Below are 72089 nucleotides of genomic sequence, written 5' to 3'. Positions count from 1 at the left end.
CAAAAACCCTTGGCAATAATCTGGAAAGTTTGGATTTCCCATGTGTTGTATTTAGAGAGGTCAGTGATGTTAGTGGACTCGTCACAGATGTAGGTGCAGCATTCTGCCCCAGCAATAGCAGGGTTATCCCAGAGACACCCCTCTCCCCCACCCCCTCCTTGTAACACCCTGGGAACAGGATTATCCCAGAGACAACACCCTCCCCCACCATGCAACACTGTGGGAGCATGATTATCCCAGCGACATCCCCCTCCCCCACCGTGCAACACTGTGGGAGCAGGATTATCCCAGAGACCTCCCTCTCCCCCTCCCTGCAACACCCTGGGAGCAGGATTATCCCCGAGACACACCCCCCTCCCCCTCCCTTCTCTGCAACACCCTGGGAGCAGGATTATCCCAGACACCCCCCTCCCCCTCCCTGCAAAATCTGGGAGCAGGATTACCCTGGAGCCAACCCCCCCATCCCCCTCCCTGCAACACCCTGGGAGCAGGGCTACCCCAGAGACACCTACCTCCCCCCTCCCTGCAATACCCTGGGAGCAGGATTATCCCAGAGACCCCCCTCTCCCCCTCCCTGCAATACCCTGGGAGCAGGATTATCCCAGAGACCCCCCTCTCCCCCTCCCTGCAACACCCTGGGAGCAGGATTATCCCAGAGACCCCCCTCTCACCCTCCCTGCAACACCCTGGGAGCAGGATTATCAACACCCCGGCAGCCAAATTCAAAGGAGCCATTCAGCTTTATTGTGCCAGCTAAAAGGTATAGGCCACAAAGGGTTTCCGTGTGCTGCGGTGGGGTGACATGTGGGCACATACCAAGCAGCGGGTATCGCTCCCTGTCACATGGACTGTCTGGTACACCAGGTGCAAAAAGGGATTATGCATCATGGTGTCAGTTTGAAATCCATCTGTTCCCAAGGCCACATTCCCCACAGTCACCAAAGTCACAAGTATGGAAAACATCTTTGTCTGTAATTGGTGTTGGTTTCTGTGCTGATTCCTTTGCTGTCGGTTCTGTGTATCCCCCGGCACTGCCCTTGTACTTGCACAGCTGTGGGAGTGGTTAGCAGCACCTGGAATGGTCCTTTCCATCTCTGTCCCAGTTTCTTTCATTCCCAGTCCTTTATCAGGACCAAGTCCCCTGGCTCAGCAGACGGGGTATTCCCCTTCAGGCACATTGTCTCTCTCTCTCTCAGTAAACCTGAGGTACCAGGAGTCTGAACCCGTATAGGCACACCCCCACCTCCTCTCCCAAGGTGTTCATATTTAGTCCCTTGGGGAAGGGGTGTTGGACTATCTGGCCATTAATCAGTAAATGTGAAACCTTGCTGAAGCAGACCATATTCCTATTGTTTATTTGACTGATTGCGGAACCGAGAGACTCCTCCCAGGGGTTGAGATCTTCAACCTAATAAAAGTGCAGAACTGCACCACCACACCAAACTCTTCTCCAACGTCGTCATTGCAAAACTCCTCGTCCTCTCCACAAAGCTCCCCACCACCGTGAAGCTGATCTCCAGGGTGAGGGGGAAACTGTTCAGCCTTTGATGCCTCCAGGCCAGAGGCAAGACCTGGGAGAAAATGAGAACTGCAGATGCTGGAGATCAGAGTCAAAAAGTGTGGTGCTGGAAAAGCACAGCGAGACAGAAAGCATCTGAGCAGTAGGAGAGTCAACATTTCAAGCATAAGCTCTTCATCAGGGAGGTGTGAGCGTTAGTGAGGTGTGGGTGTTGGTGATACGTGAGCGTTAGTGAGGTGTGGGTGTTAATGAGGTGTGGGAGCTTGTGAGGTGAGAGCGTTAGTGAGGTGAGTGTTGGTGAGGTGTGCGCGTTAGTCGTCTGAGCATTGGTGATGTGTGAGCATTAGTGAGGTGTGAGCGTTAATGAGGTGTGAGTGTTAGTGAGGTGTGGGTGTTGGTGAGGTGTGGGTGTTGGTGAGGTGTGGGTGTTGGTGAGGTGTGGGTGTTAGTGAGGTGTGGGTGTTGGTGAGGGGTGGGTGTTAGTGAGGTGTGGGTGTTGGTGAGGTGTGGGTGTTGGTGATGTGTGGGGGTTGGTGAGGTGTGGGGGTTGGTGATGTGTGGGTTTTGGTGAGGGGTGGGTGTTGGTGAGGTGTGGGTGTTGGTGAGGTGTGGGGGTTGGTGAGGTGTGGGGGTTGGTGATGTGTGGGTTTTGGTGAGGGGTGGGTGTTGGTGAGGGGTGGGTGTTGGTGAGGTGTGGGGGTTGGTGAGGTGTGGGGGTTGGTGATGTGTGGGTTTTGGTGAGGGGTGGGTGTTGGTGAGGTGTGGGTGTTGGTGATGTGTGGGTGTTGGTGAGGTGTGGGTGTTGGTGAGGTGTGGGGTTTGGTGAGGTGTGAGCGCTGGTTCAACTCGATGCCTCTGTAGCTCTTCATTTGATGGATAAGACAGTGTCCATTGCATTGACATATTCAGCAGCTCATGAAAGCCTTGTTTGTCAGGGACAATACTCATCCAGGATTGCAAGTACCAGCCAGCTCACGCCCTTATCTTCTCTCACCTTTCACAGTAACCCAAGATAGAGAAATCTCGATTATCCGAATATCGGTTACCCGAATTTTGGATTATCCAAAGAAGATTTCAGGTTCCCCAAAATCGTTAGGTCAAAGAGGGAAGTGTATTCTATTTACCTGTACTGAAGAAGGTGTTAGATCGCTGCTAAAAACAAACAAACCCAGCTCAGACATCAATGACTGGATTGTTTTTAGGTAAGGGTTATTAACACAGCCCTTTGTGAAAGGAAGTGTTTTCCAGTACAGGCTATTCCTGTCACTTTACCGAGCTGTTCATTAAAAAAAGGCCAAGAACATAAACACGTGTGCAAGGTGGTGTTTCTGTCTTTCTATCAGGAGATTACATTCCCGGGAACCTGACAAATTCTGTTGTTTGTGGAAGCTGTTCGGACCTTGTTTAATGCTGTCTTCACCACTCCTTGTCAAATGCTAACTACTGCTGCATTTTTAAAAAGGTTTCTTATGTTATCATTGCTTTATTTAGTTCAATACATTTGTCCTCTTGCGTTCAATACATTAAAATTATAGATTTAAACAAATGGCTTCCCTTGTTTGAGGTAAAATCGATTATCTGAATAAGCGATTATCCGAACGAAATAGTGCCTGCCCATCTCGTTCGGATAATCGTTGTTGCTCTGTGTCTGGAATGGCATTTTCAAGTCTTCAGGCTCCTGTCATATAATAATTCTCCAGGTTTATTTATTCACTTGTGGGTGAGGATGTCACTCTGGCCAGTCCCTAATTGCCCTTGAGAAGGCGGTAATGAGCTGTTACAGTTCATGTGCTCTGGGCTGAACAAGAATGCTCTTAAGGAGGAGATTAAAGGACTTTGACCCAACAACACTGAAGGAGCAGCAACATATTCCCAAGTCAGCTTGGTGAGTGGTGCAGAGGGGAACCTGAAGGTGGCAGTGTTCCCATAGATCTGCTGCCTTTCTCCTTCTCGATGGATGTTGATCTGGAAGGTGCTGCCTGAGGATATTTGCTGAAATGATTGAGGTGAGTTGTTTGTATACTTGAATTTTGTGGGTAAGACAAAGCTGGAGAGGAATGTGAGTTATGAGGAAGATGCAAAGAGGATTTGGACAGATTTAATGAGTGAGCAAGAACATGCACAATGTTAAGAACATCCAAGAAAGTGGAGATAACATCATCAACGTGTATGCACAGCACTCCTTGATCTCACAAGGCCTGCGACTCTGTTGATGGTAACCGATTGTGCACTGTCCTCCTGGACTTCCTGTAGAAATTCATCATCAACATTCTCCACTTGTTTCATGATGGCACGCAAACTGGGATCCTCACCGATAGATCCAGTACTGACCTTGAGGATCTAAAATCTGGATTTGGGCTGTTGTCAGGAGCAACCATTTAATACATGCTTTTACTAATGACAAAATTACTTCTCAATGCAACTAACTTGAAATAACATAATAAAATGGCTTCAGGCTGCAAATTAACACAGTGTTTAAAATGGCTTTACACCCTGCTGAAGGCTGCATTCCTGCCTTGCTGAGCTCACTGAATCAAAGATAAAGCAGACAATGGACCCTACACAGTATGGAATTAACTAAGCTAGATAGGACATTACTAACCATCCCAGCTCACCTTGAAATGCAGGAGCATAGCGATAATGTGTAGAAAATCAACTTTGTTTCCCAGGAAATATCATTGGGTTAATCTGCTGTCCATTTTGTCATCTTAATACACTTTATTGGATTCACTCTGCAATTAAGGCTGCATTATTTCTTAAGAATATAAAAAATAGCCTTTATTCCAAGTGAACTGTGCATTTTCTCTGAGGAGCATAGAAGCTTTTAACCTCTGTGTTGCTGTAAAAAGTGAGGTCTGCAGATGCTGGAGATCAGAGCTGAAAATGTGTTGCTGGTTAAAGCGCAGCAGGTCAGGCAGCATCCAAGGAACAGGAAATTCGATGTTTCGGGCATAAGCCCTTCATCAGGAATCGGGCATAAGCCCTTCCTGATGAAGGGCTTATGCCCAAAACGTCGAAATTCCTGTTCCTTGGATGCTGCCTGACCTGCTGCGCTTTAACCAGCAACACATTTTCAGCTCTGTGTTGTCGGCCAAACCTGTGCCCAGACATTAATCAGTAAAGTGTGAAACCTTACTGAAGCAGGCCGTATTCCTATTGTTTATTTGACTGATCGCAGAACCGAGAAACTCTTCCCGGGGGTTGAGATCTTCAACCGAATACGAGTGCAGAACTTCACCACCACACCAATACTCTTCTCCAATGTCGTCATTACAAAACTCTGCGGCCTCTCCACAAAGCTCCCCACCACCGTGAAGCTAACCTCCAGGGTGAGGGGGAAACAGTTCAACCTTTGATGCCTCCAGGCCAGAGGCAAGACCTGGGAGAAAATGAGAACTGCAGATGCTAGAGATCAGAGTCAAAAAGTGTGGTGCTGGAAAAGCACAGCGAGACAGAAAGCATCTGAGGAGCAGGAGAGTCGACATTTCAAGCATAAGCTCTTCATCAGGAGTCGTCTCTGACAGAGCCAAGCCGACCCTAACTTTGAACATTGAGTTCCAGTAAGCAGATGGCACCTGGATGTTTGGGAATGTTCTATGGAGAGACCCTAATGGAATTGGGCCTGTAAGCTCTAGAGTTTCAAAATGTACAAAATAGACAGCGTACGTGCAGTAAGATATAAGTCTAGAATGAGACGATTCAATTTTGAAATAAGGGGGATGTCACTGTAATGAAAAAAAAATGTTTTTCACAGAGGCCTACGAACCTTTGGTTGGGTTTCTTGACTAGTCTGTGGGATCATTTTCCCCATTTTGCCACAAATTCCAAGATGTTAGATTTCTTACAGTATGGAAACAGGCCATTTGGCCCATCAGGTCCACACTGACCCACATTCCCCTACCCTATATTTACCACTAATAAATGCATTTAACACTATGGGCAGTTTTAGCATGACTAATTCACCTGACCTGTACATCTTTGGATTGTGGGAAGAAGCTTATGCAGATATGGGGAGAATGTGTAAACTCTGCACAGTCACCCAAGCCAGGATTCAAACCCAGGTCCCTGGCACTGTGAGGTAGCAGTGCTAACCACTGAGCCACCATACTGCCCAATGTCTGGATGATTTTGTATAACTGACAAAGCTATGTGTGCCATCATTGTTTGTTATATCTTTATTGATACCGGGTGGTCTAACGCATTTCATTCCTCTTTTTAGAGTATGTAATATTTTGATACATCTGAATGACTTGTGTGGCCATTTTACAGGGCACTTCAGACTTATCCAAGCTACAGAGGATGTGGAGTCCAAAACAGGTGAACACAGCAGATCGTCCTTCCCTTTAAGAAATTAATGGAGCAAATGGGTCCATCAGATCATCAACCAATCAAAACAATATTTTTTTAAATTCCAGATTTTTATTAAATGAATTCAACTTCTTCTATGTGCTGAGTTAGGATTCAAACTCAGGTCAACAGAGTGTTACCCTGGGTGGATAGATCGCTAGTCCTGACAAAACATTGTCATGGCCAACCACCCTTGACTACAGTATGTGTGGGTTGCTAGAGTGACGACACTTTGCACACTTCCTCCACCTAGTATTTGTGTAATTGTTAGCTAATGTACATCACTAGCATTTACCCAACAATGTGGAAAGATTTCCCAATATCTTCTGGCTACTAAAAGTAATCACCAAACTTAGAAAAGCCAATTACTGCCCCAGCAATCTCTTCTCACGAATCAGAAATGTGTTGAAAGGTGTTGCTTGGGAAGACTTCCTGATGCTGCAACAAAGGAATTTACACTTTTAAAGGAAGTTGGACCTCTTTATGATTTGCCACTGTCAGCCCTGGGATCTCCAAATATCACATGGAGTCAAACTTTGGACAGTCTGGCTGTGATTAGTCACTCAGGAAATGTTAGACACTTTAACACCTCACCTAATTTGTGGGTATTACAGAACTGATGCCCCAATCATTCACAATGAACACCCAAAACACACCTGAAACTCCCTAACCAACTCACTGTCTCTTAACTATCCTTTTGAGTCCCAACTCCCCAACCTGACCTGACATCTTCTCTCCTGACCAACCTTCTGACCTGCCGAACTTACTTCCACCACCCAATTATCCCTCCGACCCAGCCGGACTAGTCCAGCCCCAGCTACCCCTTCTATCTGACTCAACAATCACCCCATATACCTTTCCACTCACCTTTCTCACTCCCCTCCCCATATCACTACCTGCCATCTCACCACTTGTTACTCTACCCCTCAGTTACTCACTTACATCACCAACTGGACCTATTTACTTTGTCCACCTACTCACTCAGTCAACCATCCGTGCACACATTCACATGTTCACAACCATTCATCATTCACTAACGTAAGGCAGCTAGCTCTGTAAAAGATAAGGTCTTGTCTTCTCTCTGATGCTACGGAACTGCGGTGAAGCTCATCAATGGATCTTACATTCTGCCTTTCTAGAGAAGCAACAAATGTGGGACAATGTCAGGGTGGACATATGTTCAAGTAGAGCGCCCACCAATGATGATTGCTACTCTGTAGACGATTGGGTCTTTAGATCACTAACATTGGGACAGTCCAAGTCGAAATAGCTGAGGGCTGGGTGGAAAAGTGTCACAGTCCTGTAAAAGCCTTTTCACCAACTTCTCAGCTTCAGATAAAAGCCTTTTATTTATATGCACAAACACTTATAATGTTAGGGCTGAAGTCTGTCCACGTTCATCATCTTGTGGAAATTCTCGTTGACACAGAGACTGCCATCTTGTCTTTTGGTTGCAGTGTTAAGGGTGAAGTTTCAACAAGCTGACTAGCTTAATGGACATGATTTGGATTAGCTTAATGGAGGTAACTAGCAAGACTAGTTGTGGGCGGCACGGTGGCGCAGTGGTTAGCACTGCTGCCTCACAGTGCCTGAGACCCGGGTTCAATTCCCAACTCAGGCGACTGACTGTGTGGAGTTTGCACGTTCTCCCCGTGTCTACGTGGGTTTCCTCCGGGTGCTCCGGTTTCCTCCCACAGTCCAAAGATGTGCGGGTCAGGTGAATTGGCCATGCTAAATTGCCCATAGTGTTAGGTAAGGGGTAAATGTAGGGGTATGGGTGGGTTGCGCTTCGGCGGGTCGGTGTGGACTTGTTGGGCCGAAGGGCCTGTTTCCACACTGTAAGTAATCTAATCTAATCTAAGACGGTTTCCAGCAGACCTCACCAGCCCTAACCAGACCTCGCCAGACCTAACTAGACCTCACCAGCCCTAACCAGACCTCACCAGCCCTAACTAGATCTCACCAGCCCTAACCAGACCTCACCAGTCCTGGCAGGGAGAGCTCAGTTAAAAAAAAAGGAAGATCTTAAACAAGAATTGACCTGAGGTGGAATTAACATCGAAGATGGATTGAGGGCTGTATCACATAGTCCAGAAAAGCAAAAGGCCCCTTGGCCCATTGTGCTTGCATTGGTCTTCAAACATCCAATGATTCTGATCCTATTTACCAGCATTTGGCCCATAGCCGGAGTGGTTCAAATATTCATCTAAACAGCTCCTAGGTCTCTCGGTTCTCAAGGTTCCTACTATTTCAAGCAGTGAGTTCCAGATACCCACAACCTTCTAGATGAAGAAAAAGCTTTCTGAAATGGTCTCTAAACCTCTTTTTCCTTCCCTTAAAACTGTGTCTCTTGATTAATGACCCCTCTACTAAAGGGAAACATTTCTTCCGGTATATGCCCCGCAGAATGTTGTCCACCTCAATCGGACCATTCCACGTTCAGCTTTCTGTGCTGGAAGGAAAATTGCCCCAACCTGAATTGCTGCAACCCAGGCAACATCCTGGTGAATTTCTTCTGCACTCTCTCCAGTGCAACCAGATCAGTCCTGAAGTACAGCAACCAGATCTGCACACAGTACTCCAGATGTGGCCCCACCACTCCATTATAACATGTATTCAATGCCTTGTATGATAAAGGCAAGTATCCAACATGCCTCCTTACTACCATACCCACTTCTCCTTCTTGCACCTATGGACATACACACCAAGGTCACAGTGATCCCCTGTACTTCCTGGGGTTCTACAATTCAATGTGTCTTTCCTTACTTAGTTAGTCCTCCAAGAATGTATTACTTCATGCATTTCAAGATTAAATTCCATTTACTTGTCCAGCTCATCTGAGCAACCCATCAATATTGTCCTATAGTCTAGGCTTTCCTCCTCATGACTTATCACACCACCGATTCTCATGCCATCTTCATCTACTGATCATAACTCCTACATTCATGTCCAGATTATTAATGTACCAAACCAGGAGCTGGGGACTGCAGCACAGAATCCTATTGTATGCCACAGGACACAGACTCCCAGTCAGAAACACATTCTTCAACCATCAAACTTGACTCGATACAATTGTGCCAATTTTGGATCCAATTTGTCAAATTTCCTAGGATCCCAGAGGGTCTTAGCTTTTGATCCAGTCTGCTGTGGGAGAATAAGCCTGACTGAAGTCTATGCAAAGTACATGAAGTGTTCTCCTCTCATCGAAACACCGAGTCACCTCTTCAGAAAATTTGATCAAATTTGTTAGATAAGACCTTTGCTTTCTAAAGCCATGCTCGTTATTCTCGATTAATGCCTGCTCCACCAAGTGAAGATGAATTCTCTCCCTCACAATTGTTTCCAATCGTCTTCCTATCACAGATGTTAGACTCATTGGCCTGTAATTCCCTGGTTTGGCCCTACTACCCTCCTTGAATAATGGTGCCACATTTGCTGTCTTCCAGTCCTATGGCCGGAGAGGGTTTGAAAATGGATGTCAGAGTCCCTGCAACCTCTTCCCTTATCCTGCTTCAAGTCTGCGAAAATCATGAATGACTCCTTCCTTTCAATGTTAACTAGTTAACTTTATCATAGTTCCAATCCCTGATTTCTATAATGGCATCATCCCTCTCTGCAGTGAGTACAACTATAAAGTGACCACCTGCACTTTTGTTTTGCAGCAGAGAGCGGTGGGAGCTGGGCGGAAGTGAAGTCGGAGTGCAGAGCCGGTCGGGAAGGTAAGTGATTGTTATTTGAGTGGGTGCGTTCTAGACCCCAGGTCCTACAAAGTAGGGCCTCCTCCCAGCCTCCTCCTCTAACCTAACTTTAAAGTCCACAGACTTGCCCCAAAAAGAGAGTCCAGGGAAGTTCCTGTTGAGAGAGGAAAGAGTCTTTTGCTCAGGAGTCTTCGACAAGGAGGTTGAGTGAAGTGATTACGCCACAGTTGAAGAGGGTGAAGACATGACTGCCAAGCTGGTTCAGTGTGCTACGTGCTTGATGTGGGAGGTCAACGACTCTGGTGTGTCTGGCTCGTATATCTGTGGAAAATGTGTACACTTTCAGCTACTCACAGAGCATATTGCAGCGCTGATGAAAGAACTCGAGGACCTTAGGCTCATCCGAGAGAACGAGATCTTTCTGGACAGGACCTTCAGCGAGGTTATTACACCGAGCATAGCAGAAGAGAGCAGAAGAGAGCAGACAATGAGGAAGGCAGAGAGGAGACAGATGCAAGAGACCCCGGGGGAAGGACCTGTCAGGAACAAGTTGAATCTTTTGGAAACAGTAGGGACAGATGACACTGCCAGTCCGCAAGGCGGCCAGGTCTGTCAATCAAAATTTGGCGCAGAGGCAGAGCGGAAGAGTCGGACATCGGGGTTTTTGTGGCAGCAGACGGAATTTAAGGATGGTGTGTTGCCTTCCTGGTGCCAAGGTGAAAGACATCGCGGACAGAGTGCAGGAAATCCTCGAGGACGAAGGTGAAGAGCCAGAGGTGGTGGTACATGCCGGCACAAATGATGTCGGGAAGAAGAGGAGGAACATACTACAGCGGGACTTCGGAGAACTAGGAAGAAGGCTGAAAAGCAGGACGTTCAAGGTGGTTATCTCTGGGTTTGCTTCCAGTTCTTCGGGCTGGTGAGGCCAGAAACAGGGAGATAATGGACTTGAACGTGTGGCTGGGGAACTGGTGCAGGAAGCAAGGATTTAAATTCTTGGATCACTGGGGTATGTTTTGTGGTAAGCATAAATTCTACAAGAGAGACGGATTGCACCTTAATAGGTTGGGGACCAGAATTCTGGCAGGCAGGTTTGCTACTGCAACACAGCTACGTTTAAACTAAATAGCGTGGGGGGGAGGGGACAAACTGGACGTTTAAGGAGGAAATTGAAGGGAAAGTTAGAACAAGGGAAGTCAACAAAGACAATTGCATCAATGAGGCAGAAAGGGATCATGCTGTAAGGTTGATGGGAAGGGTGAGGGCAGTAACAAATTAAGAATACTATACATGAACGCACGAAGTTTTCGAAATAAGACGGATGAGCTTGAGGCTCTTTTGGAAATTGGCAGATACGATATTGTGGGGATAACTGAGACGTGGCTTCAAGTGGACAGGGCCTGGGAAATGAATATTCAAGGCTACACGTGCGATCGTAAAGACAGACTGACGGGCAAAGGGGGTGGGGTGGCCCTGTTGGTAAGGGATGATATTCAGTCCCTTGCGCAGGGGGGACCTAGAATCAGGGGATGTAGAGTCAGTGTGGATAAAGCTGAGAAATTCTAAGGGTAGAAAGACCCTCTTGGGAATTATCTACAGGCCCCCAAACAGTAGTCTGGATGTAGTGTATAAGTTGAATAAGGAGCTGAAATTGGCCTGTCGCAAAGATGTTACTACAGTTGTTATGGGGGATTTCAACATGCAGGCAGACTGGGAGAATCAGGATGGTATTGGACCTCAAGAAAGAGACTTTGTGGAGTGCCTCCGAGATGGATTCTTAGAGCAGCTGGTGCTGGAGCCGACCAGGGAGAAGGCAATTCTGGATCTGGTATTGTGCAACAAACCAGAATTGATCAGGGACCTCGAAGTGAAGGAGCCATTGGGAAGTAGTGACCATAATACAATAAGCTTCAATCTGCAATTTGAGAGGGAGAGGGTACAATCGGAAGTGACAATATTTCTGTTGAATAAAGGGAACTATGGAGAGAGGAGCTGGCCAAAGTTCAATGGTGCAATACCTTAGCAGGGATGACAGTGGAGGAACAATGGCAGATATTTCTGTGTGTAATGCAGAAGTTGCAGGATCAGTTCATTCCAAAAAGGAAGAAAGATCCTAGGAGGAGGTATGGGCGGCCGTGGCTGACAAGGGAAGTTAAGAAACATATAAAGTTAAAAGAGAAAAAGTATAACATAGCAAAGATGAGTGGGAAAACGGAGGACTGGGAAGCTTTTAAAGAACAACAAAGGATTACTAAGAAGGAAATACGCAAAGGCAAAATGAGGTTCGATGGTAAACTGGCCAAAAATATAAAGGAGGATAGTAAAAGCTTTTTTAGGTATGTGAAAGGGAAAAAATGGTTAAGACTAAAATTGGGCCCTTGAAGACAGAAACAGGGGAATATATTACCGGGAACAAAGAAATGGCAGAAGAGTTGACTTGTTACTTCAGATCTGTGTTCACTAGGGAAGGCACACGCAATCTCCCTGAGGTAACAGTGGCTGAAGGATCTGAATGGAAGGGAATTTATATTTGCCAGGAATTGGTGTTGGAGAGACTGTTAGGTCTGAAGGTTGATAAGTCCCCGGGGCCTGATGGTCTACATCCCAGGGGACTGAAGGAGGTGGCTCGGGAAATCGTGGATGCGTTGGTGATTATTTTCCAGAGTTCAATAGATTTGGGATCAGTTCCTGTGGATTGGAGGGTGGCTAATGTTGTACCACTTTTTAAGAAAGGTGGGAGAGAGAAAGCAGGAAATTATAGACCAGTTAGTCTGACCTCAGTGGTAGGAAAGATGTTGGAGTCGATTATAAAGGATGAGATTACAATACATCTGGATAGTAGTAACAGGATAGGTCAGAGTCAGCATGGATTTATGAAGGGGAAATCATGCTTGACTAATCTTCTGGAATATTTTGAGGATGTAACTCTGAAGATGGACAAGGGAGATCCAGTGGATGTAGTGTGCCTGGACTTTCAGAAAGCTTTTGATAAAGTCCCACATAGGAGGTTAATGAGCAAAATTAGGACATATGGTATTGGGGGCAAAGTACTAACTTGGATTGAAAGTTGGTTGGCTGATAGGAAACAAAGAGTAGTGATAAACGGCTCCATTTCGGAATGGCAGGCAGTGACCAGTGGGGTACCGCAGGGATCCATGCTGGGACCGCAGCTGTTTACAATATATATTAATGATATAGATGAAGGTATTAATAGTAACATTAGCAAATTTTCTGATGATACAAAGCTGGGTGGCAGGGTGAAATGTGAGGAGGATGTTAGGAGATTACAGGGTGACCTGGACAGGTTAGGTGAGTGGTCAGATGCATGGCAGATGCAGTTTAATGTGGATAAATGTATGGTTATCCACTTTGGTGGCAAGAACAGGAAGGCAGGTTACTACCTCAATGGAGTCAATTTAGATAAAGGGGCAGTGCAGAGAGATGTGGGTGTTCTTGTACACCAGTCAATGAAGGTAAGCATGCAGGTACAGCAGGTAGTGAAGAAGGCTAATAGCATGCTGGCCTTCATAACAAGAGGGATTGAGTATAGAAGCATAGAGGTTCTTCTGCAGCTGTACAAGGCCCTGGTGAGACCACACCTGGAATATTGTGTGCAGTTCTGGTCTCCAAATTTGAGGAAAGACATTCTGGCTATTGAGGGAGTGCAGTGTAGGTTCACGAGGTCAATTCCTGGAATGGCGGGACTATCTTATGTTGAAAGACTGGAGCGACTGGGCTTGTATACCCTTGAGTTTAGAAGACTGAGAGGGGATCTGATTGAGACATATAAGATTATTAAAGGATTGGACACCCTGGAGGCAGGAAACATGTTTCTGCTGATGGGTTAGTGCCGAACCAGAGGACACAGCTTAAAAATACGGGCTAGGCCATTTAGGACAAAGATGAGGAGAGACTTCTTCACCCAGAGAGTGGTGGCTGTGTGGAATGCTCTGCCCCAGAGGGCAGTGGAGGCCCAGTCTCTGGATTCATTTAAGAAAGAGTTGGATGGAGCTCTCAAAGATAGTGGAATCAAGGGTTATGGAGATAAGGCAGGAACAGGATACTGATTAAGGATGATCAGCCATGATCATATTGAATGGTGGTGCAGGCTCGAAGGGCAGAATGGCCTACTCCTGCACCTATTGTCTATTGCACTTGTGATACTCTTCTGGGCATCTGCTGTTTTGGACCTTTGGTATCTACCATCAGTTTTCTTTCTTTTTTCTTGTCCAATTTTACATGTCCCTTAACATCCAGAGTTCTTTGGATTTGTTGGTTTGACCCTTCATTTTTACAGGACATGTTGCCCCTACGCTGTCACTATTTTCCTTTTGAATGTCGCCCACCATTCTGATATAGACTTGCAAATAGTTGCTTCTGGTCCACTTTGGGGAGATCCTGGCCTATCTTATTAAAGCCAGACTTGCCCTGTTTGTAACCCTCATTTCTGAGGGAAAGGCAGGGTGGGTGATGAAAGGAGAAGGACATCAAAAGTTTTAGGAGTAAAATTAAACTCGAAGGAAGAGGATTGTGGATGAAAGAGGGGCTTTTGCCCAAAACATTGATTTTCCTGCCCCTCAGATGCTGTCTGACCTGCTATGCTTTTCGAGCACCACTCTAATCTGGACTCTGGTTTCCAGCATCTGCAATCCTTGTTTTTACCTTGTGGGTGAAAGAGTCAGTGTTCAAAGTTCACCACCCTGATCTTGCACCAAGTCATTTTCCAAATGAGGGTTTCGAACAATGTGTAATATAAAAGGGAGGGGTCCCTGATTTGTTGGCATATTTTTAGGTATAACCAACCATCAACCTAAACAAAAGACCAAAATAGCAAGTGCCAAAAGCTATTCTTTGAGCAATGCCTTGGGCCTTTGCACTGAAGTTCGATAATCACTCTGCAATGAAGGCAACTGCAGCCAGACACTGCAAACAACTATCTCCCAACCATTTCCAGTCATTCATTTAACTTTTCACAAGAAGGGCAGATAAAATTCACCAATACTGCTAATGGTGGAGGTTTGAGGTAGAAAGGAGTTGAGGTCAGTGAGGAATCATTTGTGCAGGACAATACACAGGTCTTGGAGAGGTGCTGACAGGCAGACAAATCTGTTCTGCAGCCTGAACTTTGTATTGCGTAAGAGTATTGGGGGGCAAATACATTGCACCATTTGGTACGTGAGTGTAAGGCAGACAGGCCAAAGAGGAGCAATAGCATTTGATAATTAAAGACCTTATAGGAATATTTGTGGACACACCAGTGTAATCACCAGTTTGGATGTAAGAGTCATATTGCCATTAAAGCAATGTTTGTTAATTATAGTGATATGTTTTGCTCCTTTGCTTGTCAGACATGTTTCTTTGTTCCCTTTGCAATAATAAATTCCTGTTCAGCTCAATTGCCAGATCTTCAGAACAGAGAATATAAATGGGGGCCCCCACAAACTTGAATTATGGCCAAAAGAGGACGAATGACCTGTATTTTTCTAGTCATAATAAACATTTACAACATTTTACCCAAGTTTCAATATGCCCAATCATATGCTTTCCCTATATTACATGTAGATTGAAAAGATCCATCAACCAGATTTAATAAATACAAAATTATCAAGGGATTTGGTTAGGAAATCGCAGTCAGCTAATTGGTGATAAAACTAGCCAAAAGTGAATTTGCAAAGGTGCAGCTAATGGTGTCAGTATTGCTGGCTGGTGTAGCAATTTTGGGCAACACAGAAGCGGGGAGCAACCAGTGGAACCTGGGAAAAACAGCTAAAATGGACAGAGCAGCCACCTTTTTCTGAAAGCTTGACATGATTTCCCAGCAGGCTCAGCTTGCTGCTATCTCTGTGCCTGTACAAAAGAGAGCCCAGCTCCCAAGGTGTTCTGGCAGGAATCGGCCAGACACCTAAGTGTATTGGAGGGGGGAAGTGGCCACTATGCAGGCCTGATAAGCCAACAAAGCCTGGAGTCACAATGTCTGGGCTAGGCTCAGGAGAACAGAAGAGAGCCATTAGCACCTCCGTGTTAGCAAACGGAGAGATTATGAAACAATTCACCTGCACGGTAGGGAGGTGGAAAACACATCGGACATGGCCAGTGCCCTGGGGGCATTTCCAGACTATAACTGCAGAGGTACCTGGGCTCTCTCGGGGGGCAATCCTGACTGCTGGGACAGATCTCTCTCTCCCTCTCTCTTCGCTGGCTGCTGGGACAAGTCTGCTGTTCACCCTCGCACTCAATTTCAAGCCTGGCTGTAAGTTTCTTACCCAGAAGCGTGGCGTTTTCCGAGAACCATATCAGTGGTTGAGGCTTTGTGGGAAAGGGGGTTCTCCACTGTCATAGTTATAAGCATTGCTAACTTGTGTAAAGTAAGGCCTTACGTTGTGTGCGTTAGCATCTTGTTCCCATAGTCATAGTAAACTGTATAGTGTCTAATGTTTGTCTTTCTTACGGGTTCTGGTGGGTGTTGATAATAAAATGGTGTTGGACTGTCGCTCTGCGTCTTGTTTGCTCCATTGCACCCGCACCACGGACCTCTGGTAAAGTCACGGTGTTTCAAAAGGCCTTGTCATAATTCCGGAGTCGAGAATCTAGGGTTTTTCCTGGGACACCTCGAAGCCGTCCACTCAGGATTGGGTCTGGTCAGGCATAAACAGCCCAGTCCTTTTCTCTCTTCCGGGGAAACTGCCCGAGTGGGTAGACAACGGGGTGGCCATTAAACCACTGACGGAAGGGAGAATCGCCTGAGTATTGGTGGCAGTGGGTTACCTGGGTGATATAAGGGTCAGACTTGCTGTGCAGCCTGCAGCAGTTTTGACTCAGCGCTCGCCCCAGAGGGAATCCCATAGTGTGGGATTTCCCCGGTTCCTAGAACCAGCTGGTGCGAGACACGCGCAGGTGGCCACCCTGTCAGATACCGACTCAGCGCGGAGTAAAGCAGGAACAGGACCCACTACACTGGGTCAGCCCTAATTACCCTCTGTAGTGATTGGAACCAGATGATCTTGTCCACTATGAGGTCCTGGATGTAGGTTTGCTCGCTGAGCTAGAAGATGAAGTTTCATCTGGAGGCTCACTGATGATGTTACCGAGTATGGTGACAAAACATCTGAAAATGAACCTTCCAGCTCAGCGAGCAAACCTACATCCAGGACCTCAACCTGAGCTACAAATCTTCACAAAACTCACTATGAAGTCCTTGGTTGGAGTTGTTAACCTGGGCCAATCAGGAAAGCCCTGATCTGACTATCATCAATCAGACACAAAGGCAAAAAGTATAAGTCTTTGGACTTGCGACCCGAGAAGATCTGTGCCATGCATCATCAACTAAACAAATATAAGGGGAGCTTAATGACCAAGAAACAGCAAAAGAAAGAGAATTGATACCCCGTGGGCAAATTTGCTGTAAAAGCATCAATGTTCTGTCTCAGAAAACATTACATTTAAGATATGAAAAAAAATAACCAGGAGATTAGGATCTCCTCAGTTCAGGAGACTGACTCTGAGCTGACTGGCCACAGTCAGTGTACTGTGCACAGATAGATAAAGGGGGACTTGGTGATGGGACACCAGCCTCTGTGCAGTTGTTTCATCCTTAAACTGAGTGACTTGCTGGGCCATATCAGAAAGCAGTTTACAGTCAGTCACAGGAAGGCCAGACCAGATAAGGATGACACATTTCCTTCCCTAAAAGTCATTACTCAATCTGATGGGTTTATAATAATGGTTGCCATTACATAAGGGTTTGGGGCACTGTGGTAGTTTTCCTTTCCCTAGGCTACAAGTTCCTGCTTTAAGTCTCATCTGCTCCAGAAGTGTGTCAGAACACGTATGAACAGGCTGCTTAAAAAAAAGAGCTACATTTTCTCCCAGTGGGAATTTGATTCAGGACAGGGAAAGGATTAGGAAGGGAATAGTGTACCCTTGTAAACAAAAACTTGTATAGAGCCAGAGATATGAGGGCACTGTGCTCCTGATGCAGTGCAAGATACAGCAGGGAAAACTGCTTCCTAAGTGGGACAACAGCATTCTAAAACACCATGAAGGAGTGGGTTCAGTAGCTTGGTGAACAATCTGACCGAGTGAGGCGTGGTGGAGAAGGAGAGTAGTGGCCCTTTCAATCTGTTTTGACCTTTTCAAGCTGAAGTGGAAAACAGGAAAACATAGTTGATTCATGGTTATTTCTTCCACGTTTCTTTTAAGTTGTCAATAGGATTAATTCGGAGCAGTTTATCACAGCTTAAGAATACAATTAAGCCATTGAGGTTTAAAACATGTGATATCAAAATTAATTAACCAATTAGCAGAGAAACATCTGGCCAGGCGATGTGTTGCAGTTGTGTTATGTGAGAGCTGGTGAATGCCAGTGTGGTCCAGGGTATGGTCTTGACCACAGATGTGAGATAGTGAAGGGATGAATAATAAAAAAGGATGACAGAAAGGCACAGAAAATAAAAAGTGCAGCAAAAATTATAACCACAGAGAGTACAAGAGGTATAAGTCAAAGTTCAGGCCCTTCATTGAATGCAGGCAATATTTGTAACAAGATAGATGAGTTGACAATACAAATGGAGATGAATGATGACAAATGTTATGATGGTAGTTATTATGGAGCTGTGAAAGCAGGGTTACCATGACTCTAAACTCAACACTCAAATATATTTGATGTATCAGAAGGTTTTCAGATTTGCTAATAGCATTGACCATTGCTGACCTCTCTCCAGACAAACAAGCATTCATCAAAACAATGACATTCCTGAGAAGGCAAATAGTTACAACTGAAGAAACTTGATTTATTTTAAATTATTTACTCCAAAGATAAAATTGTATATACTATTGATATCATCCCTGTTGCCATTAACTTCAGTGTTAATGCTGTTCTTTTTAATCTCTTTTTAGGTTGTTCTTTACAACCTTTTTACTTTTTATTAACCTGCTATTGGATGAGTCCAGATTGTTTGGGTGAGAATATTTAACTTCCAAACTATTGATCCTGAATTGCAAAAGCCAGCTTAATTCTTGGATTGAGACCATTTTTAAAAATTATCAAACGCACTGGTTTATGGTGCCTCAGTGATTAACACTGCTCCCTCACAGCGCCAGGGACCCAGGTTTAATTCCAGCCTCAAGTGACTGTCTGTGTGGAGTTTGCACGTTCTCCCCATGTATGTGCGGGTTTCCTCCGGGTGCTCCAGTTTCCTCCCATAGTCCAAAGATGTACAAGTCAGGTAAATTAGCCATGCTAAATTGCCCGTAGTGTTAAATGCATTAGTCAGACGAATTGGGTTTGGGTGGGTTCCTGTTCGAAGGGTCGGTGTGGACTTGCTGGGCCGAAGGGCCTGTTTCCACACTATAGGTAATCTAATCTAACAATGGTCTTCCTGCTGTAGGAAAGATGTTGCTAAAAGTCATAGGGCGCAGAAAAGCTTTACAAGGATTCTGATCGTAGCCCACTCAGAGTCCATTCTGTTGTGCTTCCTACAAAGTTGTCTTTAACACACAGCAGCGTGGGATAAATAGGAAGTGGCAATCGGCAGGAACTTTCTTTGACATGTTTGACCTTACGCATGAGACTTCATGGAGTTTGGCTTTTCTGAAGGACACTAACAGTGTCATATCGAGGTTGCTCATTTCTGCTTGAAATATTTTAGAGGTGGAATTGGAATCTTGGGCTGGATTTTCATCAATATACCATACTAAGTGAAGAATTTGATAAACTTCTCTATCACTACTTCAGCAGTAATTGTTCTCAAGGAGTGTGATTAGAATAGGGGTTAACTCAGGCCTAATAACTGCAGCCCAAGGTTTTAGGAGGGGTCTCACTCTGCTCGGGTTGGAACAGGAATATTGCATTCAGGTCAGGGAAAGGGCATAGGGGACTGAGGTCGGGTTAGGATGAAGAGCACTGTGCTCGCGTAGGGTGTTGGTCAAATGAGCCTAAGTCTTGGCCTGGTCTGTGATACCTCTCCCTGACCGATGTTTAGATTAGATTCCCTGAAAGAGTAACCCACCCAGGCCCATTCCCACTCCCCTACCCTATATTTACCCCTGTTTAATGCACCTAACACTATGGGCAGTTTAGCACCTGGCACACACATCTTTCCAACTGTGGGAGGAAACCAGAGCACCTGGAGGAAACCCACTCAGACACAGGGAGAATGTGCAAACTCCACACAGACAGTTGCCCGAGGTGGGAATCGAACCCAGGTCGCTGGCGCTGTGAGACAGTGGTGCTAACCATTGAGCCACCGTGCTAACCTCATGCTCAATGAATATGTCTGCGAATTGAATAGCCTTACTGATAATAACAAGAAGATACTGGTGTCCTTCTTTTGTTTGCAACATGGGGTCCACACAATCTGCTGACAGACTATTTAAATGGTTCCTCAAATACTATTCTGGGAATTAAAGCTTCTGTTTTAGTCAGATGTTGTTTTCTGACCAGCCTGGCCTTTACTGAGCAAAACAGTTTGAGTGACTCGAAATATGACATGGGTTCACTTATCTTTTTATTCTACTGAGGACTCACTGTAACTCTCAAATTTCTTTTTATTTTTCAGCACACACATCGGTGTTCATGTTTATTGTCATTGCCTCAGTCAGAACTACAGCTTCAGTCAGTTGTTAGTCAGGATTCCTTTCTCTGTAAAGACCTTGTGTACCACAATAAGTCCCCCGCCTTCCAACAACCTACAAATAAGTGTCCCATCACTTCACACTGGAAATACTTTGCCTTCATAATCACTGTGGCAGGCAACAACAGTTAATTCATCCTTTTGCAGTCATGCATCTCGTCATGCTTCTGGATTGTGCTGTGTGCTAACTGCCTCAACCACATCCACTGACGTCACCTTTGTCAGGAGTGATGCTATTCCTGAGGAGTTGGATGTCTCTGTGCTCATGCACATCCTCTGCACCAGCAACTCAAGGGAATGGTCAGAATGTTTGTGCAATACCTTCTGCTCTGCCATCTCTAGAGGGAGGGGGGAGGGGCAGAAATTTAAATCATCCAATGGTCCTCTGTTCCAGGAGGTGTCCAGATGTGGCTCCCAAATTTTGGTGGTTTTGCCTGTGCATACACTTGGAATGAGCTTTAAATAAGGTAATTGCATGAGAAAAACTGCCCCACCCTGAGGTGAAGTCATTTCTGTTTTTCGGACATGCCAAGTCATCTAGTCAAGGAAGAGAACATTCCATCCCAGGTGGGATAATGGTTTCTGCTGCTGTTATGAAAGCCACAGGAACACTGTTTCTGCTCCTCACCCAAGAATATCAAAACAACCTTTATCTTTTTGACTCCTCTTTGACTGGAATACAATCTGAAACAGTGGAGTGAACACAAGGCAAGCTTTCCTTTATTAACTTCCACAATTACAATTGGAACCCTTTGCATATCATAGTTTAGTGATGACATAACTTTAAGAGGAAGTATAACAAGCTATGGTGGTGAAATTAAGAGGACTTCTTAAGGAGGCTAGTCAGTTCTTAACATTGCAAAATGTTCGATGAACCATAGTATTTGCCCTAATTATAATATCATGCTACACCAAGCTTCAACTTGTGGCTAAATTATCTCGTAATCACAAGATTGGTTGGATAGCACTTAAGCAATTTTCACAAGGTCTTAAAGGTCATTAAATATCTATCAGTTTTCAAACATCTTTATGATACTTTATACTTATTATTGAAGGTTTCATGGCTTGATTTGTAAATTGACCAGAAGTGTCATCATGTAGGAGTGTAAAATGGTAAACAATTTAAAAATACTATTCCTGAATTGTGTCTGGATATTAATGGTTTTGTTGTCAATGGGTTTAGACACAAACAATTGTGCCAGATTTTCAACTTCTCTCAACTTTCCCATCAGTTCTGTTTTGCCCATAATTTCCTGACAAGATCTTTCAATATTTTGGGAATACCTTCCATAACAAAACAGGGATTGTACATACATTCCACAGGTAGTATGTTTAAAGAAATAATAATTGGACTATAGCAGAATTCAGACTTGAAAATAATAAATAATGAAACCGACAAAGGTGTCGGACTACAACATTTTTAAACAAAACTTTTGATATGAAGGTACATAATTTCTTTTTCTTTTTTCTCATTCCTCATTTGACTGCAATAGGCTTTTGAATTTAAAAGTAAGGGGTTAGTTGGAAATCTTATGGATTGTACTTGTCAGGCATAAGGCAAACAGATATTCTTGAATTAAATACAATAAAAAGTTCATTTTATTCAAATAAACTGATTGAGGTAAACAAAATTCACATTTTAAAATATGCAAACATATCCTATTGCCCACTAGCGAACACAAACACACACTGAAACACCAGATAAGCAGGAAAATTAACTTTACAGTGTAATGGAGGGTAAACATGGCCAACTGAAAATTTCAGTTTGAAAATTAAGGAAATGTAATAAAAATTCACTGATTGCATCTAGATGTTTCAATACTCAACAAGACAGCTACTTTCCTCCCATCGCTGATATTGTCCTTTACCTCCTAGAATATTTGGTGTGGAAATGAGAATGCCTTTTACTAGATTTTAATTTAATTGCTGCAGGCATGTACCCATTGTTCAAATCAAAGTGGAGTGTTGACTTAAACAAATGATATGAAGAGGTGGGGAGTATTCCTTACTCTGGGCAATGTGTTTTCTTTGCCCAATACTAAATTCAATTTTTATACTAAAGATGTATCAAATGACCATGCCCCATGTTGGTTGCTTATAGAATACATAGAGACTACTCATGCCCTAACTCACTTCCCTTTAGCCATTTTGTGATAAAAACAATGACTGCAGATGCTGGAAACCAGATTCTGGATCAGTGGTGCTGGAAGAGCACAGCAGTTCAGGCAGCATCCAACGAGCAGCGAAATCGACGTTTCGGGCAAAAGCCCTTCATCAGGAATAAAGCTGGAAGCATGGAGAGATAAGCTAGAGGAAGGTTGGGGTGGGGAGAGAGTAGCATAGAGAGTCAAGGTCATTGAATTTTAATCTCCCAGCCATTCACTCCTAAATGCTTCATTCTCCGAAACAGAGTTTGGACTGGAGATGCCTGTGACCTGTGGTGGGCCACTGCTTTTCCCACTTCTATACATGATTTGGATCTGAATATAGAAGATATAATAGTAAGTTTGTAGATGACACCAAAATAAGAATGCCAGATAGAAGCAAAACTCAGAGTGTCATATGAATATGCTCTATTCATTGGAATAGATATATGAATAGAAAAGGCTTAGAGGCAATTGGAACTAGTTTAGTTTGGGAATTTGGTCAGCATGAAGGAGTTGGATCATAGAGACTATGACTCTCTGCTCAACTCTATTTTGATAAAAGGAAAACTAGAGGGGAATGTGTCGTTGGTTATGTGAGAGTAGAAAACCAAATCCAGATGATTCCTAATTTGATATTCCTCAAATTAAATGGAACAATGAGAAAGTTCTCAAGAATTGGGATAAATTATTGAGTTGCCTTCCAGAGGAAGATCAAAATAACCTAAAAGACTTTTTTAAAATCACACAGAGAGATATGTGGGAATACACCGGAATGTACAAAACTAATCACACTGATGTGGAAAGAGGAAATGTTATTCCAGTTCAGCAACATCCTTATCACCTCAACCTGCTAAAATTAGCCAACCTCCCAAAAAAAGATTGGAAGTGTGCTCACAGACAAATATAATCAAGGTGAGTTACAGCAAATGACGCTTACCACAGTGATGGCACCAAAACCAGACGGTACCAATGATTACGTGGCAACTATCACTGCGTCAATGCAGTTATGAAATCCAATTTGTGTCCTATTCCACATTTGGAAGATTGAATTGAGAAAATGGGAACAAACAAGTTATATTTCTAAGCTGGACTTAGAGAATTCTGGCCAATATCTTCAAGAATGAAGGTAACTTTGGCTTTTGTGATCCCCAAATGGATTTACCAGTTTAAAGTTATACCATTTGGTAATGAAGAACACACCAGCCACATTTCAAGGGTTAACCTATAAGGTAATTTTGGGATTACCCAATCGTGTGTTGTACGGAGAGTCATAAAGTCATAGAGATGTACAGCACAGAAACAGACCCTTCGGTCCAACCCAGACCAGATATCCCAACCCAATCTAGTCCCACCTGCCAGCACCCGGCCCATATCCCTCCAAACCCTTCCTATTCATATACCCATCGAAATGCCTCTTAAATGTTGCCATTGTACCAGCCTCCATCACTTCCTCTGGCAGCTTATTCCATACACGTACCACCCTCTGTGTGAAAAGGTTGCCCCTTAAGTCTCTTTTATATCTTTCCCCTCTCACCCTAAACCTATGCCCTCTCGTTCTGGACTCTCTGACCCCAGGGCTATTTGGCTATTCACCATATCCATGCCCCTCATAATTTTGTAAACCTCTATAAGGTCACCCCTCAGCCTCCAACGCTCCCGGGAAAACAGCCCCAGCCTGTTCAGCCTCTCCATGTAGCTCAAATCCTCCAACCCTGGCAACATCCTTGTAAATCTTTTCTGAACCTTTTCAAGTTTAACAACATCTTTCCGATAGGAAGGGGACCAGAATTGCACGCAATATTCCAACAGTGGCCTAACCAATCTCCTGTACATGACCTCCCAACTCCTGTACTCGGTACTCTGACCAATAAAGCAAAGCATACCAAATGCTTTCTTCACTATCCTATCTACCTGCGACTCCACTTTCAAGGAGCTATGAACCTGCACTCCAAGGTCTCTTTGTTCAACAACACTCCCTAGGACCTTACCATTAAATGTATAAGTCCTGCTAAGATTTGCTTTCCCAAAATGCAGCGCCTCGCATTTATCTAAATTAAACTCCATCTGCCACTTCTCAGCCCATTGGCCCATCTGGTCAAGATCCTGTTGTAATCTGAGGTAACCCTCTTCACTGTCCACCACACCTCCAATTTTGGTGTCATCTGCAAACTTACTAACTGTACCTCTTAAGCTCGCATCCAAATCATAGAGGATCTGATGATTTTTAGTCACACGCAGAAGGAACATTTGGAGCATCTCATGGGTTTCTCAATCACCCTCAGGAAGCAGGCTTCATGATAAATGAAGAATGAGTTTGCAAAAGACCAGATCACTTACCTAAGCCATATCATTGGACATGGATGGATATGCCAGGGGATATGAAAACAAAGGTTATTGGGGAGATTTCCAAAGCAACAATGAAGATGAAAGTACTATGATCCTGGGACTGAATGTCTTTTATCTAAAATTCATACCAAATCTTAACCATGTGGTTACTCCACTGGCTACCCGTTGAAGAAATACAACAAAGTTAGTAGACAGGAATGTCAGAAGGTATTTGAGAGTTTGAAAGCTAGGTTGACCACTGTGTCAATGTTTGCCACGCCTAATTAAGCAAAGTGATTCAAGGTGGCTATCGATATGAATGATGAACAAAGAAGAAAGAAAACTTTCAGCTCAGGAACAGGCCCTTCGGCCCTCCAAGCCTGGGCTGATCTAAATCTACTGTCTAAACCTAACGCCCAAGTCCTAAGCATCTGTATTCCTCTGTTCCCCATCTACTCATGCATCTGTCCAGACGCATCTTAAATGAATCTACCGTGCCTGCCTCTACCACCTCTGCTGGCAACGTGTTCCAGACACCCACCACCCTCTGTGTGAAGTACTTGCCGCGTGTATCCTCCTTAAACTTTCCACCTCTCACCTTGAAAACGTGACCTCTTGTTATTGGATCCTTCACCCTGGGGAAAAAGCTTTTCTCTATCCATCCTGTCTATACCCTTCATGATCTTGAAGAGCTCAATCAGGTCCCCCCTCAATCTCCTTTTTTCTAATGAAAACAATCCTAACCTACTCAACCTCTCTTCATAGCTAGTACCTTCCATACCAGGCAACATCCTCAGAGAAGGTAAATCTTCTCTGCACCCTCTCCAAAGCGTCCACATGCTTTTGGTAATGTGGCGACCCCCCCCCCAGAACTGTACACAGTATTCAAAATGTGGCCAAACCAATGTCTTGTACAATTTTAACATGACCTGCCAGCTCTTATACTCAATACCCCATCCAATGAAGGCAACCATACCATATGCCTTATTGACCACTCTATCCACCTGTTCAGCAACCTTCAGGGTACAATGGACTTGAACTCCCAGATCTCCCTGCTCATTAACTTTTCCCAAGGTTCTTCCATTTGCTAGGAGAAAGCGAGGACTGCAGATGCTGGAGATCAGAGCTGAAAATGTGTTGCTGGAAAAGCGCAGCAGGTCAGGCAGCATCCAAGGAGCAGGAGAATCAACGTTTTGGGCATGAGCCCTTCTTCAGCCCTTCCTGAAGAAGGGCTCATGCCCGAAACGTCGATTCTCCTGCTCCTTGGATGCTGCCTGACCTGCTGCGCTTTTCCAGCAACACATTTTCAGCTCTTCCATTTGCTGTATAATTCACTCTAGAATTAGACTTCCCAAAATGCATCACCTCACATTTGTCTGGAGTGAACACAATCTGCCACTTCTCCACCCAGCTCTCCAGTCTCTCTATATTCTCCTGTATTCTTTGGCAGTCCCCTATGCTTTCTGCTACTCCACCAATCTTCGTGTCACCTGCAAACTTACTCATCAGACCAACAATGCCCTCTTCCAGATCATTTATGTATATCAGAAAGAACAGTGGCCCCAGCACTGACCCCTGTGTAACACCACTGGTCACCTTTCTCCATTTTGAGAAACTCCCTTCAACTACTACTCTCTGTCTCCTGTTGCTCAACCAGTTCTTTATCCATCTAGCTAGAACACCCTGCACACCATGTGATTTCACTTTCTCCATTAGTCTACAATGGGGACCCTTATCAAACGCCTTACTAAAGTCCATGTATATGACATCAACAGCCCTTCCTTCATCTATCAACTTGGTCACTTCCTCAAAGAACTCTATTAAGTTGGTAAGGCATGATCTCCCCTGCACAAACCCATGTTGCCTGTCATTGATAAGCTCATTCTTTTCCAAATATAAATAGATTTTATCCCTCAGCAACTTCTCCAGCCACTTTCCCACCACTGGTCTGTAGTTACCTGGAATATTCCTACTACTCTTCTTGTACAGGAGGACAACATGAGCAACCCTCCAGTCCTCTGGCACCTCACCTGTGTTTAAAGATGCCACAAAGATATCTGTCAGGGCCCCAGCTGTTTCCTCTCTCACCTCCCTCAGCAACCTGGGATAGATCCCATCCGGTCCTGGGGAGTTGTCCACCTGTGTGATGTGAGTGTTGGTGCTGTACTCTTAGAAGAATGCAACAAAAATAGAAAGAGACTTCCTGGATTTTTTTTTCAGAAAGATGACTATTTATCAAAAGAAATATTCCACCGTCAAGAAATAAACATTGAGTTTGGTATTGGTGTTGCAACATTCCAACAGTTAAGTTGTCGGTAATGTATCTGAGACTGAGATCTTAGACTGATCATATCCCCTTAACATGTTTGGAAAAACTTAAGAATAAAAATACGAGACTGCTTAGATGGAGTTTATTGTTATAGCCATTCAATTTAAAAATTGTAAACGTGGCAGGGTGAGAGAATGTGATTGCTAACGGATTGTCATGATTATGATGAAGGAGGATGATGGCATTCAGTGGCAGAAGAAATGAACTGAGATGGACTGTGGGATTGAATGGTTGCATGCTTAGGTTTAGTGTGAAGATTATAGGCATATTCCATTGATGGTTCTTTTATTTTAAAGTGGAAGTTATGATGGTAACATGTTTTTAAGAGCAGTTTATTCTGTGCTCCCACAACAAAGGCAAGACCTGACACTGCAGCCGACCGGAATGGAGGCGAGAGTATAATGAAATGATCCTCCCACAACTTGGCTGGCAGGGACCCATTGCTGGAGAATGTATGGCCCCATGAGCAGGGAATAGAGCAGGGAACAATGTAAAATACTGCAGCCACTGCCAAAGAATAGGACACATAGAAGCAGTGTGCTAGGAAAAGCTTGGGGCACCCCCAAACACCACCCAGAACACCACAGAATCGCAGGGATCCTGAGGTCAGCAGAGCTGACAACCAGCTGCCCCCATCGGTGAGAGTGAGGGAGAGGGGAGCATTTACATACCCACAGTAATAGGAGGGAGGAAATGTGAGATGCTAGTAGACACAAGAGCGGCCGTATGCATCATAAACGTAGCCTTACCCCACACAAATAAAATGATTCGCTTAACTGGGGTAGAAGGGGATAAAACACCAGCTTACCGAAGTAAAACCACCCTCGTAGAAATAAATAACATATATATCCCCATGAGATTCTGTGTGTGCCAAAATAATGAGGGCACCATAATGGGCAATGATCTCATGAGAGAATCTAATGTTCTAATTGATTGTACAAAAGGGAGATTGATTTAGCCCAGTCTGAGATTGGGAAACTTACACATCACCTTGAAACTATTAAAGAGACTACAGCCACCAGTCAGGACTGGAACCTTGAAAAGGGGAGATTCAGAGTCATCTGCGCCTCCGTCCGTGGAGCATGGACAGAAACAAAGTTAGATACAGATCTAGTTAACATCGACCCAATAAGGGTTCCCGGACCGTGCACAAGCCCCACCAGCAAGACCCAATAAAACCCGAAGCAGTTGTGGAGATAGCGCAAGGACTAGTGAAACAGGGAATCCTGACAGCAACCACTAGTACAACCAAGTTCCCAACGTGGCCAGTAGTAAAGCCTCATGGGAGCGACAGGCTCACCATTGATTACACAGGACTGAATTAACAAAGGCTGCGCTGGAACTGACAATGACTGCACCAAAACTATCAATGATTCTGCAATGTTTACAAGAAACCAACTATCTTACAGAGACGATAACCTCATCACTGACCTATTATATCACAAAATGCATAAAAGTATCTTGACATGCGCTCTAGGTTGAGAGAAGACTCGCAGCTGCTCAGTGTGCCATTGGTGTCTCTCTGTCCCTGGAGCTCCAGGATTTCCTTGTAAAATAAACTCTGTCATTGAACCCTGACTCTGACTCCGAAGCTAGTGATTTTCCCCACAGCAGATGTCTTGATTACTGACTGTGGGATTAACTCAACGATTATAAAAGAGACAGCCCCCTCACAGATCACTTGCAATCTCGAAGTTGCTGACCCAACAGAGGACTAAGTAATTGCAGCAGCGAAAGGTGAGCAAGACAGAGGCAGGTCAGAAATCAAGAGGGCATTTCAAAATAGTGGCAAGTCTGCAGTTCAAAATCAGACAGATAAATCAAATGGATTGGTCTGATGGATGCTGCCTGACCTGCTGTGCTTTAACCAGCAACACATTTTCAGCTCTGATGGTGCACGGGGCTACTGAAGGGTAACCTTCCTTGGGCATGACCTGCAGTTCCCCGGGCCCCTGCAGAAAGCATATTGGCACCACTTGCAGCTGCTTAAGTCCTGATCTCTGGAATTCCTTCTCTAATCTTCTCTGTCTATTTATCTTCTTCCTACTCTTCGATTATGGTCTCAAACAGCAACTCCTTTTAAACATACTTTTAGTTCCTTTTCCTTACATTTTCTGATGTGGCTAGAAACCTGACTTGTATAATATTCTTTTGAAAAGCCATAGGATCTGTTACTTACTTGAGAAAGGATGTACTGGCACTAGAAAGGGGTGCAGGGGAGATTGGCTGGGTTAATTCTGGAGTTGAGGGGGTTTGCTTATGAGGAGAGACTGAGTAGACTGGGATTATATTCATTGGAATTCAGAAGAATGAGGGGTATTTTATAGAAACATATAAAATTATGAAGGGGATAGATAAAATAGACACAGAGAGGATGTTTCCACTGACAGGAGAAACTAGGACAAGACGACATAGCCTCAAAATAGCAGACATGGATCTGAATTGAGAAGGAACGTCTTCACCCAGAGGGTTGTGAATCTGTGGAATTCCCTGCCCAGTGAAGTAGTTGAGGCTTCCTCATTGAATGTTTTTAAAGCTAAGGAACAATATTGAACAATAAAGGTTATAGTGAGAGGGCTGGTAAGTGGAGCTGAGTCCATAAAAAGATCAGCCCTGATCCTACTGAATGGTGGAGCGGGCTCCAGGGGTCAGGCGGCCTCCTCCTGCTCCCCGTTCTGATGTACTAAGTTAAAAGTACTCGATGAATGTGTGTTGCTATTCCTGATGATTTATTGGTGGATGTGTTCCTGAATGTTGTTTCGTGTATATATTTGTTTAATGTCAGAGAGAGTTACAAACAAACATCATAAAATAACATATAAACTAATGTTTATACTAGTTTTCATTTGAGTCCAGAGCTGAAAAATGTCAGAGCTATATGGGTTTGTAGAACATTACATGCATTCTACTTTGTCTGCTGTTTATCTAATTCTTTATAGTATAAAATATTACTTCAGTTCTAGATTTTTTTTACTTCCTGCTTTCCAGTTAAACAGAAAAGAATTTACTGAATTTATGTTAGGCAACTGCACATCAGAAAATATTTTCCCAACACCTCAGCAATGATTACTCCAAGGTATGAAATTCTCATCTGAGTCATGGTGTTGATTAATATTCTGGCTCTATATAAAGATAGACAATGGATTGTGCCTTTTATCTTGAGGCTGTTTACAACACAGTAAACAACCGAAATGAAGGCTGTGTATTTTTGTCTCGCCATTGCACTTGAACTGGGCTTTCAAACCATACCTTCAGATGCACTTCCATTGGCTAAAGACGAGCCAGTTACAAAAACTCCCGAGGTATGGAAATAATTCAACCTAAATATTCTTGTTTGTTAGATAGAATATTTAAAGACATCCTTTTTTCAGAAATGTAAGTGTCGCAGATGATTATAATTAAGCTGAATATCTTCTTGATTTGTTCTATTTCTGTTTCGTTTCATGTTTTGCATAAATATTGCTGATTATAGTATTCCATGAAGTACTAAAGGCTGGCAAATCTCGAGTTAAAATCCCTGATGAAGGGCTTATGCTCGAAACGTTGAATTCTCTATTCCTGAGATGCTGCCTAACCTGCTGTGCTTTGACCAGCAACACATTTGCAGCTGAAATCTCGAGTTAAGTCCATTATTAAAGTTGAGCAAGATGAGGACCACTGCAGTCAGTCAGCATCACTGAGAGGATTGAGAGAAGTGGTTAGTCTGAAGATTCTTAAAAACACGGGTATAGTCAGGAAAGCAGAGCCTCTGCTGCAGAGCAGGTGAGATCAATCAATAAAGAAAGCAAAATCTGAAAAAGAAACTGATTTTCCTGGAGAAACTCAGCAGATCTGGCAGTATTTGTGAAAACAAAGCAGAATTAATGTTTCAAGTCTGACATAACTTGACGTAACTTTCATTCAGAAAGTTAGGAGGGATGGGATCCAGGGAAATCTGGCTCTCTGGATACAGAACTGTCTGGCCAAAAGAAGACAGTGACCGGCAGTGGGTGGAAGGTATTCTTGCTGGAGGTCAGTGACCAGTGGTGTCCTGCAGGGCTCTGTTCTTGGGCCTCTGCTCTTTGTAGTTTTTATAAATGACTTAGATGAAGAAGTGGAAGGGTGGGTTTGCCGATGACACAAAGGACAGTGGTAGAAAGTGAGCACTGCAGATGCTGAAGATCAGAGTCGAGAGTGTGGGGCTGGAAAAGCACAGCAGGTCAGGCAGCATCCGAGGAGCAGGAGAATCAACGTTTTGAGAAATGTCAACTCTCCTGCTTCTTGGATGCTGCCTGACTGGCTGTGCTTTTCCAGCACCACACTGTTTGACAAAGGTGAATGTTGTTGTAAATAGTGTCGAGGGTGATTGCAGGCTACACCAAGTCATTGACAGGATGTAGCGCTGGGCGGAGACGTGGCAGATGGACGTCAACCTGGATAAATGTGAAGTGATTCATGTTGGAAGGTTGAATTTGAATGCTAAATACAGGGTTAAAGACAGGATTCGTGACAGTGTGAAGGAACAATAAATCTTGGGGTCCACATATATAGATCTCTCAAAGTTGCCACCCAAGTTGATAGGATTGTTAAGAAGGTATATGGTGTTTTGGCTTTCATTAACAGGGAGATAGAGTTTAAGAGCTGCGAGGTTTTGCTGCAGCTCTATAAAACCCTGGTTAGACCATACTTGGAGTATTGTGTCTAATTCTGGTCGCCTCATTGTGGGAAGGATATAGATGGGTTAGAAAGAGGGTGCAGAGGAGATTTACCAGGACGCTGCCTGGACTGGGGGGCATGTTTTATGAAGACTGGTTGAGTGAGCTCGGGCTTTTCACACTGGCGAGAAGAAGGAAGAGAGGTGACTTGACAGAGGTGCACAAGGTAATGAGATGCTTTTCTCTAGGGCTGTCATGAGGGGCTATAATTTTAAGACGATTGGAGGAAGATATATGGGAAATATCAGAGGTAGTTACTTTACACAGAGAGTGGTGGGTGTGTGGAATGCACTGCCAGTGGTGGTAGGAGAGTCAGAGACATTAGAGATATTTAAGCAACTGCTGAACAAGCCCATGGATGGCAGTAAATTGGCATAATCTTAGATTTAAATAAATGCTCGGGACCACATCGTGGGCTGAAAGGCCTGTACTGTGGTGAACTGTTCTATGTTCTACAACTAGGAGAATGATTTGAGGCCAAAAGCATAAATATTGTAAATCAGAGAAGTCAGTTTTGTGAAGAGGAGGAGAGAGCCTGAATAAGCTGAAGAGAAACGGTGTTCAGCATCTTCTGAAACCAGGCGAATGTGTGGTTACAGCAGCTACGTTCAGAGCAGGAGACAGCATGTGACAGAGAGTGGGAACAGCAATAACTGTTGAGGGGGCATGGAGGTGGATTAAAAAACGGAATGTGATTGTTGTAGTAAGTGATAGCATAGTTAGGGGAATAGCAGCAATGCCAGGGAGTCGCAGAGAGTGTATGGCCTACCTAATGCCAGTGTTTAAGACATCTGTTCTGGGCTGGACAGGAACTTGGAATGGAGAGATAAGATTCAGTTGTTGTAGTCCATCAGGGCAACAACGATATTGGTAGGTCTAGGAAAGAAATTTTGCTGAGAGATTATCGGCGGTTCAGAGATAAATGAAAAGGCAGAACCACAAAGGTGATAATCATTGGATGACTACCTCAGCCACGTGCGAGCTGTCATATGATAAACAAGAGAAGGGAGATCAATGCATGGTTCAAGGAGTAGGATGGGAGAAATGGGTTCCAATTCATGACTCACCAGCACCTGTACTGGTGAAAAAGAGAACGGTTCCATGGAAACAGGCTGCACTTGAACCGTGCTGGGACCAGTGTCCTGACAAATTGTAAAACTAGGATAGTAGATGCAGCTTTAAACTAATTTTAAGGGAGAAAACAGTTCAATTGTAGAAAAGCTTGAAAATTCAAAAAGAAACAATAGAGCAGAGCTGCAGAATCGTGAAAAGTTGAGTGACAATGTCTTAAGGGAAGGAGTAGAAAATATATGCAGAAACGTGAGTAGAAATTGAGACCAGAGAGAGAAATAATGGTTAAAAAGTCAGAGCTTGCAGCTCTCTATTTTAATGCGTGCAGCGTTTGTAACAAGAATAACACATTGACAAGACAAATAGAAATAAATTACAAGCTTGATAATGATTATGAATACATGGTTACAGGGTGACTAAAACCAGGAACTGAATATTCAGAAATCATGTCTTCCCCCATCTCATCCCAGATCCAACTCTCCAACTCAGCACTATGCTCTTGAACTGTCCTACCTGTCTATCTTCCTGCCCACTTACCCGCTCCACCCTCCCCACCGACCTATCACAATTACCCCCACCTGCATCCAACTATTGCTTTACCAGCTACCTTCCCCCAGCCCCACTCCACCCCACGATTTATCTCACAGTTCCCTTCCCCTTCCATATTCCTGATGAAGGGCTTATGCCTGCTCCCTGGATGGTGCCTCACCTGCTGTGCTTTTCCAGAGCCGTGCTCTTTCATTCTGGAAAAATCAGCAAAAAATGAAAGGGAGGCTGGGTAGCTTTTTTTGTAATGCTTGGTATCAATGTGGTGTTGAATCATATAAATGCAACAGATCAGGTTGTGGAATCAGTCTGGGCGGAAACAAAGAAAGGCAAAGAAAAGAAATCCGAGCTGGGAGTTGCCTCGAGGCATGTGAATAATTGCTTCAATGCAGAACAAAGTCTGAATCTGGATAAATATGGAAGTATGTAAGAGTGTGCTCCAATACAAAGTGTGACTTTAGTTTGCATACTGACTAGACAAGAGTCATAAGAAATTTGTAGAGTGCACCTGCGATTTTTTAAGAGTAGTACATTGCTGAACCTATCTGAAACAGGCTATCATAGATCTAGTAATGTGCAATGAGATAGCATTAATAAATGGTAGAATTGTTAAAGATCACAACATGGTAAAATTTCAAATTCAGTTTGGGGATAAGCAACTCAGGTTTTTAAGCCAGTGTCCTCAACTTAACTTTGAGCAATTCCAGAGATATTGAGTAGGAGTTATCTCAAAGTGAGCTGGGAAAATAGATCAGGAGAAAATTCACTGGTTGAGCAATACCAGACATTTAAACAGATATTTCAGAAAGCTGAGCCAAAATCTGTCCTGGTCAAGTAGAAGGACTCAATGAGAAGGATGAACCACTTATCATTAGCAAAGATGAAGAAAGACCAAAACATAAAAAAGGACAAAAACTAATACTAGGCCAGAGATTTGGAATGTTTTGAGTAACCAGCAGCGGACTAACTATAACGTTAATAAAGAAGGAGAAAATTGGTTGTGAAAGTAAATTGGTAAGAAATGTAAAATCACACATTAAGAGCTTCTATGTGTATACAAGAAGAGTAATAAGGTATGGAACTCTTGAAGATGCACGAGGAAGTTGAGAACAGAGAAATCACAGCTAGTTCAAAGCAATATTTCACTTCGCCACAGTGGTGGGCATCATAGACATCCCAAATGTTATGAAGGTATAGCGGTGTACTGTACCTTTAAGGGAGTAGAAAAGCTAGCAAGGACTGCCAAAGCACAGAGAGAGCTCTGAACAAAGTAAGAATGTAATACTTGGTTGAAACAAATAGCTGCAGTTGAGTTGCCATGAAACAAAAATAAATTCAAATGTGGCCAATTATACTTCAAGATACCAAAATTCAATCAAATTTGAATTTAGTACTGTGATAATATTAAAATGAATGAAATGATCTGATGTTTTGGGCTATAAAACCGGACATTTTGGATAGTTAGAAGAACTGCCAAGGCTATCCACAAGTTGAAGAACTCTCTGAAAGGTACCTGTCTATCAGAAGTTTGCGCCGCAGAACATCAAAACCGACCTGAAGAAAAATCTTCAAAGGAGAATCAACAAAGCTGACTGGCTTTTGAAGTGTGATTTTCTTTTTGTAAATCTTAATCAGGATTTTTTTATCGGACCAGTATTGTGGAGTGGGAGGTAAAAGATAGGTTTAAGAGAAAGGATTGTATATAGTTGTTGGTTTTAATATTGTCTATTTGACTTATAGAATAAAATTGTTAATTTTTATTTTAAAAAGTGACTTCTGGGATAAGTCTTTTTGGCTCGAATTTAACAGGTTATGGTGTGAGGTGAAATTTTTCTGTGTGGCTGGATTAAATTAGCAGAGGGATTTACTCCATGTCATAACGCAAAAATAACAGATAAGTAAGATACTAATGGAAGAGAAGATCTTGGAACAGTCTCCACTACACGGGACAAAGTATTTTACAAACCAATTGGACTATAGGAAGACAAGTCAACAGATTCTGATAGCTGGCACCCAATGGGTTTAAAGGAAGTTGCAGAAGAAATTATGGAGCACTGGGTGAAATATTCCAAAACTCACTGGATTCTGGGAATTTCCAGTAGTTTGGATGATCAACTGTCTCACTGCCCAGAAATTCTAGCTTTGCAAATTGGACGTATAAAGTTATAATCTGAAAGTAATTATGACACAGAAGGAGACCAATTAGCCCATGGTGTTTATACAAACTCTCCTCACAGAAAGCCAATCAGTACCATCTCCCTACTCTATCCCTGTATAATTATTACCTATTTCTGTTTTCCAAGTTTTCATTTAAATTACCTCAGTACTTCTGCTTCCCAAACGGTACCCAGCAAGTTGCAGGTCTTAACCACTCTCTGCATTCAAAAAGTTCTCGAGATATCCCTACTCAAAAATGTAAATCTTCATTCCCTCATCCTTCTGTCATCAGCTAATATGAACAGTTTTGTTTTCCTTTTCAATCTTGTCATAGCCTTCAAATTTTCTAGTAATTTAGTTAAACATAATATTGCTCTCCAGAATACATGCTGACTTTTCTGAATCAACTCACATTTGTCCCATTAGGATATTACTTTTGTCACGTATTTTGTTATAGAAGTTTCCCAACATCAAAGATAAACTTAGTGACTTCATGCTAAATGCAACACAATACAGTTTTAATAAAATCACCTTTTAAAACACAAGAAATTCCATCATTTAGTAAATGTCTGAATTCAATACTCTGTTGAAGCTGTGCACTGTAGACCTGTCCCCTGTGCCTCATAGCTATCAAACAGAACTTCTACTTCCAGGAGAGATGAGAGAGGTTGGGGTTTGTTTTCTTCGAGGTGAGAAGGCTAAGAGCAGCTGTGATTGGAGTTTTCAAAATCATAAGGCAGTCCGTTAGACTATGTTGGGCAAACTGTTCCAACTCATACAAAGATTAAGAATAAACGGGCAATAATTTAGTGTGATATGCAAAAGGAGAAAATGTGTTGTGAGAAAATCCTTTATTGTACAAGTGACTCAGGTCTGGAAGACACTGCCTGAAAGGATGGTACAGTTAAGTTCAAATGAGGCATTTAAGAAAACATGAAATTATTATTTAAATAAAATGTGGGAGAATGTCTGTTTACCACTAATTAGTCACCCAGTAACAGAATTACATCTCAAAAATCACACTTTCCAAAGTCATGTACTTCATGATCCTTAGCATTGGCTTGCTAATAATAGACTTTAAAAACTGCATTTTTTAAAAAAAATTCTGTTGCTAATGCAATAATAAAAATTTGAATATCACTGAAAAATATACCTGTTAATTTCATCTAGGTAAAACAGACTCAATATCAACTTCAGATAACCAGGAAGCCTGTCAATGGAACAGTTAAATCAAATGGAGTCCCTCGTTGTGGAGTAACTGACTTTGAGGCGTTTTCTGTTTTTCCTGGCACACCTAAATTTAACAAGAATGATCTCACCTACAGGTATAGATCTTGTTTAAGTGATATGCCCTATTCATTTAGTAGCATTAATTTGTTAAAATTTTCACACTAAGCAAGACAAATGCACGCATAATGACCAGAACTACCACAGAATTCAACAACAAACCACTCTCTCTCCTAAATATAAGGAGGGCAAGGCCAATCAGAAAAATCATGCACATTGAAAATCAACTGCAGATTAGTTGTTCAACACTTAGCCATCCTATCCTCACTGTCCCAGATGTTTAATACGCAAGTCAAATTAATAATACCTTGCATATGTCAAAACCAGTATGATAGGACAATAATCTTTGAGTGAAGCTGTGACAGAACTGGGCAAGTTCATGAATCCACACCCTCAAAATGCTTTGTGGACCAAGGATAGTTCTGGTGGTGACTGTTAAGATGATGCTCGCCTTGAATTATTTTGCTGCTGTTATGACTTCCTCACCATAAATCCACAAGACACAGGACTAGAAATAGGTCCATTGAGTTTGCTCCATGACCAATGAGATTATGGCTGACCTAACAATCTTCAACTCCACTTCCCTGCCTTTTCCCACAACCCTTGACACTCTTATTGATTAAAAATCTGTCTATCTCAGCCATGACTATGCCTCATAGCCTCGCCTTGATAGCTCCAAGTGGTAAGGAATTCCACATATTCACAACCCACAAAGAGAAGAAATTCCTCCTTATTTGCATCTTGAATGTACAACCCTTTATTCTGAGATATTGCCTCCTGATCCTAGACTATCCCACAAGGAGGAACAATCTTTCTACAAATACCAAAACAGAAGTTGCTGGAAAAACTCAGCAGGTCTGGCAGCATCTGTGAAGAGAAATCAGAGTTAACATTTCAGGTCTGGTGACCCTTCCTCAGAACTTGCTGCATGTATACTGTTAAGCTATCAAAGAATCTTGTATGTTTCAATGAGGTTTCATCTTCTCATTAGACAGTCCCTGCATATCTGGTATCAGCCCAGTGAACGTTTTCTAGACTGCCTTCAATGCCAGTGTATCTTTCCTTGGATAATGGGTTTTAAACTGTCTACAGTATCTCAGCTGTGGTCTGACTAGTACCTTGTTTCATTTTAGCAAACCTTCCTACTTTTCCTATCCATTTCCTTCAAAACAAAAGCCAGCCTTCCATTCGCCTTGCCTGCTGCCCAATGAACTGACTTGTTAGCTTTTTGTGATTCATGGACATCCTCACCCAAATCTTATTCATCACACATAGTTTTGGAAATTTTGCATATTTGTACTAAATTCTAAAGTGGGAGAGTTTACCAGAGGGAAACACACAGCCTAGATATTTTTCTAATCAATACATTTAGTAATTACAATCCTCTGAAGCAGATCAGACTTGAACCCAGGGATCATGGCTCAGAGGTAGGGACACTACCATTGTGCCACATGAACCTGACCAGCAGCCTTTCTTGCTCAGAATGTGTGCCAAATCAGTTCGGCTGCTGATAAATATCTGGCAGCATTTTTACTGGAGTTACACAATCAGACTTGGACCTCCTAACCGTCTGAAGGAAGTAGGTTAATCAGAGGCCAGAAATTCCAGAACTCAGCAGCAGTGTTCCTTGGACACTATCACCTGGAACCCCAGGTGGAGGACAACCACTGAAGAAGGTAAGTATTGTTTGGGGGGGAGGGGGAGGGATTTTCTAGAGTTGGAGTTCACAGGTAGAGGGGTAGTAGAAGAGTCGCTATCAAGTGCAGCGAGCCAACTCTCAGAGGCTATCCATGAAAGCAAGAGTATCCCTTGGTGTTTTAATACTAATTTAGGGATTCTACCCCAATTGAAACTGCCAGCGTGCCCAGTCAAGTAGGTCAGCTCTTTCTCCTTCAGTCTGATGTAAAGAAAATTCAGCCCAGAGAGGATCACGTGACTGTTAATTTAAATGGTTGTTAATTGTTATTTAAGGCATTAATTGGTGGTGGATAGTGAAGGTTAACTATAGGTTTTCCTTTCCACAGCTGAATTTATAAGGTGGTGGAAGATGGCAGACATCTCCCAGTGTCAATGCAATCAATGATCCTGACCTGTTCCTAGGATAGGAATATTCCAAAATTAGTATGAGTGTATGCCTGCATTAAGTCTCTACTTGGTCAGGGAAAGAATCATCATGAAATCAGTTGGAATTTTATGACAATAATTTCCTTAAATTTGACCATAAGATTAGATTCCATACAGTGTGGAAACAGGCCCTTCAGCCCAACCAGTCCACACCAACCTCTGACTAATGCACCTACCACTACGGGCAATTTAGCACGGCTAATTCACCTGACCTGCACATCTTTGGATTGTGGGAGGAAACCGAGCACCCAGAGAATGTGCAAGCTCCACACGGACAGTTGTCCAAGGCCAGGGTCGAACCTGGGACCCTGGTCCTGTGAGGCAGCAGTGCTAAGCCACCATGCCACCCACTGATAAATTATCAGAGTTATTGAAGTCAATAATACAACCTATAATGGAAGATTTCTGAACAGACGACATTGAGTTCATAAATAGTAAAATCACTGGACTTCCAAACACCTAGTAAGTCCTGCCTGAGTTTAGAGACTAGGCTCTGGTAGTTTGCTGCAGGAGGCACTGGTCTGCATCACTTTCATCAGCTTAATCAGACAGTTAGCCAACAATAAGTAAGTGCAGTGTAGTTTCACTTATAGCTGCCTCAAAATATGGCATGCTGATTGGCACACATTGCAAATGAATTTCTAAAGTGCTTTTGTTGAGCCTCCAGATCACATGTATGGAGAGATCCCTTGAGGAATGAGTTATTAGGGTCAACCACTAATGATTGAAAGAATTAGAGGACTGCATTTGTGGCAAATGCTACCACAAGGCAGAGTAATGCACATGTTGATGATACTTGATGAGTCAAATGCAAAATTTTCAGGTCTCCTATTAAATGGCAATAAACTCTCCATACCATTAACTACATTCAATCAGCAAGTTATCTGGAACTACACTATGCATCAATTTGCACATAACTGTTTAGATTACTTACAGTGTGGAAACAGGCCCTTCGGTCCAACAAGTCCACACCGACCCGCCAAAGCGCAACCCAGCCAGACCCATTCCCCTACACCTAACACCATGGACAATTTAGCACGGACAATTTAGCACGGACAATTCACCAAATCTGCACATTTTTGGATAGTGGGAGAAAACCGGAACACCCGGAGGAAACCCACGCAGACACGAGGAAAATGTGCAAACTCCACACAGACAATTGCCTGAGGCGGGAATTGAACCCGGGTCTCTGGCGCTGTGAGGCAGCAGTGCTAACTAACTGGGGGATGAGGATGTTATGATAACCACATCAGATGTGCCAACTATCAACACAACTCTTTTTAAAAAGTGGTCAAAACAAAGTGGTACTGTCACTTCTAAAAGGAAAACACAATCACAGTTATCAAAGCAATAAACACCACCGGTCCCAGGTAGATCATCATGTTGACCTGTAATGGTAGTACCATGTTGCTTTGTTGGCAACTTACTCTCTGAATCAGGAACTAGTTCAGAATTCTTTTGCATTCTTACTCAATGGCTTTTATACAGTGTTTTCCCCTTCAGCCTGGCTAATGTTCTAATGCGAGTGTGTGACACAGCAGGAGTGACTGGAGCAGGTGACATGAGGTGTTTTCAGAAGACCAGACATTGATCTCAGAAACATACAAACAGCACCATCGTTTCAAAATTTGTAAACAATTGCAATATATTTGATTTTGTTTTTAACACAGGGTACGGCAATATACAAGAGACTTGAGTGAGGCCACTGTGGATGAAGTTTTGAGACGAGGTTTTAAACATTGGAGTGATGTTACTCCACTATCGTTTCGAAAGACAGATGCTATCGCAGATATTGAAATTATCTTTAGTAGTGGAGGTATGTTCAAATGATAAAGTTAATAATAAAAACTAGAAACTTGAAATAAGAACATAAAATTCTGCAAATATTTGTATGTTAGTGTGCATTTGCAAGCAAATAACACAGTTGTGATTTTTCAGTTGCATTTAACATAGTAGCATGTTGATTATAATTTTTGGATTCAGTATTTGGAAGCCTGGACAATGATCCAGAGCCATGCAACTGGATTTTACTGACTCAATCCAGTCATGTTATCAATGTTGGGATGGAGGCAGTGTAAAAGATTTGGGTGGCAAGACCATCGCCCTGTCCAACCCCGAGATGACCCCATCATAATATAATAATTGGGCTGGCATCACCAGATGAAAATAAATAACTAAATGGACAAATAGACTTGTTGACAAGTTTACTGGCCTGAATAATATGCTGTCTAATCCAAACTATGGCGATTTAAGCAGGTGAGTGGCAGTGGGCAGCATCTTATCTCATTCTATGTGAAAAGAAGGCAGAATAGAAGTGACAGCATCTATTCAACAGGGGCACCTCTCAAGATGTCATTCCGTTCCAACTTGTAACCCACCCACTTTATCCTGCTCTCAGCTCTGTGCTCCAAACCCTCAGGATTTACTTTTCCAGGCTCCTTCCTGAGGCCTAGGCAGTCCCCACACTTTTTAAATTCATTTTTCAGGATAAAGGTGAGGCCAGAATCTGATCCCATCACTGTGCGTCTGGAGTTACATGTAGGCCAGACCAGGTAAGGATGACAGTTTCCTTCCCTATAGGACAATTAGTGACCCAGACATTTTTTTTCTCAATTGACACAATGCTTTCAAGGTCATCATTAGACACGTAATTCCAGTTTTTCTTTTGTTTATTGTATTCAAACTCCATCATCACACACACACACACACACACACGTTGCTGGAAAAGCTCAGCAGGTCTGGCAGCATCTGTGAAGAGAAATCAGAGATAACGTTTCAGTTCCAGAGACCCTTCCTCAGAACTGATGGCAGCTAGGATTATATGCAGAAGACAAAGTGTTTGGGGGGGGGGGTGTGGTATGGTTAGGAAGTAAACAATAGGTGGGGATACAGCCCAAAGACAGACAAAAGCATTGGCTGGACAGAGGAGTCAAAAATGATCTGGCAGGGAGAGTGAATAGATGTTAATAAGGACTGTTGGTGGCTAACCCGAGGTAATGTATAATGGCAGGCTCCATGATAACAAGGCCGAAAAATTTACCCAGATTAACAGTCCAGCAATAATACCACTAGGCTCTCGCCTCCCCCACTGCTGGGATTGAGTTGAGGGATTGAGAAATAGAGGTCCCACTAATAAGCCAATGTAGCCTGCACCCGTGCATTATACCTGTGGCCTGGTTTCCTCAGAGTATCAGTCCTTGTCAGACTTTCCTGAAGGGGGTGGAGGGCGTGGGTGGTATCTTGAATGTGTGTGGGGAGTTCCTGGACTAGGGGGGATAGGACAGTGTCCAGGTAAGGTAGAGATGAGTTCAGTGGGGCAGGAGCATGCTGAGACAATGGGTCGGCCAGGGTGGTCAGGCTTGTGGATCTTGGGAAGGAGGTAGAACCAGGCAGTGCGGGGTTCCCAGACTATGAGGTTGGAAGCTGTGGGTGGGAGATCTCCTGAGGTGATGAGGTTCTGTACAGTCTGGGCGATGATGGTTTGGTGATGGGGGGGTGGGGTCATGGTCGAGGGGGCGGTAGGAAGAGATGTCCTCGAGTTGACGTTTGGCTTCAGCGATGTAGAGGTCAGTGCGCCAGACTACCACAGCGCTCCCTTTATCCACTGGCTTGATGGTGAGGTTGGGATTGGAGCAAAGGGATTGGAGGGCTGCGCGTTGTGAGGGTGAGAGGTTGGAGTGGGGGAGGGGGGGTAGACTAGTTGATGCGGTTAATGTCCCGGCGGCAGTTGGAAATGAGGAGGTCGAGGGCAGGTAATAGGCCAGCGCGGGGTGTCCAGGTGGATGCAGTGTGTTGGAGGTGGGCGAAGGGGTCCTCACAAGGTGGGCAGGAGTCCTGATTGTGAAAGTAAGCTCGGAGGCGGTGGAAGAAATGTTCGACGTCACGGCGTGCATTAACTTCATTGATGCATGGACGGAAGGGGATGAAGGTGAGTCCTTTGCTGAGGACTGATCGTTCATCCTCAGTGAGGGGGAGGTCTGGAGGGATGGTGAAAACTCGGCAGGGCTGGGAGCTGGGATCTGGTGTGGGTGTGGAGCTGGGAGTGGGGGCGGAGCCGGACCTGGAGTGGGTGTGATGGTGGGGGGAATGGGGATGGAGTCATGAGCAGGGGTGGTGTTCCCCTCAGGGTTCTAGGGAGCGGGGATGGTGACAGTAGGATCTGTGGGGGGATGTGTCAGCAGATTACAGGTGAGTGGCGTTGGTGGGGGCGGAGGTGATGGCAAACACGGCAGTAGGGGTGGCAGAAGTCACTGAGTGTGTGGCATCAGTGATGATGTGAGGGGCAGAAGTGATGTCACATGTGGTGCATGAGGAATTGTGAGGGGTGGAAGTGACTGTGGGAGTGGCCATGATGGGGGCAGAAGTGACATCATCAATCAGCGTGGGGATGGCAGCTGCACAAGCCACATGGCTAATGGCATCTGAGCAGTTCCAGAGGCCGGGGGAATCTTCTGGAATGTTTGGGGAGCGCTGGGTATGGAGGTGGGTAGGTAAAAGTTTGTTGTACTTACAGTTTTTGATGTTTGAGATGGAATTGAAATACTGTTTGTTGAGAGTATGAATTCTCCTGAGGATGTCATACAGAGTAGGTCCTTTGCAATTCTGAGAGAGTGTGGTCCTCAGCTGAGGCAGAGCTGACTGTAGAGAGGTTAGGTGCCGGCGCATTGCTGCGAGCGTGGAGCTGAGGATCCAGAAGGAGAACTGTCTCTGGTGTTTTTGAATCTGTAGTCTGTACTGTTTGTCCTGTTCGGGACCGAACTCTGCTGGTTTAAAGGTGGTTCGGAGTCCGTGTGGGATGAGTTGGTTACGGAGGCAGGCACTGAGGAAGCAAATGTGACTGTGATACCGAGTTTGTTTTAGGACATGGTTGAAGAGCTTCAGGGCAGAGGAAATGACCTGGGAGTTGCAGTGGGAGAGGGACTCCCTGAGATTCTTGTAGAGAGAGGAGGAAAACTTCTTCCAGGCAGGCATCCTTGGAAGAGGATTCGCAGTAGGGTTAGAATCCATGAGGTAAAAGCAATGACTACAGATGTTGGAAACCAGATCCACCTCCTCCAAGACTTCCGTTTCCCCGGCCCCCAATGCCTCATCTTCACCATGGATATCCAATCCCTCTACACCGCCATCCGCCATGACCAGGGCCTCCAAGCCCTCCGTTTCTTCCTCTCCCGACGTCCCCAACAGTACCCTTCCACCGACACTCTCACTCGTTTGGCCGAACTGGTCCTCACCCTTAACAATTTCTCCTTCGAATCCTCCCACTTCCTCCAGACCAAAGGGGTAGCCATGGGCACCCGTATGGGGCCCAGCTATGTCTGTCTCTTTGTTGGCTACGTAGAACAGTTGATCTTCCGTAATTACACCGGCACCACTCCCCACCTCTTCCTCCGCTACATTGATGACTGCATTGGCGCCACCTCATGCTCCCGCAAGGGGGTTGAGCAATTCATCAACTTCACCAACACATTCCACCCTGACCTTAAATTTACCTGGACCATCTCTGACACCTCCCTCCCCTTCCTGGACCTCTCCAACTCCTTTAATGACAACCAACTTGACACTGATATTTTTTACAAACCCACCGACTCCCACAGCTACCTGGATTACACCTCTTCCCACCCTACCTCCTGCACAAATGCCATCCCGTATTCCCAATTCCTCCGCCTCCACCGTATCTGCTCCCAGGAGGACCAGTTCCACCACAGAACACACCAGATGGCCTCCTTCTTTAGAGTCTGCAATTTCCCTTCCCACGTGGTTAAAGATGCCCTCCAACGCATCTCGTCCACATCCCACACCTCTGTCCTCAGACCCCACCCCTCCAACCGTAACAAGGACAGAACGCCCCTGGTGCTCACCTTCCACCCTACCAACCTTCGCATAAACCAAATCATCTGCCGACATTTCCGCCATGTCCAAAAAGACCCCACCACCAGGGATATATTTCCCTCCCCACCCCTTTCCGCCTTCCGCAAAGACCGTTCCCTCCGTGACTACCTGGTCAGGTCCACACCCCCCTACAACCCACCCTCCCATCCTGGCACCTTCCCCTGTCACAGCAGGAACTGTAAAACCTGCGCTAACACCTCCTCCCTCACCTCTATCCAAGGCCCCAAAGGAACCTTCCACATCCATCAAAGTTTTGTCTGCACATCACCAATACCATTTATTGTATCCGTTGCTCCCGATGCGGTCTCCTCTACGTTGGGGAGACTGGGCGCCTCTTAGCAGAGCGCTTTAGGGAACATCTCCGGGACAACCGCACCAACCAATCACACTGCCCCATGACCCAACATTTCAACTCCCCCTCCCACCCTGCCGAGGACATGGAGGTCCTGGGCCTCCTTCACCGCCGCTCCCTCACCACCTGACGCCTGGAGGAAGAATGCCTCATCTTCCGCCTCGGAACACTTCAACCCCAGGGCATCAATGTGGATTTCAACAGTTTCCTCATTTCCCCTTCCCCCACCTCACCCCAGTTCCAACCTCCAGCTCAGCGCTGTCCCCATGACTTGTCCTACCTGCCTATCTTCTTTTCCACCTATCCACTCCACCCTCCCCTCCGACCTATCACCTTCATCCCCTCCCCCACTCACCTATTGTACTCTATGCTACTTTCTCCCCACCTCCACCCTCCTCTTATTTACCTCTCCATGCTTCAGGCTCTCTGCCTGTATTCCTGATGAAGGGCTTTTCCCCGAAACGTTGATTTTACTGCTCCTCAGATGCTGCCTGAACTGCTGTGCTCTTCCAGCACCATTGATCCAGAACCTTCGACATATTGTCTAGCTATCACCACTGTTAACAGCTAACCCGAGAATGCAACTTTTTTAAAAAAAGGTTTTGTGATTTACACATGAAAGAAGTGAAACTATCACTGTACTCTAACAGATGAATGGCTAAATAGACAATCAATTTTTCAATGTATAATTTCAGTTACATCACACTGTAAATTTTTGCTATAAATTCTGTGTTACGATCGAGCCCTCCACTATCACCTGATGAAGGAGCGTCGCTCTGAAAGCTAGTGTGCTTCCAATTAAACCTGTGTTGTGTGATTTTTAAGCTTTAGTAAAGCACATATACCAGCCTTACCTAGGTCTAACCTATATATGACTCCAGAAATCTCGAGCTGTTCTTAACTGCCATCTGAAATGGCTGAGCAAACCTTTCAATTGTACTCAAGGTGCTGATTCATCATTACCTAATGCTGGCATTGCAAATGATATCTACACCCCATGATTGAAGGATTTTTAAAAATCTGTCCTCGGAACAAAGGCTAATGAATTAAATAGTTCTTTGGTCTAATTATCAGTGCATGCCTAATATTATTATTTACCACAGCCGATTGGTTACCTGTGCTATTTCCAGCATTTTGCAAACAAGCACCTATGATGTTTCATTCCTTATTACAGATTATTTATTAATGTGTCTGTTCAATATGTTTTGCTAGAACATGGAGATGGAGTTCCTTTTGACGGATCAGGTGGGGTTCTGGCTCACGCCTTTGCTCCTGGACCAGGCCTTGGAGGCGATGCTCATTTTGATGACGCTGAGATTTGGACAACAGGAAATGATGGTAAACAGTCCTCAAAATTAACTAAATAAGTTAAATAACTTGAGTCCTTGCTGATGTCAAACAATAAAGTCTGAAGTAGCAGGGAAGCTGTTTGTTGGTACTGGTAAAGGCATGGTTTTGAAGAATGAGATCAAATGATAAATGCAGTAAAGAGTGAGGTATTGTTATCTAACTTTGATTTATTCTTTGGCAATAATGGCCCTGACATGCAAACATTGCATAACTTGGAAACTGTGCTGTGAATTCTTTTCATATTCGTGATCAAAATATTTAGATTGTCAAACAGGGGGTCTAAGCTGTTTAAAATAAAGTCTTTAAGCATGGATAATTTTGACACAAAATACTTTGGAAATCTAAACAGGTCTGGCAGTATCTGTAGAAGGAGAAACAGTGTTAATGTTTCAAGTCCAGAAACTCATAAATGATTCATGACTCTCCACAGAGGCTGAGCCCTCATGCAGCTCTCCAGTGTTTCTGTGCTGAACATCACTTGTTGTGGTTTAGGAGCCCCACCCTGACACTGCATTCACTTCTATAAATGTTGCAGAAGAAAACAGTAGATTCAAAGATGCATGCAGAATTCTGGCGATACAGTATTCGGCTTGTGGGGTTAGACTCATGTACTGGCATCCAAACAAATAACGATTAGACCATAAGACCATAAGACATAGGAGTGGAAGTAAGGCCACTCGGCCCATCGAGTCCACTCTGCCATTCAATCATGGCTGATGGGCATTTCAACTCCACTTACCCACATTCTCCCCAGAGCCCTTAATTCCTTGTGACATCAAGAATTTATCAATCTCTGCCTTGAAGACATTTAGCGTCCCGGCCTCCACTGCACTCTGCGGCAATGAATTCCACAGGCCCACCACTCTGTGGCTGAAGAAATGTCTCCGCATTTCTGTTCTGAATTTACCCCCTCTAATTCTCAGGCTGTGTCCACGGGTCCTAGTCTCCTCGCCGAAAGGAAACAATTTCCTAGTGTCCACCCTTTCCAAACCATGTTTTATCTTGTAAGTTTCTATTAGATCTCCCCTTAATCTTCCAAACTCCAATGAATACAATCCCAGGATCCTCAGCCGTTCCTCGTATGTTAGACCTACCATTCCAGGGATCATCCGTGTGAATCTCCGCTGGACATGTTCCAGTGCCAGTATGTCCTTCCTGAGGTGTTGGGACCAAAACTAGACACAGTACTCCAAATGGGCCCTAACCAGAGCTTTATAAAGTCTCAGTAGCACAACGGTGCTTTTATATTCCAACCCTCTTGAGATAAATGACAACATTGCATTCGCTTTCTTAATCACGGACTCAACCTGCATGTTAACCTTTAGAGAATCCTCGGCTAGCACTCCCAGATCCCTTTGTACTTTGGCTTTATGAATTTTCTCACGTCTAGAAAGTAGTCCATGCTTGTATTCTTTTTTCCAAAGTGCAAGACCTCGCATTTGCTCACATTGAATTCTATCAGCCATTTTCTGGACCACTCTCCCAAACTGTCTAGATCCTTCTGCAGCCTCCCCACTTCCTCAGTACTACCTGCCTGTCCACCTAACTTCGTATCATGGCAAACTTCGCTAGAATGCCCCCAGTCCCTTCATCCAGATTAACCCTAACCCTAACGCTAACCCTAACACTAACCCTAACCCTAATGCTAACCCAAAGACTAACCCTAACACTAACCCTAACCCTAACCCTAACGCTAGCCATAACCCTAACCTATTTGAACTATCTGTTTGAAAGGACTGTAAATACCTATTCATGAGTAAGGCTGTTCCTCAGGCTTTAAGGGTTGGCTCAGGATCTGCAGTAGCCAATTTGGTCTTCTCCTGTCATCTAGGGAGGGTTCTAGTCTTTGAGTTTTTTTACCAAGTTTGTCTGCTGGGTCTAGTGAGTCTGACATTGCTCGTCCTGAGATACAAGATACTGGAGAAGCTCTGTAGCTCGGTTGCCAGTCAAAGGTGCTCTCTGTTGAAGAAGATGCAAGAGTAAATTGAGCTGGGCCTCTAGTTTCTGCTTTAATTCCTCTCTTTGTGTCCTTCTTGAGTCTATGGTCTTCTGTGTCAAACCAGCATTGGGGAGAGGTGGGAAAATCCATTGAGGTGATTATGCTTCTGCCCTCTTACTTAGCTGAGTCTGCATTGCAATCATCTAAGATGGCAGGAACACTGAAGATATAAACAACAATACATTCATGTACATAATATGGCTGTCAGCACTTGACCAGATGATTCCAGGTTTGTCAGTTTTGAAAGGAAGCTGATTGTCCAAGACCTGGCTGCATGAATACTGCCTGTATCAGCTCTGCAGTGTTCAGGTTGCCAGGCCCGACTCCACGCTGGAGTTTTTATCCATACACTGCAACAACCCGAAAGGTCATGGATCACCTGACTCCATTAGATTACTGAGATGCCTTGTTAGTTTTTTTTCTTGACAATAGATAGTTGCAGGAGCAGAGATAGAATGGGTGTGAGGTGGCAGAGAGAGAATGGTGGCACTTAACCTGGAGATGCAGAGAAAGTCATTGACCTTCTTCCTTCATTGCTGAGCATTGCTCCAGACAGTAGAGATCATGCTTAATGGATTGGCATTCTCAGTCCAGGCTGACAGGGTATGCTAACATGGTGTCTTCCACTAATGCTCAGGGAAGAGGAAATTTATTGCTGCCCACCACTCCACCTCGCAGAATCTCAAACTACCTGTACACAATGCAACCACTAGTTCCTTCTTATTTTCACTTTCCAGTCCGTTCATGAGTTCCAGTTAGCGGCATGTTCCTCGGCAAGATGGTACAATCAGACCAGCAGGAGACCACAATGAGGGCTGTGGTAGGACCTCATGAGGCAGGTTCAGAATAATACAAAGAGAAATCCCACCTAGCTTCAGAGAGAAACCCTTCCAGAAACTTGATAAAATTGATACTTGGCTAAAATATGGTGGTTTTTGAATGGACCACTTTGAAACAATATAAATCTGTGACCAATTGGAAAGGCAGGTGTTTGCCTCATCTTCATTGTACGTTTATCTAACAGAAATTTGAGAATCAATTTCAATAGTAACATAAATGATTGACAAATGAACTGATATCTTTCTTAGAAATAATGAAATAACTTATTTCTGATAAATGTCAATATAATCAGCTTTGAACATAATGTTTTAATTTTGTTTTAATTTTGTTTGTCTAGGAATCAACTTGGAGATAGTTGTCACACATGAAGTTGGACATTCTCTGGGACTTGGTCATTCGAATAAGAGAGACGCTGTGATGTTTGCCACCTACTTTTTTAGGGATCCATTTATGCTTTCGCCTGATGATGTTAGAGGAATCCAGTTTTTATACGGTATAACAGCATTGACATCTAATTATTTAGGGTGTACGTAAATTTAAAAAGCTTCACAAGGGAATAATCAAACTGAATTTAGCTTTAGCATCCAAGGAGCAGGAGAATCGATGTTTCAGGCATAAGCTTCGGGAAGAATTCTCCTGCTCCTTGGATGCTGCCTGACCTGCTGTGTTTAAAAAATATTGATTAATTAACTGGGGGAGAGGAAAGTCAGTAGCAATCATAAGGCTGTTTCCTTCCCCATTTTGATCTGATAAAAAGAAAACGGGAAATAATAGACTCGTTAGTCTAAAATCTGTTCTTGCAAATATACCAAAATCCTTTATTAATGAGGTGATAAGAGGGCATTAAAAAAAATCCATAAGGCAATCAGACAGAGTCAACATCCTTTTGTAAAAAAGGGAATCATATTTGAAATGTAGTAGAATCCTTTAAAATGCATCATCGAAGTAACCAATAGATGTAGTGTGTTTGATTTCCAACAGGCATTTGATGAGGAAATACTTAAACGGTTATTGCACAAGATAAGAGCTCATGGTCCAGGGTGATACTTTAACATGGTTGGGTAGTGGCTAACTTAGCAGAAATAGAGTTATCACAATCTTGCCAAATTGTGATCAGTGGGCAGCTGCAGTGTTCACTGGTGGGGTTCAACTATTTATAAGCTATATCAATATCGTGGCTGGTGGGACAGACTGTATTGTAGCCAAATTTATTTATGATACAAATACAATGTATATGTAGGAAAGCAAGTGAAGATAAAGAGATAGAGATGGAAATGATTTAAAGATGGGTTAAGTGAATAAGCAAAAAATTGGAATTGAGCAGGTGAAAATGTAAGATTAACCTTCTGACAGGAAGTATAGAAAAGCAGAGTATTATTTGAATGTTCATTCCATACACGTACCATCCTCTATGTGAAAAAATTGCCTCTTAGATCTCTTTTATATCTTCCCTTCTCACCCTAAACCTATGCCTTCTAGTTGCAGACTCCCCCACCCCAGGGAAAAGATTTTGTCTATTTACCCTATCCATGCCCCTCATAATTTTGTAAACCTCTATGAGGACACCCCTCAGCCTCTGACGCTCCAGGGAAAACAGCCCCAGCCTATTCAGCCTCTCCCTGTAGGTCAAATCCTCCAACCCTGGCAATATCCTTGCAAACCTTTATGAACCCTTTCAAGTTTCACAACATCTTTCCGATAGGAAGGAGACCAGAATTGCACGTAATATTCCAACAGTAGCCTAATCAATGTCCTGTACAGCTACAACATGACCTCCCAACTCCTGTACTCAATACTTTGATCAATAAAGGAAAGCATACCAAAGGCCTTCTTCACTATCCTATCTACCTGTGACTCCACTTTCAAGGAGCTATGATCCTGCACTCCAAGGTCTCTTTGTTCAGCAACACTCCCCAGGACCTTACCATGAAGTGTATAAGTCCTGCTAAGATTTGCTTTCCCAAAATGCAACACCTCACATTTTTCTGAATTAAACTCCATCCACCACTTCTCAGCCCATTGGCCCATCTGGTCAAAATCTTGTTATAATCTGATGTAACCCTCTTCACTGTCCACTACACCTCCAATTCTGGTGTCATCTGCAAACTTACTAACTGTACCTCTTAATGCTCACATCCAATTATTTATGTAAATGAAAAAAAGTAGAGGACCCAGCACTGATCCTTGTGGCACTCCACTGGTCACAGGCCTCCAGTCTGAAAAACAACCCTCCACCACCACCCTCTGTCTTCTACCTTTGAGCCAGTTCTGTATCCAAATGGCTAGTTCTCCCTATATTCCGTGTGATCTAACCTTGCTAATCAGTCTCCCATGGGGAACCTTGTCGAACGCCTTACTGAAGTCCATATAGATCACATCTACCGCTCTGCCCTCATCAATCGTCTTTGTTACTTCTTCAGAAAACTCAATCAAGTTTATGAGACATGATTTCCCACGCACAAAGCCATGTTGACTCTTTCTAATCAGTCCTTACCTTTCCAAATACATGTGCATCCTGTCCCTCAGAATTCCCTCCTACAACTTGCCCACCACTGACATCAGGCTCACTGGACTATAGTTCCCTGGCTTGTCCTTACCACCGTTCTTAAACAGTGGCACCACCACATTTGTCAACCTCCAGTCTTCCGCCACCTCACCTGTGACTATCAATGATTCAAATATCTCAGCAAGAGGCCCAGCAATCACTTCTCTAGCTTCCCTCAAAATTCTCGGGTGCACCTGATTATCCACCTTTATGTGTTTCAAGACATCCAGCACTTCCTCCTCTGTAATGTGGCCATTTTGCAAGGTGTCACCATCTATTTCCCTACAGTCTATATATTCCATATCCTTTTCCACAGTAAATACTGAGGCAAACTACTTGTTTAATATCTCCCCCCTTTTCTGCAGCTCCACATAAAGACTGCCTTGCTGATCTTTGAGGGGCCCTATTCTCTCCCTAGTTACCCTTTATTCCTTAAAGTATTTGTAAAAACCTTTTGGATTCTCCTTAATTCTATTTGCTGACGTTATCTCATGTCCCTTTTTGCCTTCCTTATTTACCTCTTAAATATACTCCTACTGCCTTTATACTCTTCTAAGGATTCACTCCATCTATCCTGTCTATACCTGACACATGCTTCCTTCTTTTTCTTAACCAAACCCTCAGTTTCTTTAGTTGCTCAGCAATTTATTGCCCATCCAAATTAATCTTGAACTGAATGGCTCTCCAGCCTACTTCACAGGGCAGTTAAGTGTCAATTGCATTGCTGTGTGTCTGAAGTCATATGTAGGCCAGACTTGCTAAGGAAGGTAGATTTCTTTCCCTCAATTTTACAAGCTATATATATTTTGAACAATAATTGGCAATTTGTGCATGATTGTTATTAAATCAGTTTTATATTTGTGAAAAATACATCTTTTATTGAAATTTATTGAAATCAAATTTCACCATCTGCCTTCATAGAATTTGTACCGATGATTCCACAGCATTAGTCTGTTGTTGTGGATTATCAGCCCAGTGATATTGACTACTACACCTCCCCTCCCGTTAAAAATAACTCGGAGAAGGTTCATTTGGCTGGAGGAAGGGCTTGTCTCATGAGCAAAGGTTGATGAGATTTAGCCCAGTTACAGCTTCTGAATCAAGAGTGATCTTTCTGAAACATGTATTCTGAGAGGGTTTCACAGGATAAATGCTAGGAGTTTCCATTGTGGTGGAATCTTGAAATGGGGAACAGTTTAAAAATAAGGACTTCCTCTTTTATGACATAAATGAGGAAGAATTTCTTTTTCAGAGTTGCATTAAGTTTTGACAGTCTTTTTTGAAGAGAGCAGCAGGAACCAGAAACATTTAATATATTGAAGGCTGGGTTAGACAGATCTTTGATTTAGGGGAGAGCTAAGGGTTTTGGGAGATGGGCAGGAAAATGGAATTAAAACATCAGATCAGTCATGTAGTTACTGACCGATACAGCAGGCTCATTGGTCTGAAGAGCTGTTTCCTGCACCAATTCATTGGATTCATGGTCAATGTTAAGGTCTCCCAGAGTTACTCCCTCATTCCAAATGACAATGCCATTACTTCTGTGGATCTGTCCTGCCCGTGAGATCAGATATACCCAAGAATGCTGATGAAAGCACCTGACACATTAACTGTAAAGCCTGTTAAAACCATCAGTCCACCTTTCATTCTGCATGTGAACTCATTCACAGGGTATTAATTGGTCCCTATTTTCATCTTACTATCTATATTTATTTTTAATTCAGGACGCCCAGTTGCGCCACCAGGCACAAATCCAACACAAGGACCGTTACCCTGTGATCCGGATGTGTTCATGGATGCTGCTGTCAGATTCAATAGAAATTTTCTTTTCTTCAAGAATGGGTAAGCTTCCTGTTAGCCTCTCAGTATTTAAACTGTATCGAGCAAAGGTAACAGGAATCAATGAGCTGACATTAATGACAAGACTGAGAACGAGAACTGCCTTCTCATGAACAATGTTTGGGCTATTTACAGGCCCACACTGCTTTTTCTTTCCACCAGGAAGAAACAGACATCAAGTGATTATTTTCAGTATTTTCTCTTTTTAATTCATGTATTTCCTGCCACTAGTGGTCCCTTCAAGATTTGATACATGGATGACTCACTGCTCCAAAAACCTTAAAACAGTGCAGGTGGAACAACTACAAATTCCAAAGTGGAACAATAAATAGCATGGTTTATTTTGCTATTTATTGGCCATATAAATAGGGTTAGGGTCAGAGTTAGAGTCAGGGTTAGGGTCAGGGTTAGGGTCAGAGTTGGTCATTCTTGTAAAGAACCAGACAATGGATGGAATCAGAGCCATAATCTGATGGGAATTACATGATGTGATCACAGGATTGCTACTTTTCTCTTTTCAGTCTTTGGACCAAATATCTACTGTCAAATGTTATTAACATGTCGTACCTCCATTTTAAATGATAGGCAAGTAAACAAATGACAAGTAACTGGCACCAAACAAAACCAAAACAGAACAATATCTGTTCTAGGGAAAAAAAGTTGTCAGAATCAATAAATACAATAATCCAGTAGTTGCCAGAATTATTTAAAACTGATGAAGAGTGAAAACCGGGAATGTTTTCTTTTTTTTAATCATTTCAGATTTGTGTATTTTCAGTCATTTCAATATTTTGCTCAGGTTGTCATTTCCTAATTTTTTTACATGTCTTTTCTGAGATCGAGCTTTCTTTGAATTAGGTCATTGAGAATTTAATCATGTTTTTATTCACAATAAAATTGGCAACTACTGGATTATTGTATTTATTGATTCTGACAATGTTTTTGTTTCTCCTAGAACAGATATTGTTCTGTTTTGGTTTTGTTTGGTGCCAGTTACTTGTCATTTGTTTACTTGCCTGTCCTTTAAAATGGAGGTCAGACATGTTAATAACATTTAACAGGAGATATTTGTAGATATTGTGGGCGGCACAGTGTCTCAGTGGTTAGCATTGCTGCCTCACAGCACCAGGGTCCCAGGTTCGATTCCTGTCTCAGGTGACTGTGCGGAGTTTGCACGTTCTCCCTGTGTCTGCGTGAGTTTCCTCTGGGTGCTCCGGTTTCCTCCCGCAGTTCAAAGATGTGCAGGTTAGGTGGATTGGCCATGCTAAATTGCCCGTAGTATTAGGTGCATTTGTCAAGAGGGAGGTGAGTTACTCTTCAGAGGGTCGGTGTGCACTTGTTGGGCTGAAGGGCCTGTTTCCATACTGGAAGGAATCTAATCTAATCTAATCAAAATCATTGATGGGGTGAGATTTCTATATACAGCATCATAAGTTCATTATAAAAGAACTTGCAACATGTGTATAAGGAGCAACAGTAGGTCATTTAGTCCCTTATCTGCTCCACCACTCCATGTGATTCTGACTGACCAGATTATAACCTACATTACCACCTACCCCGATAGCCTTTTGCTCCCTTGTTTAATAAGAAACTATTCAACTCTGCTTTTAAAATATTCAATACTATCCTGCATAACAGAAGCATGACCTCTTTACTTTTGTATTAAATTCCCTTCACAATAAGTGATAACATTCTATTATTTTTCCCGACTGCTTGCTATACCTGTACGTTATCCTTTTGAGATTCATGCAATAGTACTGGAAGGAAGTGAGGACTGCAGACACTGGAGATCAGGGTCGAGAGATTGGGGCTAGAAAAGCACAGCAGGTCAGGCAGCATCCGAGGAGCAGGAGAATCAATGTTTTGGGCATAAGCCCTTCATCAGGAATTCCTGATTTTCCTTCTCCTCAGATGCTGTCTGACCCACCGTGTTTTTCCAGCGCCATTCTCTCGACTTTGCAATTTCTCACCATTTGGAAATGTTTCCTTTTTATTCTTCCTGCTGAACTAGACAATTTCACATTTTCCCACAATATACTCCATTTTCCGGATCTTTGCCCACATGTGTAACCGCTCTGTATCTTTTTGTAATTTCCTTATGTTTTCTTCAAAATTTACTTTCTCACCTATCTTAACCATACCACCTCTTTGCCCAAGTCATTTAAATAAATTGTAATCAGTTGAGGTCCCAGCTCAATAGATGCGAAGCTGGAAAAGCACAGTAGGTCAGACAGCATCCAAGCAGCAGGGAAATCACCGAAGGAAACCCTTCATCGGGCCTGAGGAGGAAGAGGGAGCCCAGAAGTAAATAGAGAGAGTGGGGTGGGGCTGGGGGAAGGGTAGGTGGGATGGTGATAGGGGGATGCAGGTAGTGGGTTATTGTGATTGGTCAGTGGCAGGCAGTCTCGCATTTGTGAGTGGGAAGATGGACAGGTTAGGTCAGGTCAGGGAGGCGAATGGGGGGGTGGGGGGGAGCTGGATGTGGGATAAGGCTGGGGGTGGAGGGAGTTTGAGGCTGGTGAAGTCAATGTTGAGGCCATCGGGCTGTAAGCTCCTCAGATGAAATGTCAGGTGTTATTTTCTCCAGTTTGTGTTTGGTTTCACTCTGATAGTGATGGAGGCCAGGGAGGGGCATGTTGCCAAGGGAGTGGGAGGGGGAATTAAATTGGATGGCAACCGGAAGGTTGGGTTGGTTGATGCATGCAACGCTCAGATGCTCCGCGAAGCAGTCTCCAAGGCTGCGTTTGGTTTCCCCGATATAGAGGAAACCATATTGGGAGCAACAGATACACTAGATCAGATTGGATGAAGTGTAGGAGAATCTCTGTCAGATCTAGACGAATTGTCTGGGGCCTTGCACAGAGGTGAGAAATCAGGTAGGGAAAGGCACCGGCTGTGGCGGAGAAGTTGGTGGGGAATGTAGAGTTGGTGGTGAATGTAGAGTTGGTGGTGAATATAGAGTTGGTGGGGAGCGCAGAGTTGGTGGGGAGCGCAGAGTTGGTGGGGAATGTAGAGTTGGTAAGGAATGTAGAGTTGGCGTGGGAGTCTCAGAGTGAACAGTCCTTGCTGAAAGCGGACAAGGTTGGGAAGGAAATATTTTTCTGGTGATGGGTCTGATTGTAGGTGGCAGTAATGTTAGAGGATGATGCGATGGATCAGAGGTTGGTGGGGTGGTACATGAGGACAAAGGAGACTCGGTGTAGTGGGGAGGGGTTTTGAGGGCATCCGTGCAGGAGATAGAAGGGATGCAGTTGAGGGCATCCTTAATTACCGAGGAGGAGAAACCACAGTCCCTAAGGTAGGAGGATATTTGGGATGTCCTGAGGTGGAATGCCTCATCCTGAGAGCAGTTGCAGTGGAGGCAGAGGAATTGAGAGTATGGAATAGCATGTTTTGGGCAAAAGGAGGTAGTTGGGGGAGTCAATGGGTTTGAAATGGATGTTAGTGGTAAGTTCATTTCTGGAGATGGAGACAGTTCAGGGAGGGGAGGGAGGTGTCAGAAATGGTCCAGGTGCATTTGACGGCTTGGTGGAAGGTGTTGGTGAAGTTGATGAACTGCTCAAGCTCCTCGTGGAAGCACAAGGCAACACCAATGCAGTCATCAATATAGCAGAGAATGAGGTGAGGGATGGTGCCGGTATAGTTGTGGATGAATCCTATGAAGAGGCAGGCATAGCTCAGGCCCATGCTGGTGCCCAAGGCCACTCTTTTGGTGTATAGGAAGTAGGAGGAACCAAAGAAGAAATTGTTGAGGGCGAGGACCAGTTCTGCCAAACGGATGAGTGTGTCAGTAGATGGGGACTGGTTGGGCCGATGGGCGAGGAAGAAGAGGATGATGGAATTTGCCAGAGGTGGGAGGAGGGGTTGTTAGAGGGTGAAATAATTCAATCCACCCACCAAAACCTTCAATTCTCCAGCGCCCAACACCTCATCTTCACCATCTCATAGAAACTTGTAAAATGCTAACAGGACGAGACAGGATAAATGCAGGAAGAGTGTTCCTGATGACTGAGGTGTGCAGAACCAAGGGTATCAGTATAAAGATAAAGGATAGGCCATTTAGGACTGTGATGAAGTGAAATGTCTTCACCCAGAGATCGGTGAGCCCCTGGAATTCTCTGCCATGAAAGTAGTTGAGGCCAAAATTGTGAATGTTTTCAAGAAAAATCTAAGGCAATAGGGATCAAAGGATATGGGATGAAAGCAGAACAGAGTACTGAGTTGGATGATTAGTTGTGATCATACTGAATGAAGGAGCAGGTGTGAAGAACCAAAAGGCTACTCTTGCTATTTTCTCTGTTTCTAAATTTCTTATTCATTGTTGTCCTTGCATGAAAAGCAAGTTTTCTCTTCAGAGCCTCTTTGAGTCCAACAGTCCCACAGGGCAATTAGCAATAACTCACCTTTGTGGCCAATTCTATTGAGTGGCAAAATCTAATTTATGGGTGAAACATAAACTAGCTTGATGTTTTAAAACTCATTAAAATTACCAAGAATACATGATTTGCTTTGGATAAAATCTACATGCAAAATCTCTTGCTGTTTTACACTTGTTTGGTCAACTCGAAGCAAATTATGCTGAAAAAAAAGACAACACAATGAAAACTCCTAAAGCTTCTTTAGCTTTGCTTTATATGGTAAGTACAACAAATTTCTTCCCCGTAATTATAGATGAAAGTCCATTGAGGGAATTTCTGATTTTGTACTAATGGCCAATTGTTCCAGCTCTCAACAGATTTGTTGAAAATTATCTCATCCAGTCAGGATGGCCACTGATACAGTTTTGCTCATTGTTGTACAGGTTCTATCGGACTGCAAGGTCTTCAAGCATAATTCCAGTGAACAGCACTTGGCCAAGTATCACATCAAATATTGATGCTGCTGTTGAGTACAGCAGGAGACGCCAAAGGAGAAACAATATTCTCTTCTTCACAGGTTACACATTTCCTACATACTTTTAGTCCCAAATCTATTTCCATGTAAGTTATAATAGTGTATTGATTCTGATCCAAAAGGAAATCTTGTGACTCATCGGTAGCATTCCTGCCTTTGAGCTAGAAACTCTCCTGTGCGAGAAGCTTCAGGTTTAGTTTGCCACGGACAGACCATATAGATCAGCAGGTTAACAACTGGCCTGCTGAACCTTCCAATACTTCTCCAAAGGGAAAAATGTGCTTGGGACATAATGCGCATACGAGATCAGTGGTTAATTTAATTTATAGTTAGACTTCCACTTTCACTGTCCAATACAAGTATAATTTGAATTGTAACTTAAGAGTCATAGCATGAAACAAACCTTTTCTTTTGTTTTTCAATTATCGGATAGTGAAGAAGGCATTTGGTATGATTAGATTACTTACAGTGTGGAAACAGGCCCTTCGGCCCAACAAGTCCACACCGACCCGCCGAAGCGCAACCCACCCATACCCCGACATTTACCACTTACTTAACACTACGGGCAATTTAGCATGGCCAATTCACCTGACCTGCACATTTTTGGACTGTGGGAGGAAACCTGAGCACCCGGAGGAAACCCATGCAGACACGGGGAGAATGTGCAAACTCCACACAGTCAGTCGCCTGAGTCGGGAATTGAACCCGGGTCTCCGGCGCTGTGAGGCAGCAGTGCTAACCACTGTGCCACCGTGCCGCCCACAAATGCTTCCTTTACTGGTCAGAGTATTGAGTACCGGAGTTGGGAGGTATTGTTGCAGCTGTACTGGACATTGGTTAGGCCAGTTTTGGAATATTGCATGCAATTCTGGTCTCCTTCCTATTGAAAGGATTCAGAAAAGATTTACAAGGATGTTGCCAGGGTTGGAGGATCTGAGCTACAAGGAGAGACTGAACAGGCTGGGGCTGTTTTCCCTGGAGCTTTGGAGGCTGAGGGGTGATGTTATAGAAGTTTACAAAATTATGAGGGCTATGGATCAGATAAATAGACAAGGTCTTTTCACTGGGGTAGGAGAGCCCAGAACAAGACAGCATAGGTTTAGGGTGAGAGGGGAAAGATATAAAAGAGAACTAAGGGGCAACGTTTTCACTCAGAGGGTGGTGCATGGATGGAATGAGCTGCCAGAGGAAATGGTGGAGGCTGGTACATAGAACATAGAAAAATACAGCGCAGTACAGGCCCTTCGGCCCTCAATGTTGCGCCGACCGAATCCTACCTAACCTACACTAGCCCAATAACTTCCAAATGCCTATCCAATGCCCGCTTAAATGACCATAAAGAGGGAGAGTTCACCACTGCTACTGGCAGGGCATTCCATGAACTCACAACCCACTGTGTAAAGAATCTACCCCTAACATCTGTCCTATACCTTCCACCCCTTAATTTAAAGCTGTGTCCCCTTGTAACAGCTGACTCCATTAGCGGTAAAAGGTTCTCAGTGTCTACCCTATCTAAACCCCTATCAAATCTCCCCTAAACCTTCTTTTCTCCAATGAGAACAGCCCCAAGTGCCTCAGTCTTTCCTCATACGATTTTCCTACCATACCAGGCAACATCCTGGTAAACCTCCTCTGCACCCGTTCCAGTGCCTCCACATCCTTCCTATAGTATGGCGACCAAAACTGCACACAATACTCCAGATGAGGCCGCACCAGAGTCTTATACAACTGCAACATGACCTCAGGACTCCGGAACTCAATTCCTCTACCAATAAAGCCCAGTACACCATATGCCTTCTTCACAGCACTATTTACCTGGGTGGCAACTTTCAGAGATCTGCGTACATGGACACCAAGATCCCTCTGCTCATCCACACTACCAAGTAGCCTACCATTAGCCCAGTAATCCATCTTCTTGTTACTCCTACCAAAGTGAATGACTTCACACTTAGCTACATTGAATTCCATTTGCCACCTTTCTGCCCAGCTTTGCAACTTGTCTATATCCCGCTGTAACCTGCCACATCCTTCCTCACTATCCACAACTCCACCGACTTTTGTGTCATCCGCAAACTTACTCACCCAGCTTTCAAGCCCCTCCTCTAGATCATTTATAAAGATAACAAAAAGCAATGGTCCCAAAACAGATCCTTGTGTCAATGGTCCCAAAACAATTACAACAATTAAAATGCATCTGGATGGGTACATGAATAGGGTTTGGAGGGATATGAAAAGTGCTGGCAAATGGGACTAGATCAGGTTAAGATATCTGGTCGACATGAGTGAGTTGGACTGAAGAGTCTGTTTCTGTGCTGTACATCTGGCTCGAAGTGCCACAGCCCTTCTGGTTTCCCAAAAGCTGTTGCAGTATTCCATAAAGGGGAGGTTGAAAGGTGGGGATTTATAAAGCAAAGGTAATTAACAGAACCAAAATCTTCTTACCTGCTTCATCTGGAGGATTGCCAGATAACTCCCCTCTTGCTCCTCCTCTTTCTGCTGCTCCTGCCTTGTTTGGGAAAGCCTGATGGCTAATTCGAGAATGCAGCAAGCCAGCACCAAGTTGACAACAATGAGTATTGAAGGATTTCACCAAGTAGCCCTGACAATTGAACCATTATAGGAGTGTAATGGTCTGCCCTATGATGTTGCTGGTTGCCACTTCAGTTATATTTTAGTGCAGTGTCCTCATGCAGTCAAGTATTCAATTTAAGTAAATTCTTGAATTAAATACATACAGAGGAGATAGCCTCTTCTTCATCTTCCTTGGCATTGTGGCCTAATCATGGTGCATGTGTCTGACTGTTACAGAATAGAAATGACGCAGCTGATGTCAGGATAGCTAACATTCACTGAGCAGAGCTTCTGATCATGGTCATACCTCAGGAACTGGGTCAAGGATTGATAGCTCGTGTGGTTATGGAGCATCTGCCCACTGATATGTGGTGCCTTCCGAGCCAAACATGTACAATAAAATATTCCCTGCACCATTCAGAATCGCACCAGGAATTCAAAGTTGAGACCTGTTTTGATCTGTTTACATGTGGAAGTGTATGGGAATTGTCTGACTAACATTTTTGCAGTTTGGCTCTCAGTGGGCTGATATCATAGGCACTCATGAATCATTGTCATTGTACATTCGTTCACAGTCACCTTCTCCCTCCTAGAAATGCTAAACTACCACAGGCCATATAAACGAGGCATTCCAAGTTGTCATTTTCTTAAAGAAATCTCTCTAATTGTACTTGTATGAATCAATACAAATTTGATTCATCATCTCCCTAGAAATTTTGGTCCATGGATTGACTATTTGCTGACATATACATCGAAATGCAAAAGCTGCAGATAACAATGACAAATGATCATTTCTTTATAAATAGTCTGAAACCAAAGATGGAACAGATTACCCTGGTGCTTTATTTTCTGACTCTAGCTGAGACAGTCCTGAAGAAGGGTTACACCCAAAACGTCAACTTCTCCCCCTCTTGAGGCTGCCTGGCTTGCTGTGTTCTTCCAGCCTCCTGTCTGTCTATTTTGGATTCCAGCATGCAGATATTTTGTCTCAAGACATTAATCTCCTAATAGGTCATTATATTGGTTGTCCTAAATATTGCTAACGCAACTTATATTTGCGTGCCAGTGCTAAAATAAAATTAATTCAGGTGCATGAATATATCACATTGAATGTTCATTTTTGATAGAGTAATAGGTGTGTCCAAACTTTTTTTTGAGTTTTATTTTAGAAAAACAAATACTTTTCACTTTGCAGGAGATCAATACTGGCATTTCACTGGGACTGTTCTGAATTCAGGGTTCCCAAAGCCCATCTCTACGCTTGGTTTTCCAAGTAGTGTTAGCAAAATAGATGCCGCTATGCGAGTCGGAGGGCGGTCGATAGTATTTTTTGTGGGAAATCAATTCTGGAGGTAAGTGTATCTGTAAATGTTTGTTTATTTTTGATATGATGGTTTGTTCTACATTTACCATGGAGTTCATAACTTATTGTATCATATGTTTTTCTCTCTAGGTATGATACACTCATGAACCAAATGAGAGGAAGACCAAGATTAATAAATAAAGTTTTTGCAGAAATTTCGACTGTGAATGCAGCCTTTTCACATAATCGTAAGTGTGCATATGATGGAGGAAAGTAAAATAGTGCAGAATCATCAGGACATGCCTGGAACATTTTAGAAAGGGCAAGTAGGGCAACACAATTGGAGGAGATAAAAAATGCAGTTTCCTGTGAAGCTGAATCGGACTATGAGAGGCAGCAATACTGTAATGTAAGTCGTGCTTCATTGGTAAGTGTAATGATGTGACAGATATTAATTGAACATGAGGCATCTGCAGAAGATGTCTAACACCCAATCTTGTGTGTGGCTGTCAACCTTACAACGCTACTCACTGTTAGGGTCAGAAATCACATGACACCAGGTTATCGTCCAATAGGTTTATTCGAAATCATATTGTTAGGGCCATGAGCTGTTGAGTAGACTGGTACATACTCCAGCAGTGTACATGATCATTGTAGCATTCGAGCCAGGTACTCCAGAAGCAACTCAGAGGCTAACCTGTTCAGCCATCCCTGTGCAGGCAGCCTTTAGTTTGGGAATGACCTCATATTGTCATTAATTCCAACAGATGGGTAACAAAGACCAGCCAGATTCCTGAGTAAAACTTTCCACACAAGTAGAGAAAGCTGTCCTCCTGGTTTGTTGGACTAGACGTTGAATTTTTACCACCCAGTCACTTTGGTTGTCAGGCGAAGCATGCATAATCAAACATGTAATGTACTTTAATAAAAGGACATAAGTTTATTAGAAACATAGACTCATACAGCAGAGAAACAAACCTAACAGTACAACCAGTCCATGCTGACCATAATCCCAAAATTAACTAGGCCCATAGCCCTCCAAACATTCCTTATTCATTTACTAATCTATATGTCTTTTAAATGTTATAGTTGTACCCACATCCATCACTTCCTCTGGAACTTCATTCCTCACACAAACCACCGTCAGTGTCAAAAAATTGCCTCAAATGTCTTTTGTAAATCTTTCTCCTCCCACCTTAAAAATATACCCCTTAATCTTGAAATCTCCCACCCCAGGGAAAAGACACCTTATATTCACCTAATCTAGATACCTGATGATTTTATAAACCTCTACCTAGGCACCTTTCAACCTCCTACACGCCAATGAAAACGTACCAGGCTTCCGGCCTCTTGGTCATAGGGACATACAGCATGGAAACAGAGCCTTTGGAGCAACCAGTGCAAACCTCCATTGCTGGCATCATCCTGGTAAATCTCTTCTGAACCCTCTCCAACTTAATAATATTCTTTTGATAACAGGGAAACGAGAATTGGATACAGTATTCATTCCATTACTGTATCTCTCCAAGATGGACATGGAGGTCACCTCACTGGCTTTGACCACTTTGAGGCTGGTAAAATAGCCTGAGACTTCTTCTACTCATTGGTGATCTGAAAATCTTCCATGAAACTAAACAAATCTGTCCTATCACTGAAATGGGTCTTGTTCTTCTGAAGGAGGAGAAAGTGAGGTCTGCAGATGCTGGAGATCAGAGCTGAAATGTGTTGCTGGAAAAGCGCAGCAGGTCAGACAGCATCCAAGGAACAGGAGATTCGACATTTCGGGCATAAGCCCTTCTTTAGGATTCCTGATTCCAGCAACACATTTTCAGCTCCTGTACTTCTGAACTCAATTTTCTTGTGGTTCCTGGTCATCTTCTTTTTAGTGGTCAAACAAGTTTCATTTAGTAAATACTCCATTAACTTGCTCTCCAGGTAGCTTGCTCAGCATTTAACTTCAGTGACATATCATCTTGGAAAGGCTGTTTTTAACTTGCTGGTCCTGATGATTCTCTATCTCTCTTTTAAAAAGCAGATTAGAACTCCACAGTGGAGAAATCCATTTTAACTGTCTCTCAGAACTAAGTTACCAGTAACTGAGCTCTGTAGAAGAGTCATAACAGACTTGAAATACTAACTCTGTTTCTCTCTGAGGAACCTACTGAATTTCTCCAGTGTTCTCTGAGTTGGTCTGTAATATTGTATGCAGTTTTAATCTCCTTCTTTAAGGAAGGATGTCAATTTATTGGGGGTTTAGAGGTCGTTTACTAGCTTAATATCTGTGATGAGTGTCTTGTCTTATAAAGTATGTTTGGACAAACTGGGCTGGTTTCCATTGGAGATTCAAACTCTGGGGGTGGGGATCTTGGTTGAGGTGTGTAAGATATTGAATGGCCCTGACAAGTTAAATGCAGAAAGAAGCGAGTCCAGAACTTGGGAACACAGATTTAAAATTAGAAGTTCCCATTTAAGACGGAGATTAGGAGAATTATTTTTCCCTCAGAGTATTGTGCAACATTGAAACTCTGCTCAACAATATAGTGGAGAAGGAGGTTTTGCAATATTTTAAGTGCAGACCTTTATAGATTTTTGTTACATAAGTGAGTCAAATGTTAGCGCGATATGTGGGAATGTGGATTCAGCCATGATCTTACTCAATGGAGCAGCTAGCTCAAGGTGCCAAATGCTACTATTTGAAATACTGCTAATGTAGTGAGTGTTTGGTGTACAGCCTTCAACCCAGCAATGCTCACTGTTGCGCTGCTGATCTTTTTTATTCTCATGGGATGTGCTCAGCACTGGTTACGCCAACGTTTATTGCCCATCCCTAATTGCCCAGAGGGCAGTTAAAAGTCAACTTGGAGACGTGTGTAGGCCAGACCAGGTAAGGATGGCAGTTTCCTTCCCTGAAGTGCATTAGTGAACCATGCAGTTATTTCTGACAATCACCAATGGATTCACGGCCATCATTAAACTCTTTATTCCAGATTTTTTTGTTAATGCAAACTTCACTATTTGCCATGGTTGGATTCAAACCCAAGTCCCCAGAATATTGCCTGGGTTGCTGGAGTAATAGCTAACAATAATATCATGAAGCCAGGGCCTCCCCACAGCCATAAGACTGTGAAACCTTCAGCCATTTGATTTGCCAGTGGTTCTTGGAGGTGCTATTCCATCACTTAATATGATCGAAGCCCCACACAGAGTTTATTAACAGCGAGAATGCCACATAATTGTGTTGTGTTTAACCAATTGACTGAAGCAGAGTTGTTCTTAGTTTTCCAATTAGTTGGCAGATCCACTTTCTCCCCAGCAAAGTCCAACCCATTGTATTCATGGTGGGAGTTGAATTCCCTCAATGGTGCTCTGAAACAGAAATGCAAGCATTAATCATTTGGTTAACAAATGAGAGTGCTAGGCCCAAGGCAATGCTGTAACTTCCCACACAAATACGTAACAGTACTTTTTTTTGTGTAACTTCTTGTACTTTCATTTCAAGTTAGAAAAACAATATTCTTCAAGAGAAAAATCTCTATATTTTATTCTCTGCTTATGAACTTGGCTGATTACCAGTTATATTATCTGTCTAACTTGTAAATTCAAGAAAATATGACTCCAAATATCTACTGGCACAATCTGGTCCTTAATGTGAGATTGCGGTCACTGGTGCTCTCTAGCACTGACTTTGGTGTAATTTACTTTAGTGTATTTTACAGGGTCACAGTAAAAACTAACATGGGCCATGGGGGCATCCTACATGAGCATCGCCAGTGTTGTCTGTCCCCAGTTTGTCAAGACACTAAATCTAACCACAACTGGGATTGAGGAAAGGAATACAGGTCAATGACCAATGGAGTCCAATTTTTAGTTCTCAAGAAAGCCCATCCAGAATTTTGAAACAAGCTACTTTGTCTTCTGGTCTTAAACTACTTTCCTAGCCTGTCATTGATCATTGGCTCTATTTGAGCCATCTTGATCATGAATGCATGTCATCTCTTAGAAAATTAGTATCAGGGCTTACTACAATCTCTTCTGGGCTAGGAATGCAGGAGCTCCCAACATTGAGGTTCCTGTCTCCTGCTGTAGCTCTTCCACTATCATTACATGATATGAAGCATTACAGAAAGATGTTGTGTCAATTCCAAGAACAAATGTAAACTCCCAGATCAGCTGGAATTTGGCATCTGTTTATTTTGAAGGTTTTCTCTGTTTGGTTTATTCGTTCATGAATGTGGGTGTCACTGGCTCAGCCAGCATTTATTGCTCAGCTCTAGCTGCCCTTGAGAAGGTGACGGTGAGGATCTGATTTCTTGAGTTGCTGCAGTCCATTTGGTGTAGGTAGATTCACAACGCTGTTGGGGAGGGATGATTTGGAGGTGCCGGTGTTGGACTGGGATGTACAAAGTTAAAAATCACACAACCACCTGATGAAGGAGCAGCACTCCAAAAGCTAGTGCTTCCAAATAAACCTGTTAGGAAGGGAGTTCTCCTGGTCACCTACCAGAGTTATAACACAACAATGATGAACCCCACAATGATATGTGGTTCCTATGTATTAAGCAAATAATATTTACATTTCTTTTCCATTTGACAGGGAGATTTTACCTCACAAGTGGACCTTCTGTGTTCATATTCAGTGGACGGCGATTGGTCAGGCGATTTGAACCACAACCCTGGCTAAACTGTGAATAACTGACCTGCCTTTCTCCCAGACTGCTGGGGTCCAACACTGAGAATGTTACTTTCAGAGGATGGATATATGATTATAGATATAAGGCAAAATTAGCTCAATGAAGCTTAATTACTAACTCTTTCACAATACAATTGTTGCATTTAATTTTGAATTAATTAATCAGCTGATTTAATTGTTCAAACTTGTAATGAGAATGTCAATACGACAATTAAGCATTAAAATATCTCAACGTATATTGTCTTCTTTGTTTGTCACCTCAATTTGCAGCAAATGCTTGTGTGTCATCTTCACATAATTACAATGAAACCAGATTAGAATAGTTCCAGGATTTTGATCCAGGGACATTAAAGGAATGGCAATAAATTTCCAAATCAGGGTGGTAAATGATTTGGAGGGGAATTTGCAGGTGTTGGTGTTCCCATTTATCTGCTGTCCTTGTCCTTCTGAATGGCCGAGCTGCTGTTTAAGGTGCTGGCTGCATTATTATCGTGCATCTTATGTGTGGTAGATACTGCTGCATTATGCATCCCTGGTGGAAGAAATTAATAATGAACATGGTGGACATGGTGCTAATCAAGTGGACTGCTTTATCCTAGATTGCTTCAAGCTTCTTGTGTATTATTGGAGCTGCTCCCATTCAGCTGGAGGAGAAAATTCCAAAAGACATTTAACTTGTGTATTGTAGACGGTGTCGAGAGTGTTGCTGGAAAAGCACAGCAGGTCAGGCAGCATCCGAGGAAAATTGACAATTCAGGCTGGAGCCCTTCATCAGACCCGAAATGTCGATTTTCCTGCTCCTCGGATGCTGCCTGACCTGCTGTGCTTTTCCAGCAACACACTCAACTCTGATCTCCAGCATCTGCAGACCTCACTTTCTTCATTGTAGATGGTGGACAGGCATTGTGAAAGTAAGAGAAGAGTTATCCATTCTTGTAGCCACGGGAGTTTATATAACTGATCTAGTTCAGGTTCCTGTCAATGGTAATTCCCAGAATGCTGATCATGAGAAATGTTAATGGCATTATATGTTGAGGAAAGTTGATTAGAATGCCTCTTCTTAGAGATAGTGACTGTCTGACAGTTCTGTGGTGTCACTGTAACTTGCCACTTGTCAGCCCAAGCCTGAATGTTGTCTGACCCTTCACCTATTGAAATTCAGGTTGACGCGGTATCTGAGGATTCATGAATGGTGAAGAAAATTGTACAATCATCAGTGAACATTACCTCTCCTGACCTTTTAGTGAAGGGAAGATCATTGATAAAGCAGCTGAAGACGGTTAGACTTAGGGTGTTTCATAAAGAACTGAGGAGTTTTGTGACACAGTGATGGTGTCCCTCCCGCTGAGCCAGGCAGACCAGGTTCAAGTCTTACTTGTTCCTTAGGTTGTCATAACATCTCTGAACAGATGAATTAGAAAATTCCTACTGTAGAGGTATTCTTGCATTAATGCCCTAGGACTGAGACAATTGACCTCCGAGAACAATATAAAGCACTGATCCTGGGAGATGCTAATTAGTGTGTGTTACCAGTTCAGTTGTCGCAATTCCAGTTCTGAGTCTATGCAACTAACAGTAATGCATACTTACTTATAAATCTAGCCTGAAATCTTACAAAGGACTCTTGTGTTACTCAATTGTAATATAACTAGGTATTAAATACCATATAATAAAACATCCTGAAGACCAAAACTCTCTTCAGCAAGACATGTGCTTATCCCCCCAAATGGCATCAGTAACTTAGACTAATACCACTAAGAAGGATTGGAGGCAGTGAAACTACCCAAGATATCTTAAAGGGCTCCAGAAAACTCAACCACAATGGTTACCACGTTACCATAGATGTAATCTAAAAACACATCAAGTACTATCACCAAAATGGTGTCAGACTCCAAACACCTTTGCTATTTTCAGGGTGTTCAGCAAATTCTCAATATCACATGGAGAGAATTGAATTGGTTGAAGGCATTTCTGATTGAAGATGGAAGGAAATGTTTTAACCCTGTTTCTTTGCATTCAATGGAGTGGACTCCTCGTTATTGAGGATGAAATCTCTGCCTGTTAGATTTTTAATTGGCTACCACGATCACAACTGGATGTGACAGAACTTAAACTTGATCTGTCAGCCTTGACTGGAAGGAAGGGTCAGTCAGAGAAATGGAAGAGAGGGGAGGGGCTGGAAATGAAGTTAGGGGATGGGAAAGGAGGATATTTGAAATTGGAGAACTCAATGTTGAGTCCTCCAGGCTGTAGGCTGCCCAGGCAGAACATGAATCCTGAAGAAAGGTTACTCCCGAAACCTTGGCTTCTCCACCTCCTGATGCTGCCTGACTTGCTGCGTTCTTCCAGCCTGCTACTTGTCTACTCTAAATGTGATCTGTTGGCTGTGGATTGACTTATGCTTATCTATGGCACGGGACTTCTGCTGCTTGGCATGCAAGCAGTTCCCTGTTGTAATTTCACCAGGTTTACACTATATGTTTATATATGTTCTGGGGCTGTTTCAAGTATGCTTTCCTACACTCTTCATTAACCAGGTTAATTCCTCAACTTGATGATAATGGGAGAATGGGGATATGGGAGGCCATGAGGTTACAGATTGTATTTGATTACATTTCAACTGCTGCAGCCCTCCCGGAAGGCCAGTTTTGCATTGCTGGATCTATTTGAAACCTATTGAATTTAGTACAGTGATAGTACCACACCACACAATGGAGAGTACACTCTCTGACAAGATGGGGCTTTATCTCCAGAATGATGGTGCAGTTTTGTCATGGATGGATGTGACTTATTACTTTGGACCTAACATCTATACTCTATCATCAGACCCAAACCCCTCCCCTTGTCCCACTCTAGACTTAACATCTATACTCCATCACCAGACTCAAACTTCTCTCCCTTGTTCCCTTGACCTGACCCCTGCCTGCCTCAGATCTCATTATCCCCCATCTCTTCCTGCCCCTAGCACTCAATGTTTTCCCCCATCATGCCCACTCCAGGACCTGACATGTCATCCTTCCTCACCGAGGATCAGACCTGAAACCTCCCATTCATCATGAACTACTTTAAACACTTCATCACTTCCCAGAATGCCTTATTCCCTGGAACCCTACACACTGCTTACATGGCACCCTTCGTCCTGGTGCTCTACCTCCTACCACCTTAATTTCTCATCATCTGAATCTCACACTTGCCTTATCTACTTACCTTGAGACAGCAGCTATCGAAGTGGCTGTCTGTGATTCTAGACCTTTGCATTTCAGAATACAGCAACCGATGGCTGTGAAAAGAGACGGCTCTTTGTCCCCCCCCGACAGTTCCACACTGTAAAGGAATGGCCAGAATGGACTTACAGCTCTGCATTTCTGAGGAAGTACTGATTGGAATCTCTAGTCAGAAATGTGGAGCTGTGTCATGGTGTAGAAAAGGAGCAGAATGGCAGTCTGCATGAGATTGTCATGCTTCAGAAAATCCAGCTGTGAGTTATTTCCACTGCCAGCAACTTCAGGCTGGGGATCAACATTTCTCCCCTAACTTCAGAGTCCAAGTATCCCTCATAAAATTCATCCTCCATTCTCTCACCGGAATGAGTAGAATTGAGGATGCTGAGTGCAAATGTCTTCAATGTCTGAGACAAACATCATGCCATGAATAGAAATAAAACAGTTCTGGGCCTCCATAAATTTCCGACAATAACTGAATTACAGTTGCAGGATAGTGTTAAGTTGACACTTAGCAACATCTTTTTAAATTGACAAAGCAATTACAAGCATTATCCCTCAGAGGGGAAACACAAACTGTCAGCCATCCTTTAACAATTTAAAGCCCAACTGCACACCTGCTCTTCACACTGGTCCTGTACCATTACCCAAAGGGGAAACACAAGATAGTTCCTCAGTTCGCTGTGAAGATGCTAGTGGAGGCTGGCACTGCTCTACCCTGCTGACCGATTAAGGAGATGATGTCAGCAGACTCGATTGAGTTCACAGCCCATGTCAGAACAGTGACCTAAGTGCAGCACAGTCCACATCTGGGCTGGAAGGAGGTTAATGATCTTCTGAGCTCTGCAAGCATAAGTGACAAGCTCTTCTCTTCAGTAACACACACACACACACACACACACACACACACACACACACACACACACACACACACACACACACACACACACACACACACACAGGACCCCTGCTCAGTCTAACTCTGCATTGGCTCATACCTCTCACCAGTAGTTAAAAATCACACAACACTAAGTTATAGTCCAACAGATTTATTTGGAAGTCTTAGCTTTCGGAACACTTCTCTCACCAATATTCATGGATAGCAACTTTCAGTATTGTATATAACATGCCCACTCAACAGCTCTTGCCCACCTCATCCTACCAACCCACTCCGTCTTCTGTGCTTCATACTCACTCACTGGGGTCACCTCATCATGTCTCCCCTGTCTGAATCATCACTAACCACTCTCTCATCCACCAAACAAAATTGCCCCACACCTCTCTGCCCACCCAGTCCTACCCCACCTCAACACCCAACCATTGTCTCATTGCAGGAAAAATTGACCCAGCTCCTGGATTAATGTTTCACTAACCCTTTGACTGACGCAGCTGTAATCCCCGGACTGATTACATTTGATGTGCAGGACTGAACATGGCCATTCCCCCTTGACTGAAATCAGTCAGACCCCCTTGACTGACTGTCAGATACCTCCAAACTGACCGTAGTCCCACTTGATCTTGCTAAGATCATTTTCAGACGTAGCCATTTGGTTGAGGGACATGCAGTGTATTCACCCCATAAGCTATTGGTACATGCTGTAGACGTGACATTGACTTAGCACCATGCCATATAGCACCATTTTCATCCTTTGATGGTTCAGTGCTCCCAACTATGACAAGCTTCCTATGTTCCCTCTGCAAGCCACAGAAGCTGACAGCCTG

At 43.5% G+C, this 72089-nt stretch overlaps 1 protein-coding gene across 2 annotated transcripts; it reads left to right on the top strand.

The window, feature by feature from the left end:
• The first annotated feature begins 30168 nt into the window (after positions 1-30168).
• LOC132816340 (macrophage metalloelastase-like) lies at positions 30169-67370 on the top strand. Of its 2 annotated transcripts, XM_060825782.1 has the most exons (10): positions 30169-30298; positions 36635-36789; positions 40546-40691; positions 46329-46454; positions 49643-49798; positions 53575-53692; positions 58491-58624; positions 62349-62505; positions 62607-62704; positions 67051-67370. In XM_060825782.1, exons 1-10 carry the CDS (start codon positions 30188-30190, stop codon positions 67146-67148), a joined length of 1299 nt encoding a protein of 432 aa, XP_060681765.1. In that variant the 5' UTR covers positions 30169-30187; the 3' UTR covers positions 67149-67370. The 2 variants fall into 2 exon arrangements, with proteins under 2 accessions (XP_060681765.1, XP_060681767.1); XM_060825784.1 differs by lacking the exon at positions 36635-36789.
• Positions 67371-72089: the final 4719 nt, after the last annotated feature.

This window comes from Hemiscyllium ocellatum, chromosome 6 (assembly GCF_020745735.1).
Source record: "Hemiscyllium ocellatum isolate sHemOce1 chromosome 6, sHemOce1.pat.X.cur, whole genome shotgun sequence".
In the NCBI taxonomy this organism is placed as follows: Eukaryota; Metazoa; Chordata; class Chondrichthyes; order Orectolobiformes; family Hemiscylliidae; genus Hemiscyllium; species Hemiscyllium ocellatum.
The sequence above is the reverse complement of the archived record's forward strand: the minus strand, read 5'-3'. Positions and strand labels throughout refer to the sequence as shown.

Excerpts from the sequence above, each read along its gene's own strand:
- LOC132816340 (XM_060825782.1), top strand. The coding sequence starts at position 30,188 with ATGAAGGCTGTGTATTTTTGTCTCGCCATTGCACTTGAACTGGGCTTT. Across the intron at positions 30,299-36,634 it reads CAGTTACAAAAACTCCCGAG|GTAAAACAGACTCAATATCA; the intron begins GTATGGAAATAA and ends AATTTCATCTAG. Across the intron at positions 58,625-62,348 it reads CAATATTCTCTTCTTCACAG|GAGATCAATACTGGCATTTC; the intron begins GTTACACATTTC and ends TTCACTTTGCAG.